This window comes from Pecten maximus, chromosome 1 (genome assembly GCF_902652985.1).
Source record: "Pecten maximus chromosome 1, xPecMax1.1, whole genome shotgun sequence".
In the NCBI taxonomy this organism is placed as follows: domain Eukaryota; kingdom Metazoa; phylum Mollusca; class Bivalvia; order Pectinida; family Pectinidae; genus Pecten; species Pecten maximus.
Window position 1 is genome coordinate 56831592 of NC_047015.1, and position 72089 is coordinate 56903680.

At 36.4% G+C, this 72089-nt stretch overlaps 4 protein-coding genes across 4 annotated transcripts in view; 1 reads left to right on the plus strand and 3 right to left on the minus strand.

The window, feature by feature from the left end:
- Nucleotides 1-114, plus strand: part of LOC117321171 — a 1386-nt gene extending 1272 nt beyond the window's left edge. The window contains exon 1 of the mRNA XM_033875670.1: nt 1-114. This exon is cut by the window's left edge and continues 1272 nt beyond it. Coding sequence (XP_033731561.1) covers nt 1-114 — 114 coding nt within the window.
- A 6367-nt stretch (nt 115-6481) lies between these two features.
- Nucleotides 6482-8609, minus strand: LOC117338968 (cyclic AMP-dependent transcription factor ATF-4-like). The gene is made up of 3 exons (XM_033900334.1): nt 8439-8609; nt 7576-7893; nt 6482-7427 (listed from the first exon to the last, which is right to left on the minus strand). The coding sequence occupies exons 2-3, from the start codon at nt 7778-7780 to the stop codon at nt 6592-6594; spliced, it is 1041 nt and encodes a 346-aa protein (XP_033756225.1). The 5' UTR covers nt 7781-7893; nt 8439-8609; the 3' UTR covers nt 6482-6591.
- A 6879-nt stretch (nt 8610-15488) lies between these two features.
- On the minus strand, nt 15489-29108 carry LOC117338976 (alcohol dehydrogenase class-3-like). The gene is made up of 11 exons (XM_033900344.1): nt 29002-29108; nt 25665-25766; nt 24744-24885; nt 23170-23257; nt 22295-22427; nt 21803-21889; nt 21127-21256; nt 18883-19013; nt 17684-17819; nt 16920-17058; nt 15489-15826 (listed from the first exon to the last, which is right to left on the minus strand). The coding sequence occupies exons 1-11, from the start codon at nt 29020-29022 to the stop codon at nt 15799-15801; spliced, it is 1137 nt and encodes a 378-aa protein (XP_033756235.1). The 5' UTR covers nt 29023-29108; the 3' UTR covers nt 15489-15798.
- Nucleotides 29109-35129: 6021 nt separating this feature from the next.
- On the minus strand, nt 35130-46765 carry LOC117338986 (sodium- and chloride-dependent glycine transporter 2-like). Its single transcript, XM_033900354.1, has 13 exons — nt 46557-46765; nt 45857-45988; nt 45427-45748; nt 44630-44762; nt 44248-44382; nt 43194-43297; nt 42685-42809; nt 41416-41528; nt 40630-40758; nt 39205-39301; nt 38144-38244; nt 37363-37533; nt 35130-35580 (listed from the first exon to the last, which is right to left on the minus strand). The coding sequence occupies exons 1-13, from the start codon at nt 46744-46746 to the stop codon at nt 35443-35445; spliced, it is 1890 nt and encodes a 629-aa protein (XP_033756245.1). The 5' UTR covers nt 46747-46765; the 3' UTR covers nt 35130-35442.
- Nucleotides 46766-72089: the final 25324 nt, after the last annotated feature.

Consider the following 72089-nt stretch of genomic DNA (forward strand, 5'->3'; position numbering starts at 1 on the left):
GACGATGGAAAAGTGAGGAAGTGTGAAGTTCGTATCGTGAATTCAAATAGTGAAAGATCGGTGTACACGCGACCAATCACAGAGCTTGTGATGTTGTTATCCGAGGACGCTTGAACTACAGGAACTTATCGCTATGAAATAGATTAAGTGAACTATGCCAAATAGCATTATTCTTTGAACATTCAAATCAATACACTGTTTGTTGTATAGGAGAGATATTATTGAACTTTCATAATAACAGTTGCACCTGCATTAATTTGAATATTCATATTTGATTTATTGTGTATCGGTATAGTAACAGACTTTGCTACATGCTGGTTCTTGGTTGATATGTATCAGATTTATGAATCAGATTTATGTTAAGAGTGATATCATGTGTGACATCAGACGGGGAGTGTTCTGTCTCAATAGCTATAGTCAGGCATTTATCGTTTAGTTAAGCCTGTTTGTGAATTTAGCTTATCGACTAGTCTGGGCTCCTCGTGGTTGGGAAAAGAAAATGCTGTCATGGCGGCCTGACATTTGTGCAGGATTCATCTTAAGGCTTTAGGCATGGGTTGTCACACTCTGTTTCACCTACACTACAGTCTACATAGCTTGCATAGCTACACAGCTACATTATGTTCGTAACTACTTTGTACATCTATATGAAACCTTTGGAGGTCTGTACCAGATCATTGGAATAAAGTTTGGACATTGGTGACACGTTCTGTGACTTTTTATTAGGCATATGGCAGAACAGTACCTGATAAAATAAATAGCTGTGAATTATTTGAGACCTACTTTTTCTTGCGTAAAGATGTTGGTATGCAAATATTTTGAGGCGTGAAGTACACTGCCTGACAGATGATATTCATACGCCCATGTGTTCTTGTTTACAAACAGACGGAGATCGCCTATGGGAAAACATATAAAGAAAAGAGGTGGGAGAAAAATAATCATTCCCTACCTTGAGGGTGTAACAAATAAATCTCGACCTTCGGGGAAGATTCTTGAATGTCCAAACCCTCGGCAAGCCTCGGGTTGGACATTCAAGAATCTCCCCCTCAGGTTGAGATTTCTCTGTCACACTCTCAAGGTAGGGAAAGATTCTATTAATCCTTATTTTTTTATTTTTTCTTAATTTTAATTTTTCCGATTTTACTGATACATAAATAAATCATCAACATCATCCCCATCATCATCATCATCATCATCGTCGTCGTCGTCGTCGTCATCATCATTGCTTGGTTTCAGAGAAGAAGTCGTTTTGATCAATAAAGCCAGATTGACCACATTTGGCCCCGCCCCTCATGCCCCTGGGGGTCAGCCCCATCATTTGTACAATTTTTAATCCCCACTCCATAGGGATACTACCAGGTAAAAATGAGCGATATCAATTGCTTGGTTTTAGAGCAATGGGCATTAACGGTCACCTGAGATTTGAAATAGTTCAGTTAATCTAATTGACCCTTTTTAGCCCCACACATCAGTCCCTGGGGGTCTGTCAGGGCCAACATGTGCATATCATTAAGCTGTCATCCAATGCTGATAATGTTAACAAAGTTAGAATGAATCAAACAATTAAATGATTGTCAAAAATGTGATTTCCCTATATAAACTATTGTAAAGTCCCCAGGGGTGAACGTGATATCCAAGGGTCATGGAATTCACAATTTTGGTAAAGCATCATAAGACCCTTCCATCTATGAAAAGTTTTTGATTCTAACTTATATGGGTATTGAGAGGAAGATTTTTGAAATTTCAGTCAATTTGACCCTTTTTGGCCCCGCCCATCAGCTCCTGGGGGTCAGTCAGGGCCAACATGTGCATACCATCAAACTGTTATCCCATGCTGATAATGTTAACCATTTTAGAATGAATTCTAATAGAAATCAAACAAATTATAGTCAAAAATGGGATTTCCCTATATACACTATAGTAAAGTTTACCCCCTACCCAGAGGCAAACGTGAGACCCCAGGGTCATGAAATTCACAATTTTGGTAAAGCACAATAAGATCATTCCATCTATGAAGAGTATTTGATTCCACCATATCTGAGAGAAGAGAAGAAGATTTTTTAAAGTTTTAGTCAATTTGACCATTTTGGGCCCCATCCCTCAGGCCCCTGGGGGTTGGGGACCATATAATTCACACGTTTGGTTGACCTTCAGCCATAGACGCGTTCTGCCAAATTTCATTGAATTTGGTTCGGGGGTTTTGGAGAAGAAGTCGAAAATGTAAATTGTTTACGGACGGACGACGGACGACGAACGACGCATGACGACGGACAAAAGGCGATTAGAATAGGTCACTTGAGACTTTGTCTCAGGTGACCTAATAAAGCCAGATTGACCACATTTGGCCCCGCCAATCATGCCCCTAGGTGGTCAGCCCCATCATTTGCAAAATTTTGAATCCCCACCCCATAGTGATGTTACCAGGCAAATATGAGTGATAGCCATTGCTTGGTTTCAGAGAAGAAGTCGTTTATATCAATTCTGTAAAACTTTTGGCCCCGCCCCTCAGACCCCAGGGGGTCAGCCCTGTCATTTGTACAATTTCAAATTCCTACCCCAAGGTGATGCTACCAGGCAAATATGAGAGATATCCATTGTTTGGTTCCAGAGAAGAAGTCAATTATATGAATATGACCCGATTGACCACATTTGGCCCCGCCCCTCAGGCCCCTGGGGGGTCAGTCCCATCATTTGTACAATTTTGAATTCCAACCCCATAGTGATGCTACCAGGCAAATATGAGTGACAGGCATTGCTCGGTTTCAGAGAAGAAGTCGTTTATATCAATATAGCCAAATTGACCACATTCGGCCCCACCCCTCAGGCCCCTGGGGGGTCAGCCTCATCATTTGTACAATTCTGAATCCCCACCCCATAATGATGCTACCAGGCAAATATGAGCGATAGCCATTGCTTGGTTTCAGAGAAGAAGTCGTTTATATCAATAAAGCCAGATTTACCACATTTGGCCCCGCCCCTCATGCCCCTGGGGGGTCAGCCCCATCATTTGTACAATTTTGAATCCCCACCCCATAGTGATGCTACCAGGCAAATACAAGTGATAGCCATTGCTTGGTTTCAGAGAAGAAGTCGTTTATATCAATAGCGCAAACATGACCCCTTTTGGCCCCGCCCCAGAGGCCCCCAGGGGTCAGCCCCATCATTTGTACAATTCTGTCCCCTACCCAACGGTATGGCATAAGCTCACCTTGGTCCTTCGGAACAGGTGAGCTAATAAATGATTGACATATCGTGTCACATACATCTCTATAAACATTGACATATCGTGTCACATATATCTCTATAAACAGTGACATATCTAGTCACATCTAGATTTTGTGATTAACACATTTTTTATCTTATAACCTTACTTTTCTCTCGTGGTTACTACCATATCGACACAACGCTCATTAAACATTTAAAACGCCATTTAAGATAATAGATTGTCAGTGTGTAACCACGTTTTTGGAGCTCTTTGGAGCGGTTAGGTAATCCTAACGAAAATGTGTCAATTATTGTTTTTGTTTGAAATTATTGCCATAATAACGACACATTCTCTTTCTTCAGTGAGAATACTGTAACGAAATTTGTTTCCTTAAAAACACTTTTTTTTTTATTTAACGCAAGTTGACCAGGTAACTCATATTATTGTCTCGCACAAAACATCAGATAAAATCATTCCCCTTGAAAAAATATACATGGGTAAAAGCTACCAAAACCAAACTGCATTTATGTGTTTTAAATTCAGTTATACATATTCCAATTGACACTACCGAAAAAAAAACAATATATTGTACTTCAAAATAAAAAAATAACTTGTTTGATTTCAATAAGAAACAGACAACACAGTTTTAAACAAAAACTTTTCGAATTGTAGGAACAGAAGACTGATGAGAAATACGAAGAATTGAATGAAAGCGTGAAAAAAGATGTTACAACGCATTGAAATACACATGTTTTATATTGAGATATGTATACTGTGGGTGCAGATTTTGTTTTATAATTGAATTTTTCTGTGATTTAAAATTTATAATGATGTTAAACTCCTGGAGGAAACCAATTGAGATAGCGAGACAAATGTTTAAGGCTCAAAATCCTTTCTCTCTTTCAGCGTCTCCTGGGGACAAACGTTTCAGTTGCGTTGAGGATAAGAGAGAGGCTACGACAATCCAGCAACATGGATATGTATATAGGGCCATCGAGTTTCCACACAATACATAAACATGCATTTCACCACCTATTAGTCATATATAAGTTTATGAATTAAAAAATATCCACATCAACATTTGGTGTTTTTTTTTGTTTTGTTTATCTATATAGACAACTACAAGTACTCAAGATTGTACATAAAAAATGTATATGTATCTGGCAATGTTCTGGTCTCCTAGTGTCTCATTAATTATTTGTCTTTTATGCATTTGTTTAAATATAATAAATCAGGAGATATATAGTGTACTGTAAAAAAAAAAATAAAAAAAAAACGGTTGTGAATTAAATATTGATCCTCAAATTATACCGTTCACGTACGTTAGCCCCGGACAGAAGTTTTATTATTGGAGGAAACCGCCTTGGTGATTTAAAGGTGGTCGAGTGTGTTACTACTGTAACACTTGAACCTGACCGAGTTAGATAAAGGGAGAAACTCTAGATCTGATAGATCATAATCCATGCAATTCTATAAAATCCATTTGTCCCTTTCAAACAAGATAAATATCTGTATTTTTTATCATAAGCAGCATAATTTTCGGAAGCACTAATACCCCCCCCCCCCCCCCCCCCCCCCCCGAAAAAAAGAAGAAAAAAGAAGACAAGTCATGCTAAAAAGGAAATCTTGCGGATTTTGCAATATCTTGGTCATTTTTTTTTGTATTACTAGCATAGTAATAACATATTCTATCAGGTAAACATACTATTTGATATTTACAATATCTGTATTATATTGAAAATAAAGTTGTCAAACAGTTCAAACAATGCAATCGAGTTCAAACAGGAGACAAGAATCAAGAAGACGAGACCAACGAACATTTCCTATTACGTTGTCCACTTTCCGCGCAATTTCACTTATGTTGTTTTAGTGCTCTAAACTATCCTTTATCAACTGATATACTAATCTCCGGTGATGACGAACTCACGTATGATGAAAATCTTTTGTTTTTTCCAGCGTTCAAGAATTTATGATTATTTCTAAAAGATTTGAATGATTGTTTTTATTTTTATATTTTTTGTCCAGTTCACAGCTGTTACAGCAGGTTGTATATCTCATGTTATGGCATAAAATTCCTCTCTAATCTTTTTCTTCTGGTCTTTTCATCTCTCCTCTTTCCTAATTTCCCCATTTTTCATGTATTCAAGTATTACATTGCTCACTTACATGTATGTATTCTCCCACTTGCTGCCGTTTACTTAATGTGTCATAAAAGGAAACGGATTAATATAAGTCTTATACTTGTTTCCGAATCCCATTCAAATTATGATTGTATATATGTATGAATTGAATAGATAAAATACAATTTATATTAAACTTCAAATTTGTAAGGGAGGACAGTCAGATTGAGAATAATCTGATTATATTCGTCCACTGCTAATTTAAAGATATGCTGACGGAGAAACGATAGACAGACGGTTCCACAATTTAATTAGAGTTACCTCCCTTCCCACACTGGCGATACAAGCCATGCCGTTCAATAACATTTCATGATCAGAAGTCGACAAAAAATCTGACTTTCATATCACGTTGTAGAAGTGAGAACTATTCAAGCTGAACTTACAATGAGCTTGAAAGTACCTCATGACCTGCATTTAAGAAAGATATTTCTATTTATGTGTTATATATTACCAGCCTACTAAATTGTAGGAAAATCAGGAATATTCTCAAATATTGCTACTCATAACTCTTACGTGTCCTGCAAACAAACATGGAAATGATGTAAAAACTAAATCTATCACTAGATTTAATATTGCACTTTAAGTCTATGTTAAAATTGTGCACATATCTGCAACAGCATGAAAAAGTATTTAGTAACGGTCTTGAATTTGCCACGTGTACTTCATGTGTAAAACCCGGAAGCAAAATTGTTGTCTAGAGGCCTGTATGAAGTGCAGAATGTTCAGAGTCCATTTGTTTATTCATATATTTCTAAATCAATATATTGATCCAGGTCCGTTAAGTTAATCTACCACCATAAAAATTCCATAGCTGCTCAATAAATCGGCTTTCAAAAGTCAAAATGACATGTAGACAAAAGGCAATTTGATGTGAAAATGTTTGCCAAAACCAGTTCCAATTTTGGAAGATATCTTATTTTTACAGGAACCCGACTAATTGGATAGAATATTTTGTTCACATTCATGATTGATCATGTTTAGTTCCTTCTTATCTGAATTAGAAAGGATTTATAAATGATGGTTTCCATCAGTTGGTACAGGTTTGCAAAGCACCTTCTTGCTGAAAACAATACATTAAATAAATTACAAAGATTCATTTCAATTTACATCAAATTTTTATTCACAACAAATTTAGTGTATCTGACTGGCCAGTCAGACAAACGATGATATTGATGATAATAAATAACCACCCCCATTCCCTTCTGACTATTTAAATGAAATCTTGAGTCCCTTTGCCTTGAACACTTCCGTCATTAAATCCTTCATGTACTTGATTTCACGGGAAATACTGTCAACTTTGTCATGTAGGTTTTTGTTGGTTTCGAATAACACCTCTTCCTCGGTTTTTACATTTACTTTTTCACCGCGCTTTTTCTCACGATATCGAATAGCGGCATTTCTATTTTGAATCTTCTTTCGTTCTTTTTTTGATAGTCCTTCAGTGGGAATTTCATATGGTTCTGCCCTAATTCTCGACTTGGATGCTTTCTTTGCCTTGCTGCTACTAGACTTTGACTTAGGAGGGCTTATTATGTCATCACTATGACCGGGAACATAGTCTGGATCATCACCTTGTTCAACACTTTCTGGTTCTGGACTTGCTGGTTCTGAACCAGACAAGAAGTTTTCAACCTCATCAACCGACAACGGTGATGTAATGAACTGTTCAATTATTGAGTCTACAGATTCAATCGAAGATGTTTCCGGTTGCACATGTTCAACTTGCACTCTTTCGTTTTGATCTAGTAATGACAAAATGCCTTCTGCAACATCGCAGTCTTTCACTTCAGTGACACAATCTAGCAAGTCAATATCGATGGTCGGTTTTTGTTCCGATTCGATTGCTGGAGCCAAAAGAGGCATTGGCTGAACTAATAACTCGTGCAGGATGCCCGAGTTTTTTGGTTTTGGAGATGATGGGCTTTCCACAGGGGCTGGTTCTGCGGCCGGTGCAGTAGTAAGCACATCTCCAAGGTCCGTCAGACCAAAAGCCTGCTCCAGATCGAAGGCAGAATTCTCCATCCATTGTTCACCAAGGGGATCTGGAATACATGAAATGAACAACAATCAAAACCAGCTGTTTTCAACAAATATTTTCTCGCGAAAATAAAAACAAATTTCAATTTCAGAAGTATTTAAGAATTTGTCAGGACAGGAAATAGTGATTATGTATATTTGAATAATACATACCTTCTGGGCTTGGTGCTAGAAACTCGTCAAGCACACCAGAAGTTGGCTGGAGACCCTTGGCCGGGCTCTGGGTGTCACCTGGGAACAGAGTTCCCAACCCATATATATCATCATCGCCCGAACTCTGAGGGAACGACCCAGCCAGGTCGCTCGTCAGAAATTCGGAGCGAAGCAATTCCATGTCGAACAACTCCATATCGGTCATCAGAAGAATCTTCTAAGGAAATTGATGAAGGGAATGATAATCTAATGTTTTCTGTAGGTGCGAGGAATCCTGTGGCTATTGCCAGGGCAAGCAGTGAAGAAACGTTGAGGGACCTGGAAAAGCAAAAAAAAATAATTTATTGTAAAATGCGAAAGAAATATATATAAATATTGTATATTCTAAATATAACAAAATTCACCCGTTAATAATTATAAGATTCAGTCGTTAAATTAATCAAATATGAAGTACCCCCCCCCCCACCCCCCCCCCCCCCCCCCCCCCCCATAACACATAAGTTATGAATATAGCACAACTATCCTCCCCTTAACCGAAGGATTATGATGATTATATCGCCTTTCAAAATCTAACTTGAGGTAGAAAGTATAAACATCTTGCCCCCCCCCCCCCTTTAACTGACTTCCTACGTCAACGTCTAGTGACACATAAAATACTTTTTTCAATACGTTACAAATATATTATAAGATACACTTTAAATTTACCGAAAACATCCATTTATTGAAATAATTTAAAAGCCAGATAAACTTCCATTTCCTGGTCAGCGGGCCTATCGAAAAAACATGCCAATATGGCGCCATATTTTTCACTGAACAACGAAATAAATGTTCCTTTTTCTCACGAATAAATATGAAATACTTACGCCATGATGATTGTAAACTTGGTGCAAAGCAAAGTGCTTTGACACGGTGGGGTTGCACTCTAATACTAGGCAGCCATTTTGATAACTTTCACGCCAGAAATATCTGGTAAGGAAACTTCGTGTTACTTTCTGAGACGTATCATTGAGAATGGTATCTACGGCAAGGTGCTTGTGGAATATCGACAAGGTTGAAGGTGATATCACTCCGCGGTTTTGCGTAATTATTAAACTGTAAAATAAAGTTGCTATATTTTGACTTAAATTCGCAGATTGAAACAATGTATTGAAATTAAATAAATGTTACTGACTACCACTTTAGTAAAATTAATGATATATTCTTTATACGATGATACTACATTAATCTGCGGAAGGATATAATGAAAAAAGTGCTGGATTGCATCAGAAAATTTCTGGCAATATGCCAGACAGGACGCATTCTGATTGGTTAAAATACACACACCTCCCGTTTATTATTAGAGGTATCACGTCATTATCATACGAAAGCCATGCACGAACCAGCCACATATTTTCGGCATTCTAGCTAACTTATTCTACAAAGATACTGTGGAAGTTTACTATGTAACGTCAAAAGAATAATGAAATGCTCGAAATCAGTTAAATTTTCCTTCGAGCAAAATCTGTCTCTGTTTCATAGTGATTTGCGTCGTTGTTAGTTAGCATCAGCTCGCTCAAGGCTTCCGTACTTCTCTGACGTCACAGTATCCTGCTCAAACTGGAAGGGGTTAAATTCTAGTACTACGACCACGTGTCGCGACCGTCTATTTATAAAACATGTAAATTTTCATTACAAAAGTTTGTGACCTTTGCATGGCTTCTAACTGGGCTGGGACGACATCCGATCTATCACAAATGTAATGTTCATACAGTCGATGAACATAAATAAAGAGTTAGTAAATGGTTAACCAGAGTACACAGAAACTATCCAGATTACGGAACCCATTTCAAGAACGGACTTGTTATGGCCTACATAGGCCAATATACATTAATGGAACGCGTAGACAATATAGGCTTAGCTCTAAAATAAATCTTATAATATAGACGTTTATAATTACGAGCGGGCGTATTTGTCTCTGGTCCATTCTCGCCCTGTGATTTTGATATACTAGGTCTGTTTAAAGATTTAGAATATGATTGACTTATATAACACACGTTGTACTCATTTATGAGACGTTTATAGATTAGACTTGCTATAGACATCAAACACCACAGGGACTTGAGAATCCCTTATATAGTGTGCATAGCACATTTTCAGGTGTTGTTTTTTTTTGGGGGGGGGGGGGGGGGCTAGATTAAAATTCGGTAAAAATAAATCCCCCGGTGTTTGTGTATAATGGACACGGGGAGTTATATTTACCGAATTTTAATCTAGCCCCCAAAACGTCTGAAAATGTGCTAGATCTATACACACTATATTCTCAATGGATTCTCAAGTCCCTGTGCAAAACACCATATATGTTGACGTTGTAGAGATTGTAGAAGTTGCTTTTGGGTTATATATCTCCATACGGTTCACTACGAGAAGAGTTGTCAATGGAATTTCGGGGGGGGGGGGGGGGGGGGGGGGGGGGGGGGGGGGGGGGTTCCTTATGCTTATGCATGTTAAAACTTTTTCAATCACAGGTACCTGACTCGTTTTATAAAATAATAACATGTAACGAGATGTATATGTACTCTTCTATGTTACTATTTTATAAAACGAGTCGGACACCTTTGTTTCAATTATAACCCTCAGTCAGGGAGGAACATTTTCTGTGGGACGACTGACCTTCTCTATATCTATATATCTGCATATACATATACGGTTAATTAGGTCCAAGATTAATACAATGTAATTTACTTGTTGAATTGTTCTTCATGTTGGTTTACTCGGATATTTATGAACAATCAAATAGCCTTACAGAAATTCTCTATCTGAATTTACGGTTAAATTTAATTGGAACACGTACGGAACGGTGACAGTAATACGTTCACTGCGCGTGAAGTTAGATGGTATATACGAAACAAACTTTGAGAGGTATAGCAACTATTAGCTTAATTTTGTTTCTAATGCTCTTCACAAAATATAATGAAGAGAGAAAATACATCAGACATTGTCACAACATGATTTAAATAACAAATAAACGGTAAATTCGGAAGACAATTAATGCATTGTGTATAGCGATACAATGAATGGTACACGTGGGCAGTATATATATATATATATATATATATAACTATATAACCTTATATGGTGATATACTGGGCTGTATGCTCGGTGACGTGGGTATTTATGTAGTACATGTTATCAATAAGAAATCACACCAGCTGTGTCACACAAAAAGAAACTTATAGCGAGAATAATCCCACAGCATTCCCATATGCTGCCCGTGTTAATAAGATTGAAAGTAAAAAGGTGTGTATGGAGGATTATATATGATACCCCGCGATTAAACTTCATTAGAAGGATTTTTCATTATTTCTAAACACAAATATAGGATAAAAGGAAGAAAAAAAGGGAGAAAGAAAAAAAGGAATGAAAACAAACAATATACAGGCCTAGATGTGTTCTTTATAACTTACTGTCATCTGAGTTCTAATGCGTTTTAGCCCGAGTTTCCTCTTGCCCCAACACCACGTCTGTCTTGTACCAGACATGGTGTCAGGGCCAGAGGAAACTCGGGCTAATGTGTTTATGCAGGTATATAAACTTGATCTCGACTCTAGCACACGTGATCGAATATAACAATTAACTTAAAATGCAGAGAAAATGACAAACGCACATGTATATCGATCTTAACAGTAACTTACTATAAACATCTGTCTTGCTTCATTTCAGTTGACTAAAAAACTTTAACTACATGCACTGTCCATACTGTCCGTACATCTACCAACTAGTATAGATTCACGAGATACATAATTTAAGTTGTGCAATATTCCCGCCACAGACATGAAATATTTCGTGTAAACAATTTGTTTGTGATTTTACTCAACATAATTTTCACATTGATATTGAAGCTTGGGGAACGGGCCGGAGAAAATATTCCCAATAGTTCAGATAACATATATATATATATACTGCAGTCAGTATGGCATTAAATTTAACCGTTGACTTCATTATGAACTTCGTCTTAAAACGTAACCCCCCCCCCCCCCCGCCGAGTTGCCTACAACACACAACGGTATGTCTAGTCTTATATTAAAAAATATCAATATATATAGGTATTTCTGGCTATTTTTTAATGTACATCTAAGACTAGATATGCTCATGTGCTGTTTTAGTCTAACAAATTTGACCTTTTGACCTTTGTTGTAAAGCCCGAAAATGGCACCCTACACACATCACTTTGACATTCTTCGTATAGCCGGGTAATTATACATAAATGTTTATATAGAATATATCCATGGAATCTGTTGTTGATCTTCACATTTCTTTTTCATGTTGTAGAAAATCACCACTGACAAGCTGGGCATGTATGACCTAGTGATTTTAAAATAAACATATTGTGTAGTGAACGAGTACATTGTCATATTGTGCTGAGGGCAAGGAATATGAAACCGTTCACAGGATAGAGCAATTATTATACACTTCAGTTTACTGAAGGTATTTTCCATCAATTTTATATTTTTGTACAATTATCTTTTTCATTTACATGCATATATTTTCCGTCAATTTTACATTTTTATATTATTCAAATATTTTTTTCTTTTTTTTTTCTTTCGACTGGAAGTCGATGGATGAAAACTGCAGATATTACCTCATCCCCAATACTGTATGGCACAGTAAAATTACCTTAGGATGATTCAAGAAAATCAATTATGTTGTGTAGAGATCAAGTTTCTATTTGAAGTAACATTGATCTTGATTTTTGTTATAGTTATGAAAATCCCCATAGGGAAAATTTGAGCCAGGAAGCACTTATGAAGTTTTATGATTTGAAAATCATCGTTGATAATGACAGCCATTGACAAAGTGACTAAGTGATAATAGATATAAACTTTCGAATTAAAACCTTAAATCCATTTTCCTTGTGTTAAAGCAAAGATCTAACAACAGAAATAATCATTTTTCATCATTTTTTTTATTGTTTTACAAAAAAACAAAATACAATCACATCAATAATGTATCAAACATTATTACATTGTATGGTGTTGTGATGGTATCGTAATTTAAAGTATATGGCAGACTTACCTATACAACAATACATTGTATATGTATAGTCGTGTTCCGCTACACACACAAGATAGCACCATAACTTAATCAAAATCGCCACAATTTATCTTAAAATTATCTGTAAATTAGGTCAAATCACACCCACCATCAGCTGACTTAGAGTAACAACACCACTCTGTGGTTAAATAAAAGAAATATAATAAAAAACAACATAGGTTAAGTTCCATTGTTATATAATTAACTTAATTAAGAGGAACAAAATATGTCCTGTTGGTTAGGCCACACAAGTAATAAAGGGTCCCCTCTGTTAGGGTTCTGTAAAAAATATTTCTTTTTCCAAGATTTTAAATCGTGTTAACAATAGCCCAATGGGCCTGTATCGTTCACCTATTCTAATGTCTACAGGGACAGGGAGGACTTTCTTACAATCTCATGATACATTTTTGAAATTGATTTAGTTGTTGATGTGGATTCAGTTAAACAAGCTACCGGTCTAAAATTCATGATTCTGGGCCTCTTGGTTATTTAGAAGTCATTCAAAAGATTTTAATATCTTTGACCCCTTTGACCTTCTTAAATATTTGGCAAGGTCATTTATATACAAACATACAAAGTAGCACTTTCACCCAAGCATGGTAATGAACCTAATATTTAAAAGATGTTGTTTAAATAATGAACACAGTAGTGGGTTTTGTTTTGTACTTAAATAATACAATTTAGACTTGAACTTCATTACAAAGATCATACATTTCATACCCTTGTCCATGTAAAATATAAGATAAAAAAAAAATAAAAAATTCTGACACAGCTCGACTCCAAAAAGTGTAATAATGCCCTTGTAACTTTTTGTGCTGTAATATATCAGATTAAATATTAAATGCTTCACAGTTTTACTCATCCTCGGCCCCAGGCGAAAGTGACACAGTCGCTAAAAAATAAGCTCTTAATACATGTAGGGGACAGAGCAATTTTCATCTTGGACTAAGCATGTGTTTTACTGTCCCACCAATAAAACTCAAAATGCAAAACTTTTATAAATGCATAAATTTCAATATTCTAATCTATTTTGAAAAATACATGCCAAAGTGATGGAAACGATGGTTTACTATAACTGATAATAATACTACATGTACACGAATAATCCATTGTGATAAACTTCCATTACTTGCTTTGCAAACTTCACGCAGGCTGTTTAATTTAATTAGCAATGACAACCCCCATTATAAATTCTTGTGTCGGTGAAATCCAAAATGTCATTAGTTTTCAAGCACATACCTACAGGTGGGAATGTTACCTGTTAAATTTAATGTTATGAAAGCATTTGACAAATCACTCGATTATCAATACATCCAACACTTTAGTCTTATCAATGCATATATACAGGTACATTATATTTACATTGGTCAAATGGTTAATTATGGTTTTCAGTACAGACATATATATCTGATATTGATAGTGTAAGAATTTAGAACATCAATGGGTACCATGTTTGCAACCTGAAACCAAACATTTCTGGGTATGGATCGACTTATAGCCTTAATTAAAACTTTTCTCAACCAAATATTTTTTAAACTTTTCTTATAATACTGTACATGTTACACAACGGCATGAAAATCAAAGATGTAAAAGCTCTACTTGCTGTCAGACTGACCAATGGTCAGCTATGTGGTCAGTAGAACAAAAACCTTTTTAATACCGTAAATATTCGGGTATAGTACGCACTCGCGTATAGTGCGCAGGTACGTTTTTGAGGTTCGTTTAAAAAAAAAAAAAATTAACAATTTTTTTTTTCAATATTCAACTGAGCGGTAGATGAATTCTAAAACATATGATGATAGGAATTTGTAACGTATGAAAGCTTATTTACCACATTTAATTGGAATCACCGATCAGATTTGACACATTGGATTGACAGGTTGTTTACATTATACCGCGACAGGCCTAGTCAGCTTGCAAATTGTAGCGGTCCCATCTCCGCTGTTGTACAAACAAAATAATTAATCCTACCCTCAATTACCTTGTGATTTTCACGCAGGTGTGATCTCTTGTGGTATCTGTCCACGAACATACAAAGCTAATTAAGCTCAATTATAACACGATTGACTAGTAAGCTGACTGCTACGTAATGTAACACAGGCCGCCATTTTGTATACAGTACGGAAACAAGTCTGCTGTCGGCGTGGTGGTCACAACTTTTATATCAATGAATTAACATGTGTAAAGGATAAATCTACAGTGCAGACGATAAATAAGAGTACCCCGGTAGTTTTCACAGTCAGATCATATTTTATATGGCCAGTGACTGCCGCACAAGATCAAGGCATTAGTGTTACCCTTGCCTAATTGCGCATGCGTGCTGTTACAGCTTCCGTAAATAAACAAGTTGAACGTTATCAGTTTCTGGCAGTACTCTGTTATTAATTTAGAAGTATGAAATAACGAAGTACTGCTATATCATTTCAAGTTTTGTTTGATGTTAATTGAGATGTTATACATCGTTTTGGACCTGAATACGAGAACATGCTCAAGTGAGATCGTATGTGTACGGAACGTGTGGCTCACGATCGACTTAAATATCCACGTAATTGCTGATAAATACACAATTTCAAGGAATTAAACATCAAGATAACTATTCATTTCTTTGATTATTTGTTAACTATTACTTTCTAAATGCTTTATATATGTTATATATATATATAAGTATTAAATCAATCCTGCTTCGGAAGGAAACGATCGCAAATCTCCCTCAAATCACATTCATTCTGACTGGGGAAAAGGCTTGTACTTGCGTATAGTGCGCAGTGGTCTTTTTCACTTGTCAATTTTTGAAAAAAAGTGTGCACTATACGCGAATATTTACTATATATTAGGTGATATATAATGTACAATTTTCCGTACGAAGGCGACCCTAATCATTGAAGAAGAATTTTTTCTCCATGACATACATGTACAACCAGAAAATTATTAACTAAAAATAATTATCAAATACCAATTCCACCATATAGATATACTGGAATAATTATTCATGATTTATAAATGATTGTATTAATTAGCACTTTCACAGAAATCATAATTAATGTTCATTTTTTGTACAAGGGAAACTATAACCATCACAAGCTGTTGTCACTAGTCATCGATGGATTTTGTATCTCAACAATGCTGTGTTGTCCCGTCCCGAGTTGGTATAGTTCAGTGCAGGTTCAGAACAGCTCGGATACTGTAAAAATAAAAAAATAAACCATATTGTCATGGAGTTTACATGCAGACATACAGTACATATCCAATGGGAAGGAGTTCACTCAACTATGTGAAACAAATTTCCCTATATACTGTCCAGTACAGTAGAAAATAGAATGTATATTTCGAAACATTTTAAAATTCAACATAGATGGAGAAATTCGTCCTCCAATTAACATTTACATGTACTTTACATTAATCTATTCTCAACAGTGAAGACTTGTAGAGTACAATGTATGAGAAGGTCTAGAATTGTCTAGAATAGTGATTGACAAATGTTAATGTCAAAAGAATTTCAAAGATGATTTGTTTTGCTGTTGTAATCCTGGTAAATACTAGCCACAATATACTGTTCACCTAGAGAAATTAACTTCTCGTTAGCTTCATTGGAAATAAATAAGCCAGGGGTTCTAGGGTTGATCCCTAGGGAAGTTATTTAAATGTAGCCCTGGTAAATCCTAGCCTCAAAATTCCACTCCGCTAGAGAGAACTTTTCTTTTACTTAATTGGAAATTAGTAAGCCAGCTAGGTCATTGGTTCGATCCCTAGTGGGGGCATTGGAATAAATGAAGTTATCTTAAAACTGTATAATAGTTAATTTTGCTGTAAGAGGAATGTGAATGTGGATAATGTGAATATAACTGAAAACTATGAAAATAAAACTAAATTGACAGATTCGACTTATACTCTTAGACACCAGTAGGGCCGTATTAGATGTCAAAATTTATGCTGTAAATTGACGGATTTGACTAATGCTCTAAGACACTGATTAACAGATAGATTGACTAATTCTCTAAGACACTTGTACGGCTGTTTGAAATGTTTCAAATCTAATCTGAAAGATTTGACCAATGCTCTAAGACACCAGCAGGGCTGTATAAGATGTTAAAATCTAATCTGTGAATTGACAGACAGATTCGACTAATGCTCTAAGACACCAGCAGGGCTGTATGAAATGTTTAAATCTAATCTGTAAATTGACAGACAAACGGGACTCAATATGACACCTGTAGGGCTGTATAAATATTTAAATATTAATCTTATTCTTTAACTGCCAGAAGTAGATAACCAACCTTTCTCCTTTGTGCATGAGGTCAAAAGACTTGTTAATCTCAGACAGAGGAAGGTAGTGACTGATAAACTCATCAACCATCATCTCTTTGTTCATGTATTCGGCGACCAGTATGGGGATGCTGTCTCTGCTCTTCCAGCCTATAAAGAGATTGAGAGACATGCGATTAAAAAAATGTTAACATTCATGGATTAATTTCTGAAACTTTAAGTGTTGTAGCATGACTTCAATAATTTTCTTCCGTCAATAGGTTGATTTAATATGTCAAAATTGAATGAAAATAAACTTTTTTGTCTTCTATGAAACCTATTGACATTCTGAAGTGCCAGAAGAGTACATTTTACATACTGGAACAGAAAACTGAATTTGATTTAGAATATTGGCATCAGTGCTTCACAGATATAGTGTGGAAAATATTCATATTGTGACTTCTGGTCTTAGAAAAGAGAAAACCTTGGTAAGTCAAGGTTGATTCCTGCATGGAGTGGAAGTAGGTTGTTTCGCTTGTCAATTTGGGATGTGTTTTCTTCAACTTATTTGTGTCTGAAAACTGACTGATTGGAAAGTATAAGCAAAACTGAACACTATGAGATCCTTATCATAAAGGTCACCAGAAAAAAAAACAAGGGAAAATTTGGACTAAATAGAAGATGAATCAATATATTAATTGATTTGACAGTGGTATGGGGGATACATAAGCGTTCCACAAATCGTTCAACAATTCCACTGCAGTCCAAACAGTAATCAAAGGGAGATAATTCTGACCTCCAAAGGCTGATCCTTTCCACACACGTCCAGTGACCAGTTGGAATGGCCGAGTGGAGATCTCCTGTCCGGCTGCCGCCACTCCGATGATAGTTGACACTCCCCAGCCCTTATGACAGGACTCCAGTGCTGCCCTCTGTTGGTTAAGCAAATGTGATATGGTCACACCACAAGCAGAAAAACTTTTGCTTTAAACATCTATATACAGTACTAATTCTAAATCTCTGTACATAATCTTCTGTATGGTGTTAGATATTGCTTCAAAATTCACGACTGATGATTGGGATTACTCTAACATTTAATAACATAAACAAATAAAAAGAAAATATCCGTCATTCATCATATTTGGTGAAAGATTTTATGTCACTTTTGTAAAATCTATTTCACAGATTGTTCTCTAAAACAGTTTTCATTTCTGCCATAAAGCCTATTGGTCCAACCCTGACTGACCAAACCATGAATAAGTAGATGTGAAAAGTGTGACCATTGTTTGACCAGATCGTAAAACGCGCTTACTTTTTTTTTATTTTAATGACACATCAATTTTTTTTAAAAGACTTTATGATCATCCTTAACAAAATGCAGACATAAGAAAAGTAAGAATGTGTTTTACGAGATAGAGTTCCTTGGGTAGCCAGGGGTAGAAATTAAGAAAAAAAAAAAAAAAAAATCGGTGTTCAAGAAGGAATACAATTAATATACAGTGGCCTGGTATTCTGTCTGAATATTTTGTGTTCTGTCTTTGTTCTATGATCAGTTCAAAGGAATTCATTATTCCTAAATAGATAAATGTCTTTTTAAAATTTGATTTCATTTGAATTAAATATTGATTGTACATGTTTTCGAATTTGAATAAATGTATACATCAAAGTTAAATGAGACCTGAAGGCTAAAATGTAATGCATTAACTTAACATACAACCAGTTAAAGTCGTGCGACAAATTTAATTTTGCTGCATATTTGAGGTTGCAGGTAAATGGATGCTTTGCATATCAAATACATGTACTGCTAATACTAAAATCTATCTGGTACACAAATGGAGACATCGTGGAGAGAATACTGGCGGGCATACGATGTTGGTATCCCGAGGAGACATTTGGTGTTCCAGTGCCTACGGAACGGCGTTAATTTTGGCCCTGGTAGCTAACACGTACATGTCAGTCGTCTACAACATTAACACTAGATTTGCCGCGACTCACCATGGTTGCGACATTGCCGATACACTCAAAGGTGTAATCACATCCTCCGTCAGTCATATCCACGATCACCTGCTGAACTGGCTTGTCAAAGTCTTTTGGATTCACACCTTCTGTCATTCCAAACTTCTTTCCTGAAGTAAAAAGACAGATATTATTAGTGTCATGTTGTGTAAATTTTACTAAAAAAAAAAAAATTAAAAATTAAAAAAAAAAAAATGTTTCACTTTAATTCAAATGAATTGAAAACTGCATTTTTTTTTTTTTATATAATGAAAGTAATGATGAAATGTTTGGAAATATCCCTCAATAGAAACGTAGAGATACAATTAATAAGGCCAAAACAGTATAATCATTTTTAATTCTTTTCCATGCTAAGTTTAAACACTATTAATTTTCAAACTTTGAATAATGATGACAAATTTACGGACAGAAATATTTGGTGATACCAGCTTTCTTTAACAATTGGTTTGGGTAACAATCACAGTAGGCCAATATCAAATGATCTGGTGAAATCAGTTTGTGACTGAATGATTTCAAACTCAGTTTGCGACTGAATGATTTCAAACCTTGTATAACAAACAGCCACTTCAGATGTTTTCAGAAATTGAAAGTTAAGCTTTTTAAAATCTGCTAAAATTCATCGACTATATATGGAATAAAGGTAACATACAAGTTACTTCCTTAAATGCATGTTTTAATAATAAAACTGTACAAGTAAATAGCCTGTTCCAACAATAATTTGTCTCCAGTCCAAGGGAGATAATCTGGGTATCTGATCAAAGATGTCTCAGCTTATCATAAATCTAGATAAATTTTACCACTATCTCGTACACAATTTACCTCTTCAGTGCAGATATGATTACAGCTAATCTTAAAAGATCTCTTAATTTTTATTAGTTTTCTACACTTTCACAAAACAGTTTACACAGGATTATTGTGTAGTCAGAAAGACAGGAAAAGCCAAAAACATCTTCTGACAAGTTTGATTCAGAAAACTGTATAAAATGTTGATATTGCATTTCTTTATTTAATTTCAAATTTATAATGCAGATTTAAAATATTTCATCAATTAAGCCAATGCTAGAAATTTTGCAGCAGAAAAATATCTATCTGTTCTAGATGTAACAAAGACAAAAATGATAAATTCTTTTTAATGAAAATAGTGAATGAAAGCTATACATCACATAATATCAATAAAATTTAGTCACATCATTCAAATCGAAAATCAATATTGGTTGAATACAAAATCATTTGAAAAACTTTTTCAACAAAATACCTTAAACTTTTAATTAGAGACGAGTAAATAGATAAGCAACTTAACTTGTTCGGCAGGATAAATTAAAATTTTTGGGTTTGTTGACCACTTCGGCAGATTTGATTAATATCTTGTTGTACATTTCAGACCGTAGTGTACATACACTGCACTGATCATTTGTCTGATGAAGACGATTTACCGTCGCACATAAATTCATAATATGGTGTAATACACGAACTAGAAAATGTCTAGTAAGACACAAATGCCCCAACGGCCACTTACCCCAAAACACAAAATTTTGTCAATGATGTCTAAAATATACTCATAATCAACATTTGTATAAAGATTGATGAAAGCCTGTGAAAGAATTAAGATGCTAGGTGTTAAAATTGAATTGTGACGCAGGACCATAAAAATCCATTCACATACATCTCCTTATCAAATTATCAGTGTGGGTGGTTGGGTGGTACAGTAGTAACACACTCGTCTTTTATACAAGTGACCCAGGTTTGAATCCCTAATCTGACATGAAAAGGTATGGGGTCATCTGCCCGACCACCTGGGTTTTCCCTGGGTTCGGTTTGGGTTTAATTGTTTGATGTCCTATCAACAGCTAAGGTCATTTAAAGACGGCCTCCCATGCGTGCTGATATGCATGCATGTTGTGAGTGCGTATATGTGTTTTGGGAGGCTGCGGTATGTTCGTGTGAAGTCTCCTTGTGATAGGCCGGAACTTTTGCCGATTTATAGTGCTACCTCACTGAAACATACTGGTAATCCAGTTTCATCCCAAAAAGACCCCTCCCCATTTCCATCCATGCCAACAACATGCAGTGATTAATATAAGTTGATATATCGTTTGTTTCGCAATCGTTGTAAAACAAATCAAGTCTACTCCTCATTATCAGACAATGCAACATTGTAACAAAGTACTTCTACTAAAACTCGTTATCTTATAAACTTGCAGAAAAGAGTAGAACTAGACATACCTAGTTCAAACTTTTCAGGATTGATGTCAATGCCAATGATACGAGATGCACCAGCCCTTTTACATCCCATCATGACAGCCAATCCAACGGCTCCTAGCCCCCACACAGCACACGTAGAGCCTTTTTCCACCTAGCAAAAAGGGAGACAATCACATACTTGATGATCAATGAGTTCTTGTTTATCAAATTCATTTTTTTCAGAATGAAAAAAAATAATTGAAAAGAAATTCCTCATTCATAAATTATTCTGATTAATACTTTGACACAAATAAAGTATTTCCTCGGTTCTTAATTTCGTACATAAATTGTGAATATTCTATTATCTTTTTCATAATCGTATGAAGTTTGCCCAAGAGCCAATTTAATAATTACCGGGTGATATTTGAAGTACTATATGAGAAAACCCATGAAGTATGTTTTAAGAAATTCAAAAGGTCCCAGGGGCCTGTTCTATGACCATTTTAATATCACCCCATAACTGTTAAATTGGCCTGTAACAGGTCCTTTAGCATTAAAACAGCTGAAATGTTAACTGAGCTTCTGTATACAGTTTTCTACTGAAAATATTCTGGTTAAACCACTACTGTGTCTATCTGTTATTTCCATATCATAATAATTTGAGTTCACTGTAATAATTATGTCTATATTGTCTGTAGTAATATTACTGATCACATACTCCAGCCGTATTGAGAGCCGCTCCGTATCCCGTGGAGATGCCACACCCCAACAGACAGACTTTCTCCAGGGGTGCTTCAGGAACAATCTGGTCAAAGATATAATGTCAAGTTGTTAACCTTACGTCATTGAGAAACTCTTGAAGATTTTCTAGGAATTCATGATAACCAAATGATAGAACTGAAGATAATTAGCTGATTTTGAATCGGGAATCACACTTGAGAAACCAAGCAATATTTTAGCATGGAATTCAGAAAGACCAGAACTTTATTAATGCCTCCATGCTTACAGAAGTTATTTTCATGCATAATTTATGTATCCATCTGTAATGATTAGATTAGATCTCAAAGAGGCCTGTTTGGTAAAACTTTCAAAAAAAATCTGTATTCATGTTAATTATTAAAACAGGCCATCTAGATTTTTAATGTCATATTTCGTATAGGCTTCATATTCGAAGTGTATTTTCAAGAACTATGTTTAGTCGGGGACGTACCTTGGAGACGGAGATTTCAGCTACCACTGTATACTGGCTGAAGGAACTACAGCCCATGAAGTGGAACAGTGTCTTTCCCTTACATGTGAAGCGTGATGTTCCATCTGGCATCAAACCGGCTCCCTGTGTGGATCTGAGATTCAAAGTATGATAACAAATGTTTAGAAGTGCCCAGAATGTTTGCTGTTTACTAGGTCTCCTTGTAGTACGGGGCTCAAAGTGGCACCTATTTCAGTGGCCATGGCGCCTTAAATTCACCATTGGCGACCAGTTATTGACATATAAGGCACCTGCATGGCCACTAAAAAATTGTATAGGTTTGCGATTTGGTTAATCTTTCAAAGGTTAAAATGACGTTTTCAAATGAAAAAGTTACAGAGAGATGTTATACTGAACTAAAGAATTAAAAGATTTTTTTTTAAATACAAGACAACTTGGCCGAGAGCCTTAGTTTTCCAATTGGCGCCTAGATTTTATTACTTGGTAGCCGAACAGGCCATGTGGTAAAAATATCCACTTTAAGCCCTGTAGTAGTCAGTGAATATCTCAGGCAGCAAGATACGCGAGGCCCATTGCATGCCATCCAAAGCAATAAGAATGAAGTGTCTTGCCCAAGGACACAACCATGACAGCACACACCAGCCTGTTTCTAAGCTTCCTGAGAAACAGAAACAGACCCGGGTAGGAAGTGCTGCACCATGTACCTCGGATCTTCACCCGAGATTACGTGGCCAGCGCTCTAACTGTCTGAGCTATATTAGAGATTGATATTGTCAACTAATTTCTTTTCTCTCTCTTTCTCATTTTAGAGGATATTATGACTTAACAGCTAGTTCCTAAATGGAACCAAATTCAAGTTAGTGTAGTACACTTACCTGATTCTGCCACACAAGTTTGTCTTTTTACTGTTGCAGAATTTACAATCGTAGCATTGAGGTATGTACAGCGGAATAACATGATCGCCTAGAAACAAACACATTTAAAATGCAAAAACACTTAAAAACAAATCATGTTTGTTTACAATCATAATAACGCAATCTTAATTTTTTTGATAATCTATTACAAGGTTGGTTCCTCAATCAAACTTGGAAAGGTATTGGTGTCACCTGCCCAACGATGCGACTGTCATGGGTTTTCTCTGGCTTCCTCTCATATAAAGGTTCCCCGCATAATCTATTATCTACCACAGTCTGTTCAATTTAGGAAAAATATTTTATTAGAACTTTAAAACCTAAATTGAACAGACTGTGGAAGACATAATTATCTCCCATTAATATATGACGTCAAAATGTATAATTAATGAATTATTGATGACGTCATATTGTGTTACTATATAGGCAACCATGTAACAATGTAAATCGTCCGAAAATATAATGAAACCATCTTTACAGATCAACATGTTTTTTATATCCTTATATATAAAGGTCTAGTAAGTAATAATGACAGTATGGTCCAATATAGGTACTGGATCCTAACATAGTGTTGTATAGGGTCTAGTAAGTAATAACGACAGTATTGTCCAATATAGGTACTGGATCCTAACATAGTGTTGTATAGGGTCTAGTAAGTAATAACGACGGTATTGTCCAATATAGGTATAGGGTCTAGTAAGTAATAACGACGGTATTGTCCAATATAGGTATAGGGTCTAGTAAGTAATAACGACGGTATTGTCCAATATAGGTACTGGATCCTAACATAGTGTTTTATAGGGTCTAGTAAGTAATAACGACGGTATTGTCCAATATAGGTATAGGGTCTAGTAAGTAATAACGACGGTATTGTCCAATATAGGTACTGGATCCTAACATAGTGTTGTATAGTGTCAAGTAAGTAATAACGACAGTATGGTCCAATATAGGTACTGGATCCTAACATAGTGTTGTATAGGGTCAAGTAAGTAATAACGACAGTATTGTCCAATATAGGTACTGGATCCTAACATAGTGTTGTATAGGGTCTAGTAAGTAATAACGACGGTATTGTCCAATATAGGTACTGGATCCTAACATAGTGTTGTTTAGGGTTTTGTAAGTTATAAAGACAGTATGGTCCAATATAGGTACTGGATCCTAACATAGTGTTGTATAGGGTCTAGTAAGTAATAACGACGGTATGGTCCAATATAGGTACTGGATCCTAACATAGTGTTGTATAGAGTCTAGTAAGTAATAACGACGGTATTGTCCAATATAGGTACTGGATCCTAACATAGTGTTGTTTAGGGTTTTGTAAGTTATAAAGACAGTATGGTCCAATATAGGTACTGGATCCTAACATAGTGTTGTATAGGGTCTAGTAAGTAATAACGACGGTATGGTCCAATATAGGTACTGGATTCTAACATTAATATAAATAGACAATTTGTCACGTAGTAATACCGACAGTACAGACAAGTAAATTATTGAATATATATGTTTGTGGGCGCCATGGACATGTGATTACCTACCTGTTTCGACACTAGTGACTCCCTCACCAACACTCTCTACAACACCAGCACCCTCGTGGCCCAGGACCACAGGGAATATACCCTCCGGATCAAACCCGTCGAGGACATAAGCATCAGTGTGGCACACACCCGTGTTCAAAATCTAAAACAAATATTTCAAGAGGAAATGTTAAGTCATAGTGTTAAGAAAAGATATGTTTTTGCTGGTGAATCAAACCTTAAAACTTTCAGGGATTTTCCTAAAATTTCTCAACTGGGTCGAGGGTCCATTGAATTGGGAACTTCTACAGGACATAATGTGACATTGGGGGAAAAAAATGCAGTGAAATTCAAAAATTTCAATTTTTTTTTTGATGAATATTGCCTTTAAATTATTTTCTATTTCAATTTTTTATCTGTAGCTGTTTTTTATTTTTAAAATGCCTTCATATAGGTCTTTGTATAAAATATAATCATTCAAGAGTTCAAAATTGGGAATTTTTTAGTTGCAAATTGGGAATTTTCACATGATATTTAAGGGGAATGGGCCTTCTATTGTAGGAAAATCTCTGGTGAAACTTCAAATATTTATGATATTGGTTTTGAAAATAGCTGTATGTATTCCGACTTATTCTACAATATCCTTATATAGATAATACATACACATATTAATTCAATGCAGCAAAAAATCCATACATACACTAGTACTGTGTATGTCATTTACCAAGATTCCAGATCTAACTTGGTGATGAAAGTGTTGACGACTTAATATAAACAGCTTTATGTAGCAACAGCTGCTGAATCTTATATGAAGTTTAACCTGCATCGGAACAACGACACAAAATGCTTTATATAAGAACATTATACAGATTTCTTAAATAGATCGAATATTTATGCAATCTTTATGCGTAGCTCTACATGTCAGTTTCACAGATTACTTACCTTGATTCGGATTTCACCTGCTCTAGGAGGTGCAACCTGGATGTCCTCAATCACCATCGGCTTCTTGGCCTCCCATGCCACAGCGGCTTTACATTCGATGACCTATTGATACATTTTAAGCATGATATGCATTAGAATTGCAGGTAAAACTGCAGGTTCCAATATGAGCCATTATATGTTCGGGCGTAAAAATATAGAAGAGAAATAAAACAAAGAAACCATAATTCAAGCTCAAAATTGATAAAATGGGGAACAAAATATGAACAAGGATTTAAAATCGCGAGGAGATCCTTGAAAAAGGACAATGAGAATTAGACCAGGCATTCCTGAATGTTAAGCATCTTCATCTTCATTCACGACACCCGCCGTGCAAATCTAGGTCAAATCCAGGTGTAATAGTAATGATTATATTCTCAAAATTAGAAAAAGAGAGTTAGGGTGGTGACTACAGGACCACTAGGCTAGCATACCAACAAGCATGGAACATGTCCGACTTCATATCACGCAAGAAAATCAAATATCCCCAATGAGATCATGATGTTGACCGTAAAACCATATATGTTCTTCATCAATAACTGGCATCTCTCTTCTAACTTGAATAAAACATAGCTATTGAATTTGAACAAAATTTATTGTATTGCCAGTTATTCAACCCCTGGACACCTATTTGGTAGAACATAACCACAGAGGTATATATAGCTCATAGCAGAAAATATGTATTCAGACCTTTTTTTGTCTCATTTTGGGAAGAAAATTGGTGAATTGGGAAAGAAATGTTCATGATTAAAACTACAAATTTTGGTAATTTGGTTAAAATATGAAATAATATCATCTGGGAATGGGGCCCTTTATCGGCCCCTAAAAGCCTTCATAAAAAGCCCTGGTATTACTATTTTTTCAATAAAAGCATAAATAGCCCCGAGATATTTTTAGTTGTACATTATAATTGGCCCAGTTACTTTGTCATGTTTTGTGCATATGATAACCAATATTTTTTACCTACAAACCTAATACAGTAGAAGGGCACAGAGTCTGAGGGTTCGAACTCTTTACAGATATAAATATCTCAAGTAGCCTACTTGACATATTTTTCACAATCTATATCAGTAGAGATTAGTGAACAGACTAATAATTATCAGGGACAAAGGCCCCGCATGGATTCAATCCATCTACGTTTATACATTTGCATAATGAGAGGCATTAGTATCTGCCATCTCTCTCAGATTTACAAATCCTAATTATATAATTATATTAACCAAAAAATGACAATAGGCTGGGTAACACAGAACCACACAAAGCATTTTAACACAATTGTTTGATCTTTCATCTCCGGAAAAGATTACAATATGTTCAAGAAACTAGGCACAAATCAACCAGATCTCACTTTAACTCTCACTCAACACCACCTAGCCGGAGTTTCCTCTGGCCCTGACACCATGTCTGGTGTCATGAGACATAGTGTCAGGGCCAGAGGAAACTCAGGCTGAATGCCATCTACCTAGTGTATATGGTATGGAGCATATCAAACTTTGGAGCCCAATGTCAACAGAATTTAAAACTTGCATAACCTCAACTGACACCATATCACAAAGTCAGTGGCCTAATAGTAGTAGATATTGACAAAAATGAAAAACTTTCACATCAGTGATTTAAATTCCCTTATTCTATAGGGGTCTGTACATTTTCTTTAAGGAAAAAACTGTTTCAGTCGCTAATTTGCTGCAAATTTTCAACAGATCTTGTTCTATGCATGATTTAGCTTCGATAAATAGAATCTAGTAGCATTATTACATCTGCTTGTGAAACATTACGTGTGAACACCATTCTGATCAACATTTCTTCACAACAGTTGATGTACATGCAGGGACACGTAAACAATTTCTGAATGGGAAAAAATGAACATGAAATTGAGAAAATTTTTCACTAGGAAACTACCTATATTTGGCCCCAAATGTGCCACGAAAAAGGTCACTGCATATCCAACTGTCCCACTGCAAAATGGGAGCACAGTTTATTCTACTGCTAAAAGACCTGAGAATTTGGTACAGTCTAGAGATATTTGGATATGTATATATGTTATTGTGTATATGACATTTCAGGTGATATTGGGAATTATAGATTCAATATTTTGAAATGAATCTCTCTCTGTTGGCATACATGTAAACACTGTCATCTTAACCTCATATTATACTATCAGATGTTTACATTGTTGATACTGCCTGTTGGAATAACATTTCATACACCAACATGTACAGGTTTTGGTAAAACCGCCAACTCCACTTGCGCATAATAAGCAAATTTGCATAATTATACCCCAGGTAGAGTATGGATTTGTTACTAAAAATAACAAAAAGTGATTATACAGTAAATTTTGGAATATATATATATATCTGATAGCGTTGGCTAGCAAGCCAGAGATTCACAAAGTAAAGATCTCTGAGCTAGCCTACAGTATACTTAAAAACTTTCTATTACTCTACCGGAAATATTGCAATTTGCATCAATCTTTGGTACTTTCCAATATGGAAATCATTTTTGTAAGTGCATGTGCCGATCAGCGTAAATTCCTCCAGTTTGGAAGCTCTGGCAAACAAGATGACAATGTGTTCAACCGAAAGATTAAATTAAGTGAGAAGTAAAGAAACGCAACTTGTTTTGAGCCCGCCCGAAGCTATTTTAGTCATTTATTGCAAAACAAGTTAATTTTAAACGTTCTGCAGCATTTGATGTTTACAATGCTTTTGAAATATGTTTATTCACATATAAATATATAAAATAAATAAAAATAAATATGTTTTGATCTAGAGTTATATTGCAACTGAGCCGCTTTGCTTGAGTGCCGTGCCGGCGACAAGCTCTAAAAACGCAAGCGTCACAGACGGCAAGCTAGAATCAAGTTCGCCCATCGTATAAACAAGGGGAGTTAACTCAATGTCACTGCCCTACGTCGTTACAGACTTTCCATATATGTAAACATTTAACAAGGATATAGATGATCTACCCAAATACAGATGTCGAATGTAACAATTGACTAATTCTCGTGATCATGTGACCATGAAGCTTTAATGGAGAAGGCAAGGATGTCATACATGCTTTGACAAAGTTATATATGCGTTATGGAACAAGCATGTTCTACAGTAGGCGAACAAGTCGGTCATTTTCTAGGCTATGATTAGACGACGGCCTTAGCTTATCTGATAACTTGACTGGTCGGTAAATATAGGTTATGAGACTTAATGTAAACTGACAACCTCTTCGCTAAATTACTTTGTGATGTTGAAGTATATTGGAACGTGCACACTTTAAATGAATGATATGTTTCATTGCTTATGATTACCTTTCCTGCAGTTTCCGACATTTTAGATCTGCTTGGTACGCCTTTTGAACCTTACGATCGTCCTTCTGTACACCGGCTGATCAAACTCCGCGTGGAACAAACGCTGAGTTGACAGAGATCATCCCGATGGTGATCGTGTGCAAATTTAAGGGTAACGTGTGCAATGTTTTTCATGTGTATTTTTAGTTTCAACACGTTTATATTTTACTTAGCATGCATTAAATTTTTGCCAAACAATGTTTACTTCTAATTTGACACTTGAAAAGTTTACTTTAAATGTATTGGAGAGTTTTGATACTCTCATACAAGTTTATAATATTGTAAGTCTGTGGTCTGTAAATCAACATGAGAATGTTTTGCCGGTGTAACGTTGAAAATAGACCCCGATGGAAAATGCCCGGTGTCCATTTTCAACGTTACACCGGCGTCTTATCAACGAAAAATTATGCTAAAACGAGATTTATTTAATTAAGGTAACAGCGAACTGTAGTTTGGTATCGTATATTGGTCTTTGAAAAAAATTATAGACTCTATGTTCACAGCAGGAAACCCGTTCGAAATTCCTATATATGTTTACATTTTTAAACTAAGTCGCAGGTGCAATATTGTAATGATACAATGGAAATTTTGTGTTTTCTGCATGACTTAATTTTGAAAATCACTATTAACACATAAAATGCAATAACTGCCATGGACAGGCTCGGCTACTGTGGCCTGCTGCCTAACCGATATTCAAAGTTAACAAATTGATGTAAATTCGAATAAAGCATGTGTGCTATATTGATTATATGTCTTCTGGCAAGTTTTTCTAGACATTTATTTTTTTCTGTCTACTTTTCTTGATAAATCAACTAGTAAAAATCCTTTAAGATTGGCCGTTATTTTTACCGATTAAGGACCAGTTTCGTCAACCTTAACTTAAGGAAATTCATTATCTAAAATTTCCATAGGAAATCATGACAAAATTTAAAGTAAGTTCCTTAACTTAAAATTCCCCCTTCAATTCTGTACTGGTTTTTTTATTGAAAATTTGAAATTTAAGTAAGGTGTTTTGCAAGTTAAAGAGCGTTGATGAAACTGGTCCCTGGTTGGTAAAAATAACGGGCCGTTTTAAATAGATTTTAAACTAACAGATGGGTTTCCCCTGTTTCTATTTTAGGATTATTCAAGGCAACGTAATTAAAAAGTAATGTAACCCCGGAGACATTTACGCGCGGTAATGAATCTTGCGCTGTTTTATCATCTGATAGAAATGATTTATATATAGTCATCAATTTTAACCTCGTTAAAACAAGCTTAGCGCGTTATATTTCAAATTTCTTTAAAAAAAAATCTACTAGATCATTACTCTGAATTTAAACACTTCTGACATGCCAATACTATATATATATCTCCTCCTGTAAACCATGCTAGAAATCTTGCATGTTTCGGTAATATGATATGATATATATATGATTGAATCTTTATTTAAAAAAAAAAAATGGTAGTCATTGTGATCACATTATGCAATTCTCAATTTATATATCATGTATTGTGGAGAAGGCATTAGTAATGTTATTAACTAAATTAGCCCCTTTCCCCTACATTAGCCCCTATTTTGATAGTAGGAGTAGGCCATAATATTACCCCCATCCCCACCCCTTCTCCAATATCTCTTAAAGTAGCCTCTACTCCCCCCTCCCCTTCTTAAACCCTACTCCAGGAGTAGGGGCTTTTGTAGGAGTAGGGGCTATTATGGGGGTAGGGGCTATTGTAGGAGTAGGGGCTAATGTAGGAGTAGGGGCTGTTGTAGGAGTAGGGGCTGTTGTAGGAGTAGGGGCTATTATGGGGGTAGGGGCTATTGTAGGAGTAGGGGCTAATGTAGGAGTAGGGGCTAATGTAGGAGTAGGGGCTAATGTAGGAGTAGGGGCTGTTGTAGGAGTAGGGGCTATTATGGGGGTAGGGGCTATTGTAGGAGTAGGGGCTAATGTAGGAGTAGGGGCTAATGTAGGAGTAGGGGCTAATGTAGGAGTAGGGGCTATTGTAGGAGTAGGGGCTAATGTAGGAGTAGGGGCTATTGTAGGAGTAGGGGCTAATGTAGGAGTAGGGGCTAATGTAGGAGTAGGGGCTATTGTAGGAGTAGGGGCTATTGTAGGAGTAGAGGCTAATGTAGGAGTAGAGGCTAATGTAGGAGTAGGGGCTATTGTAGGAGTAGGGGCTATTGTAGGAGTAGGGGCTATTGTAGGAGTAGGGGCTATGTATGGAGTAGGGGCTATTGTGGAGTAGGGGCTAATGTAGGAGTAGGGGCTAATGTAGGAGTAGGGCTAATGTAGGAGTAGGGGCTATTGTAGGAGTAGGGGCTATTGTAGGAGTAGGGGCTAATGGTAGGAGTAGGGGCTATTGTAGGAGTAGGGACTAATGTAGGAGTAGGGGCTAATGTAGGAGTAGGGGCTAATGTAGGAGTAGGGGCTAATGTAGGAGTAGGGCTAATGTAGGAGTAGGGCTAATGTAGGAGTAGGGGCTATTGTAGGAGTAGGGGCTATTGTAGGAGTAGGGGCTATTGTAGGAGTAGGGGCTATGTAGGAGTAGGGGCTAATATTTGTCTCTTTAAATACTAACTAGAAGCAGACGCATATGTAGACTAACCAAAATAAATTCAACATTTCACATTTCAAATGTTTATTTCGTTTCCTTCTCATCTATTGGCGATACGAAGGTATAGATATATCTGCGATATAGTTTAGGACGGGCTCTACTATATCTACTTTATCCAACATGCAAGTTCAACAAAATGTGAAAAAAATCTCGATTTTCAATAGTCTTTCCTTTTTTCCGTTGTCTGGGATGCTATATGCTATCGAGAGGGAAGCAAGTTTCAGCGTCATAGAGCAATTGCAGTATTTAATTTACTAGATTAAACGTTTTTGAACGTTATGTAGTTGTAAAATATCTAAATAATTGTCTACGGAAGCCGTGAAGGGACCTTTTTTGGCATTCGACTTTTGACTTTCTATTTTGGAGTAAATATCGTGGCTGGTGAAATTCAATCTTCTGAAAACGGAAGCTTTAACTACTTCATATAAATGTTGAACACGGTCATGTCCTCAACATCAACAATGTGAGTGCAGATTTGTACACATTCAAAAACACACAGAAGTTACCATGGACACAAATTGTAAATTGAAAAAAAAAAATAATAATAAAAATAAAAACATAAAAGAAAAAAAAATGTTGCTTGCTTGGTTAAGGAATATACGAAAGCCTATTGGGGTCATTTTGAAATGAAAAATAAAAAAAAAACATATCTTGTTAAAACGCGATAATTATCTCGTTAAAACGCGTTAGTTACATTGTGTTTTAGTGTATCTCGTTAAAACGCAATAATTATCTCGTTAAAACGCGTTAGTTATGTCGTTAAAACGCGATAATTATCTCGTTAAAACGAGTTAGTTATCGCGTTTTAACGCGTAGTTATTGGTTTTAACGAGATAAAATCATACCTACGTGTTTTATTGATATAGTTATCGCGTTTTAACGGGATAACTATCGTTTTTTAGATAACTAATGCGTTTTAACGAGATAATTATCGCGTTTTAACGGGATAAGTAATGCGTTTTAACGAGAACATATTTTTATTTTGCTTTTCAAAATGGACCGAATATGCTTTCGTAGGAACAAACGTGGCGCTTTAGACAACAAATTGTTCAAACAAATTTAATAGATTACCACCACTGCGGACATATTACTGCGGGATTTGGGTCTCATACCACAATAACTCCTTATATTGTGTAATAATTGCGTTAAACCAAGCTATTACTGTAAATGGAAGTAATGGTTTGTTAAATCACTCGGCAATACATTCTATACTATTCATTATATATATGGAACTCGCCAATCAAGTTTGAAATACTTCAAATTGGAAATGAACAAAATATAGGCCTATCCCGAATTGTCTTTCCGAAATATAAGATATTAGGGTAATAAAATTCACCATTTTGATACGCCTTCAAAAGGTTTCATCTACCGGGTATACATGTATATGAAAAGTAATTGTTTCCAGTATATCTGGATATAACGAAATCCATTTCGACCGGTCCTTTAGAGACCACGTAATTAAAAGTTGTGTTTGATATATTTGACTGTGGCAGTTTTCTGTACAATTTCGTTAAAACTGGCTAAGGCTATTTTGTAAAGAAGCATAAAATGCTAATTATTAACGGACGTACGAAGCACGATGACAGACACAAGCCGATTACAATTGGTGATCTGAAATGTTATCCTAGGCTTGTTGTAGCAGTTCTTTGCCACAATGTACCATGAAATATCATTGTAAACTTCCGGAGTAAATATGAAACATTTAAAAATATTCTTAAAATATAAAACATCACTCCCTTGCCCTTCTCATTCAGTGATTTCAAGGAATTAATTTATGCACTTGAAAAAATAAACAAAATCGTTAATAATATTTTCCGTATTTGTATGGTTTTCCTCGACAGAGTCATAAGAGTTATGTCCCTTGCGCCCTATATTCGGAGTCCCTTATCGTTTCGGAGAGGATGAGGTGGGTCATGTCAGGGGACATAGCATCTTCGATTCGCTAGCCAAGGCTTTCTGATTACGTTACACTCCACGAAGGTTCGTGGAGTGTAACGTAATCAGAAGCCTTGGCTAGCGAAGATGGGGACACAGAGGTTTCTCTTATCAGTCAACCGTAATATATTTTATGCATATTGGCCAATATTTATAATTCTCTATTCTTTTGAACAATTCTTTAGCAGTTGGTTTTAATCTGCATTATCTGTTTTTGAAGACACAAGTAATATTTTTTTACAAGTATACCTGTCCTTGTGGAGGTGTTTTGTTAACTGTATTTTGACTTTTAATGTCATACTAAAGAGCAATACGGTCCTCTATATTCTCCTGCATACCCTAGCACTCCAGAACAACACAACCACTATGTGCATTTGAGCCGAGCGGACGATAGAGCCGGCGTTTAATCAATCAAAACATTCCAAAATTACACAACACAATTTTATGTAAACAAACCATCGGTAAATTCTTAACTCTCTCACTCTCTCCATTTACTAATAATACAATATGAAAAACCAAGCGAGCCACCCAACCTTAAAACCGTTTTTTTTAACGGAGAAAGGAGGTGCACCAGCTCTTATGCTTCAGGTTTCTTAATATATGCTGGGATTTCTAACAAAACAAAATGCCTGGTATTATAATGCAAAACAAACTACGAAACTATATTACTCTTCCGTAACAATATATACAACAATATTGAATGAAAGTTTGTCACGACCTAGAAGTCCGCGGCTAGAATGACTACACAACGATATACTTCGCCCGAGCGCCTGTGTACCCTCACGTGACTATCTTACACGTACTCAGCCTCTGATTGGCTGCCCTACCTAGCACACCTTACACGCGCTAAATATCGCGCGCGAAAAACATAGGACAGTAAATTCCCGCTATTCTGCGAAACGCGGGAATTTTAAATTACATGCTTATCATACGTACGTGTATTTTCATGGTATGGTCACACAGGTGTTTTTGTTTAGCCACTATCGGCCTTTTTAGATGTATAGCAACAAGCTAGTTTAATTCATAACGTATCTATGTATTTTAATACTCCACATTGGTTTTTCATGGTGTAGAGTTTCATGTATATCATTTTTATGGATTTCTATGCTATGATATTTTTTGCTAACCCACACTAGTTCTTAATGATGTATATCTACGGGTTCCACGTACATTTTACTGTATATTTCCTTTCAGGAATGTCTTTCACTTCTTATGCAAATTGTATGAATTGGAAAGATTAAATATGTTTCAAAGTTTAAATGCTTTAGGTTCGGTGTTGGATTTAAAACTTCTCTCGTTTGTGTTCTGATATGTGTAACACTACATCAAATCCAGCAATATATTTTGATATGTATTGTTGTACTCTTTCTATTCTACAGATCTACTTTATATTTATGCCAATCTCAATGATTTCATGTAATGTATTGGTATGATGGGAGAGGGCGTCCATGAGTTGAAAAAAACAACAACAAAAATACAAAAAAAAAAAAACAAAAATTTAAAAAAAACAAAAAAACAACAAAAAAAACAAGAAAACAAAAAAAAACAAAAAAAGTTTCCTTTGTCTCAATCTAATTGGCAATAATATATATATATTAAAAGAATGTCATTCAATGCTATTTTTCTGATTATGAAAATTTCATGAATAAATACTAATTCACACTCTTTCAGGAAGGCCTTCCTCATTCGCCTGCCGTGTGGTGTCATTTCTTGTTATACCGAGTAGATTATGATATAAATAATGATTAGCTTATTATGTGCCAATCTCTGAAGAGATGTGTCTGTAAAATTCATCATTTTTCTTAACACCAAGATGGTCTATAAACATTAATAGCTATATATAAACTGATAACTATTGGTCTAGCAGATCTGTCATTGATTTCCGAAAACGTTAGCTTTCATCTGCTTCCAGAAACCAAGTGGTAACGTCCTGTCAACTTTGTAGTCCAACGCATATTTTGAAGATACGGGTTTCCAGGACGGCGATGGTCGAAATGATGCTTTAAATTTCTGAAAATAAATATAATATTTTTAAAGATTGATACAATTCACCCCCCCCCCCCCCCCCCCCCCCCCCCAAAAAAAAAACAACAAAAAACAAACAAACAAAAACACTAGATCTATGAAAGGCATACGTGATTCCATTGGGAAGTATGATATTTCTTTGTGAGATTTGAAGCTTGACGTGCTGTTAATTTTATGGAAGACATGCAGGATCTCACTGCAGTCTAATTAAAATGTAGATCATCACTCTTAATTCGTTACATGAACATCTAACAACATCCCATAAGGAGTCACGTCAGGGTGACCTTTTGGATTAGCCAATCAAATGACTACTTCCAGAATCTTGGAAGTGATTTTTTTGTGCGAACTAGCATGAATAGAGTGCATAGCTTGCATAGTCGGTCAATTTGTTTCAATTCATTTCGACCCACAAAGCATATAGCTATATTCATGCTGTGCCGAAATGGTTTGTTTCAGGTGAATGCTGTGACGAAATGGTTTGCTTCAGGTGATTGCTGTGACGAAATGGTTTGCTTCAGGTGAATGCTGTGACGAAATGGTTTGCTTCAGGTGAAAGCTGTGACGAAATGGTTTGCTTCGATGACATTGATAAATTGACAATTCGCACTGAAAGTGAAATACACATATCACAAAGGTCATCAGAACGTGACCCCTTATGGAATATTGTTAGATCTTCATGTAACGCAGTGAAAATGAGGATCTAGATTTTAATTAGATTGAATCTCACTTGGAAGTATGTTTCTTTGTGTGATATGAAGCCATATGTGTCTCATGCATGTTGATATGCCTAGTGGTTCCGTTGTCACCACTTTAGTTTTCATTTCCGATTTGACGTAGGTTTTCAAAGGGTTATCGGTGAAGCAGAATAGCTTACTCTTCCGAAACTCATGGTCTTCTTAAGGGCATTTTTGTAAAAAAAATCATATTGTTAATATTTAGTCGATCTCACGTTGAGTTGGATTTTTTCCCTTCACATGTCGGCAGTATGATGTAGTTTTTCGAACAAATCCAAGCAAAATATAATCCAAAGTAATCAGGAAAAAAATCACGCCCTACTAAAGATAAAGATTTGTAATTTTTTTATTTCATTTTTTTATTTTTTTTTGCGAATTTGTACTTATTTCTTTATCTTGTCGATTCTTTTCTGATTTTCATATCTATTATTTTCATCAGACATTTTTTCGGCATAGCCGTATAATATTCCTTTGGCCCGGATATGACGCGACAGGTGGCGTTACTGGTCAAGATGAAGTATGTGATTGGTCAATGTAGAGGTAAATGCAAAATGCAAATATGCAGTTAAAGACGAAACAAGGTTAAGATTGAATGCAAGCTGAATAAGTGGATGTATCTTTTCAAATGACAGATTAATGAAATTATATTCCCGATTCAAATGTAGTCTTATCATCACACAAAATGATTCAAACTGATATAATTTTGTTATCCGTGCTTCCGTGCTGAAACTGCGCATTTATTAATTAGTTTGTTAATTTATTTCACCATCAGTTTTACATTATAAACACCAGCATTAGAACTATGCCGTTTATCTTTTTAAAAGATATTTCTTGGTTTTTTGTTTGTTTGTTTGTTTGTTTGTTGTTTTTTGTTGTTTGTTTTTTGTTTTGTTTTTTTTTTTAATTTTTTTTAATTTTTTTTTTTTAATTTTTTTTTTTTTGCGAATGTGTAATTATTTCTTTATCTTGTAGATTCTTTTCTCATTTTCATATCTATTATTTTCATCATACATTTTTTATCATTAATACGTACCTCTAGTATCGAACCACCCGGAGTTTCCAGTACAGTCAATACCCCTATGATGACCACGGGGAAGAGAGGAAGTAACCCGATAAACCACCCGACCAGGTTAACATAGGCCGGGTACTCGTAATCCCCGTAGGTAGGCGGCTTGTACGAAACAAATGTAAACACGAACAGTACCTGGAAATATCAGAAAGGAAATACAACTCAAAATACTAAATTTCACTTAAAATAATATTGAAGATGGTTTTTAGATGTTGGGAAACATGATGATTTTTTTTATTTAAACAATATATTAAATTTATTTTATTTATTTTTATCTGTTAATTAATTAATTAATTTTTTTTATTTTTATCTTGTTAAAAAAATGTGTTTGTTTGTTTTGTTGTTGTTGTTTTTTGATGTTTTTAAAAAAATATTAATCAATAATACAGTAACTCCATTACCAAAATTTCTACCGCTGTGGAAACATAGGACGCATATGGATATATTGTGGTGTGTCAGCTAAATGATATGTGAAATTTTGATCGGAATTCATGTTTCAAATGTAATAAGAAGGCATTATTTGAATCTCCACAAAAGTACGGCCAAAAACAAAAATACCAATTTCGTAAGAAAACGCATGAAAATTAATTGTAGGTCAAATAAGTAAGCTCCGGGTAATATAGACCGATTTTATCGATAAAAAAAACAACAAAAACTTGAAAGTGACTTTTTTTTTTTTTTTTAGATATGCCACAATTATTTCTAGAAATGAATTCAGTCTAAAATGCAGTTTGATGAAACTTACCAGGAGTACGATAGGATTTACAAAACACCAACATATCCGTACAAATACAGGAATTCCTCGACCAAGCATCATATAAACATCTCTTGAAAATCGCTCTGCCCCTGCAAAACACACACATGGTCAAACGAGGACGGGTGTCAAGGAAACACCAGCAGCAAAGGTCAAACGAGGACGGGTGTCAAGGAGACACCAGCAGCAAAGGTCAAACGAGGACGGGTGTCAAGGAGACACTAGCGGCCATGGTCATACGAGGTTGAGTGTCAAGGAGACACTAAAAGCCAAGGTCATACGAGGACGGGTGTCAAGGAGACACCAGCGGGCATACTAATACGAGGACGGGTGTCAAGGAGACACTAAAAGCCATGGTCATACGTGGACGGGTGTCAAGGAGACACCAGCGGCCATGGTAATACGAGGATGGGTGTCAAGGAGACACTTAAAGCTAAGGTCATACGAGGACGGGTGTCAAGGAGACACCATCGGGCATACTAATACGAGGACGGGTGTCAAGGAGACACCATCGGGCATACTAATACGAGGACGGGTGTCAAGGAGACACTAAAAGCCATGGTCATACGTGGACGGGTGTCAAGGAGACACCAGCTGCTATGGTCATACGAGGACGGGTGTCAAGGAGACACAAGCGGCCATGGTCATACGAGGACGGGTGTCAAGGAGACAATAGAAGCCATGGTCATACGAGGACGGGTGTCAAGGAGACATCAGCGACCATATTCATACGAGGACGGGTGTCAAGGAGATACAGCATCCATGGTCAAACGAGGACGGGTGTCAAGGAGACAACAGCGACCATGGTCATACGAGAACGGGTGTCAAAGAGACAATTATAAAATTCCTATTCTTAGGCCCAAAAACGAAATTTCATCTGACATATCTGTTAATTTAAACCGAATACTTTTAAACACAGTTTAACAAAATATAATGCTATGTTTATGCAAACAAACTGTTATACACTATCAATTAATGATAGAGCATGTTTCGACAACACCATCCTATGAATGTTCAGGAACTCTTTCATCAAACATTAAGAAATACTATACCATAAATCCATCCAAATATCATACACTCGATAAAACCAAGGACAGGCAAGGACACAGCGACATACCAATCCAACAGCTGGTAGACATATATCCCCGCCTACAACACAAATTGATACTCGCTACTCGTTGGCAGAGTCATACAAATATATACATTAATGAAATCAACATGTTTTCTCTGATGAATTAGAATTCCATAGTCTTCCAATACCGATTTCTACAATAGTGTATTACACATTATTGCATTTGTATTTTATATATGCCATACATATATATTTATAGCATATAGAAAAAAGAAATATGTCGAAGGTAAACATATTCAAAATAACAAAACAAGACTTTGTCGCAAGGCCTTTCTGCCCTCTCAGGCTTCTTCCTAAGAGGACAGAAAGGCCTTGCTGCAAAGTCTTGGTTTTGTTATTTTTTGCATATATTTATATATATATATATCAATTAATGCTGGTCTATTTTTGTTTACATATTATGCTTGAAAATAAACAAGACATTGTTTACTGAAATATATAACTAAAGAACATGATGTGTTAGCACAGTTTAGTTTATTTTATTTTGTTTAACATCACAAATTAAGATTTAACAGCTGTAGAGCAAAGCATATACAACTGTTTCATCCTTCTAGGATTCGTCAGTGTGGATACTTTTGAGGAGAATGACGAAACTCAAAATAAGTTGACAGAAACCTTAAATGAAATGGGAAGTTGCATAAGCCCTCTAAGTCAGTACAATTCAAACTTTACAATATTGGAGAAAAATGTCAAAATCTGGATTGGAAGTTGCATAAGTCAATCGTGGATGTCATAATAGCGTAACGTACATGTGAATGTTCTCAAGAATGTCGCAATTCAGATGAGTTAAAAACATGGCACACTGGCTATGGCAACCCTAGGCCACTAACGTGCCTAAAATACTTCACAGCGCCATGAAAAATGTTCTTAGTTTTAAAACTGTTGATATGCATTCTAAAAAATATTCATTAAAATGTTTTCCTAAGATAAAAAACTCTGAGATAACTGTTTAACTTTATAATGGCACCAAATAGTGTTTTTTTTATGATATTTTAAGCATGCACAGGACCAAAAATTCCGCCACTCGAAACTATTTCAAAGCATTTTATGTCAACAATTTATCGTCGTAATATATATCAATTTGTTTTGACAGCAAACGGGAACTTAACCTTTTCCGAGCACCGATGGTCAAATGCCTAGATAAAATTTATCAAAAAAAATAACAATAATTTCATTTACAGTAAAATAAGAAAATACATATAAATGTATGACCATAGCAACACCATAGTATTCTACATACAGATAATGTAATGCAAAGATTATTTAGTCGAAGATTAACGATCATCGTCACATGTCTCTCAAAATGACAATCAACTAAGTATTATAATAAGAAAATGTTCCAAACCTGGGTGCAAAAGAAAAGCCCAAATAGGAAACAGGTCATGCAGACGCACACATTTACTAAAAGTTGTCTCTTCCGCAGGACTCGAAAATGATTCGTGATCGCCGCAATAATCATTTCTGCGCATGCGAACTAAAAATAAAATAAAACAAAAAAATATAACATAAACAAAACATAATGCATGTCATTAAATTTGAAGTGAGTTGAATTATGTCAGTTTATTTTCCGCAATTTTCGAGAATGCAATTTATAACATTTTGAACAACTTGAAATAAAGCATCAGCTGAATGAGTAATGCAATTTCCCATTTAAAATGCACATTTTTCTTAGATCAATTTGCAAAACCGTGGAATGTATCGTTGGGGAAAAAAACCCTCTTAACTATATAATATTCAAATTGAATCAATTTAACACAGAATATGATAACGGCCGACTAAAAGGTCGATTGTCAGGTTTAAAATTGTGGAACATGCCCACTGTTTTTGATATATTCGAAATCATATACTATCATCAATATTTTGTTATTTCAAACAAATTTTGATCCATTATTATCATAGATTTGAAAGGAACATGTTTGCATGGTTCCCATTTCAAAACAGTAAAAGTGGTCGGGAAGGGGGCACATTGATAAGCATTTAGGCGGTTCGGATTCGATTCTCCGATTGAACGTGGAAAGGTAAAAAGGCCGACATGATAAGTATAACTTGGAATAACTTGTTTTGGAACTGTCATAAAATAAATAAAATCTGTTTAAAAGAAAACAAAGTAAACGCATGCAAAATCACATACCTGGCTATCTAATGCTACGGAAAGTAGCATCAGAAAGAACATGACTGACCACACGTTTGGGAGGGGTAACTTAGCAAGGGCTTCGGGATAGACCACAAAGCATAGCCCAGGTCCTGTATAAAAAGAAGATATCATGAAAAAACATGTCCACTCTCTTGATTGTGGTGTGTGAGTTGAACCAAAATTAGAACTGAGGTGTCAGATACCAATCTATGCTCAGCAAGTTTATTAACAAAACAAAACTTTTTTATGTTATCCGTTTCAGACTGTATGGTTATGAAAACATTCATCATATGTGTATTCACATCACATCTAAAGCATCTCTTTTCAGTTCTCGAGATTTTCCTTTCAAGTGTCAACTAGTGACGCAAATTTTCGAAAGATGCAGGTTAGTGAATAATGAAGAATAACCTTTAACGCAAGTTTCCGAGGGATTCAGGTTAGTGAAGAATAACCTTTAACGCAAGTTTTTGAGGGATTCAGGTTAGTGAAAAATAACCTTTGACGCAAGTTTTCGAGAGATGCAGGTTAGTGAAGAATAACCTTGGCCTACATTAAAGATCACAGGGGTCAAAAAGGCTTCAATCTTTAAACAAATGATTTTTTGATCTCAGTTGAAAGTGTTTTATTTTCTTATGTAATATGAAGTCAGACATGATCGATACTTGTTGATATGCAGAATGGTTCGGTTGTTACTACCCCAGATTTCATTTTCAGAATGTCACGTAATCCATATTTGAATATCATATGGGTATGGCGGATGCCATCGATGAAGAAGATGCGTACTCTGTCGGAAAATCTGGTATTATTCTCTTTTGTAAGGCCTCCATATCATGTAACATGTCGGAGAGCTATATGCAAATACTAATTTTCTCATTGTCGTTCTGATTGGTCAAATCAGAATTTAAAAAGCGAAGAAAAAAGTGAAAGTGAAAAAATGTAACTTTTTACAGAATGATTAATTTCCCGATATTTCATTGTAAAAATGTAATACAATGGCTAGCTTACTCCTTCAAATTACATTAGAAGAAGTTCTCAAGAACGATGTTATTCATTAATAATGTCTCAAATGTTACTATTCCCTCATAATGCATTTGAGTTCCAAATGAATCATGGATACATATATTTTGATGAAATGTTTCCATTTGAGACATACTTACCTCTATTTGAAGTAATTGTGATTTAGGATTCAGAATAAAATAGTGATATTGTCTGACGTGTACTTTGAAGCACAATAAGTACCTCTTACGTAAGACAAAAGTGACTTACCAGACTTCACCACTGTACTTATAGGTAAATTAGCGTCATGGGCCATGTATCCAATCACAGCAAACACGACGAAGCCGCCGTATATACTCGTTCCTTCCCCCAAGATTGTGAGCAGGATAGAGTCCCTTTAAGAAATGAAGAACAATGTGATGTAAAAAGCGTTTAAACATGAAGGCATTCTGAATTTCTACAAGTAAAAAAGAGAGAGAGAGAGAGAAAAAAAGAGAAGAAAAAAAGAAGAAAATCCGACAGGTATGCAATAGCTTACGTCCCGAATCAAAATTGAAAAATCGATGACAGAATGATGTTATGAGCGATTTACACATGAAGTTAATATTTGCTAATACATGTATGAGTAGTCTGCAATTTCGATCAGAATAACAAAACAGCCTTAACATAATTTAGTTTATTGTATTGTCTCTTGATTTGGATGATTCTAATGATACAAAAGGATAAAAGCAGACATACACATATATATTTCAGGTTTTGGTTACAAAATATATTTTCACCTGTAACAGTTGTTATGGAACTTGTTGTAGCTAGCGATTATGATCAATTGTCCCCAGGCTGGACAGAGTGAATAAAACACTTGTAAGGCTGCCTCTACCCAAACCTGAAAAATATTACTTATACACACCAGGCTGGACAGAGTGAGTAAAACACTTGTAAGGCTGCCTCTACCCAAACCTGAAAAAATATTACTTATACACACCAGGCCGGACAGACATAGTAAAACATTTGGAAGGCTGCCTCTACCCAAACCTGAAAAATATTACTTATACACACCAGGCTGGACAGAGTGAATAAAACACTTGTAAGGCTGCCTCCACCTAAACCTGAGGAAGGCTGCCTCCACCTAAACCTGAAGAAAAGGTATAAATCTGGCCGGACAGAGAGAGTGAAACACTGCTTCAACCCAAACCTACCAGGCCGGGCAGTACTGCAATAATGCTAATATCCCTATCAAATATAGAGGACATTCATTTGTGCATGCCTTTCATGACAACGTTTGTTTCGTGATTTGGAATTTGGATTTGGAGTTTGATGTACAGAGAACACTTTGGCTGTTTTGAAGATGTTTTGTTATGCGCATGTGCTCTGTCACCATAGCAGGTATGTTTTTGTTTTTGTTTTCATTTCCTTACTTGTGAATATTTCGTGTTGTCAAGGTTAATGTTTAATGCTTACATTATATATTGTAGTTAGACAAGCATACCTATATGTATCTAACAATAACGATATTGTTACTAAATGACATGTCATTATGCTATATGGTATGTCATGATGTTTTGTGATACGTCATTATTTTCTTTGATATCATAATTGCCTTTGATACGTCATTATTCTATATAGTATGTCATTATGTTTTATGCATATGCCATTTATGTATTACTGTATTTTATTATAATGTTGATGAATTCCATTGCCTGTATGTTTTTCAACGAAACATATTCTGCTTGTTGTTCCCAATTCTGTCGTGCTACAATACTATACAGAAATTTTACTATAAATGTAAATAACATAGTGAAAGTGACGTTTGATATATGAAAATCACAAACGTACCTGAGGCTCTTTTAATTTCTCAAAATCAGGAGTCAAGAAGAACAGGATCCCATCCATCGCCCCTGGTAGGAAGCTAGCCCTTATCAGGATAACCGTCAACAGTATATATGGTAATGTCGCGGTTACATAAACTACCTGTAAATTGCAAAGTGATCATTACAAAAATACAATGTCAAATACTTATATGCCATTAATACTTGTAAGATTCGTAACTTAAGGATTGGTAGATATCATTTATCATGAGTTTTGATAATTGGCTGTAGATACAAATGCTAGAGTGTCCTATCATCTTTTTTGGAAACCGATTTAGACATCATTGGCCGAGGTGTAGTTCAACGTATGAATTAACAGAGTTCAGGTTACTTGTGTGAGACCTTATTACCTTTCCCATTGACTTAACTCCCTTAACTAGGCATAGAGTCACTAACGTCCAACCAGCGAGGAAGCAGACAGCCAAGTGCCAAGGTATGTGTCCAAGGACATCTATTCCAGAAGACATCTCTAGAACTTTGTATCTGTAGCAGAACAATGATATCCACGCTGTTAAATATATCAATTTTAGAACATAAAGCTTAAGCATTTTCACAAAAAATGCAGTATATGCCTTTCAAACAATTCAATACCCATTTTTTTTTTAATAAAAATGAAAACTTTTAATGAAAACTGCTGTGGTTTGGATTCGGGAATGCGCTTTTTATTAAATGAATTTGTTAACCGTACTTATTTAACTACGGACATACTTAAATACTGTACTTCAACACATTCTCGCGATAGTAATAATTCCGCAATGTTCGGGTGTTTCAACAGCCGCGAATATAATTATTTCATCTGCATTTAAACTGAAAACACTTCTTCAGTCCGATAAATCTGGAGGTGTTCCAGAAAAAGTTTCTCAAATAACTGAACTTCCTATCAAAGAAAGGCACAATACACTGTACACACACTTACTCATACACATAAAGCCACGTTTGGCGAAGTAAAGTTTTGCATATTTAATTTCTTCTGTAAATGGAGTGAGAAGATATATTTTCTGACATTGCGAAATTGCGAATGCTATCAGCCGTGGAACTATTTATATGTCGTTTCCGGTTATGGTTTTATTTTGTAAGTCACACACATAATATCAACATTAGGTATCAGATTTAATCGCTCATTATGTAACATATCAGATTCACTTACTGCCAGAATTCCTCTTCTGAAGTAACATACTCATGTTTCATATGTGTTTCAGGATTCGTCAAATTTGATGACTGTCGACCAGTGATGTTTTCGGTCATCGAGATTCCGTTGGACACATAGACGTTGGAAATGTTAGACACCTGCTCCAAGATATTCGATGGCCTTGTGCTGATACAGTATTCCGTGTTCCAATCATTGTCACAGCTTCTCCAGGGGAGGGGAGAGGTGAAGGAGCTTCCAAGGTAATACATAATCCATGTTGTATTAGCGTTGTAATAGAAGGTCAAAATAATCGTAGCAATGACCATCCCGTGTCCAATACCTGATAAAAAAAGTTGGAACGTAAATACTGTAGACATTTACACATCTGGATATATACAGGTGTGCAGAATTGTATAACGGATTTATTTTTAGACAAGATTTGAGTTACCTCGAAAAATAGGACAGGCCTCCCAGGTATGCAACGCATCTTTGCCAGTGAACTGAGCCAAACTCACTTCCAAGAAAAATATTGGGAATCCACACAGCAGCAGGCATAATATGAATGGTATCAAGAACGCTCCTGTAAAAATTTAACAAAACAAAAAAGAAAAGTAAAAAGCATCTTTAATCACTTTTAAATTGATCAGTAAATTCGATATAGTAATGTGGATAATGTATTTCTTAAAAGAATGGCGCACTGTTGTTCAGAAATATTTGTGGTAACAAAAACTGTTTAATTAATCCGAAATATTAAGTAATCATGACTGTTTGGTCTTATATAACTTGTTTTTATGGAACATATCCTTTAAATCTATCCACAAACTCGTCTCCTTTTGTTCTAATATCAATATAAGTATCGATGGTATGTGTCCATTGTATCAGCACAGCATTACTTACATTCCTTTTTATACCTTCATTGGAATATTTTAGGTTTATGACGAAGATGTTATTCAGAGAAAACAAATCTTGTGTGGAAATTATGCATTGTTTCACTTTCATGACACTTATTCCCTCGGGGAATAAATATAATGATTATTAATTTTAATAAATTATGTTCTCCTTCAGTTTTCGTTAAACCTTTCTAAAGTGCGAGAAGCCAGTAATTGATTATTTATCATCTCCCCTTGTAAGTCATTATATTATCATACCGCCGCCATTGCGCATGCAAAGATAAGGAAACCGCCACATATTTCCGAGTCCAACACAAAGTCCAACTAAGGACAACAATCCTTCAATCTTTTTAGACCATACAGTTCTCTCCTCATCTTCGTTGTCGTCAGATTCTACAAACGTGGAAAGCTGTGCCTTTTCTTCCTCGCTACTTGTTGACATCGCCATATTATAATGACTTCCCAAAACCGTTTCTGCGACCTGAAAATAAAATCAAGTGATTTTGAGGTGAGTAATTGTTTTTTTTTTATACAAATATTTTATCCCCCCCCCCCCCCCCCCCCCCCCCCCCAGCATTATTAATATATATGATATATATATATATACTTACAGCTATTGTCACATATAGTCACACTTTTGTTTGGTGTTAAAGTTTTTCTCAAAATATGAACAAACAGTTTTACATGAAGACACAAGAAAAAAGCAAAAGGAAAATAAGACCGGGAGCTTCGGAGTATTAAGCGTCCTCTACGTTTTCGACGGCATCTGGATACCCACAGATACTTCTTACTTCATATCTCAAGCTGTAACGTACTATTTCATTATAACCTCATGATCATAGGGTTTTACATGTCATCATAATATACATCTTCGTCACACACACAAAAAAAAATTATGTTGAACCAACATGACTTTTTTTTTCATTTTCATTCACCATCCTGGTAATTAAGGGGTTAAGCAAAACTGATACAGTTTATCTGAAGTAAATTTGGTACTAGTGCCTGGTTCTGTCTTAAATGAAGGATAAACATATTTTGTATCTTAAACGAGGGGATCGTTAAATAAAAACATTTTGATATTTTTCGTTACTTATCTACTAACTACTAACTACTAAATCGGTCAGAACTCCCAGGTATGCAGCGCATGCAGTAAACTAAGCCAAATTTACTTCCAAGAAAAAAATATTGATATAGATCAAATTGTCTAATGTGCATTTGGGAAACCTGTCAAATTGACATTTTCTAAGGCAGTTGTCTATTGGAAAGAGTGTGTCTACGGCCTATATGCTGGCGATAAAAATAATTATTCATACTCTACAGCACCCGCTCAAACGTCACAGCCCAGAACACGAGCTGTCACAAGCATAGTGTTACGTTGCATTTGTAGAAAGCAATAAATATTCATATCTCTACAGAATGTTATGTCACTTTTGAAGTTTACTGATTCAGTATCATAATTTGGAAATAACTATTAAATTTCGATTGAAACTGAACTAAATACTCTGCTATTTTGTAAAACAGAGTTTCTGTTCTTTGGAGCAGGTATTGAGTATCACGCCATTTGTTTATGAGTGTAACGTCATTAATTTCACACACAAACTAATGACGTAACAAGGTCAGATAATTCTGCATTACGAAAACACGGAATAAAGATATACAACTGAAATTAATTTTAACAAACTGATTTACTTGATATATCAGCTGAAAATAAATGATATTAATATCATGTTGAATTACATCGAAAATTCGTCATGTTGGCCTCCATTTTGTTTAAAATTGTCATGTGAATATACCTGAAAATATATGTGATTCAATCATGTTAAACTGCATTTATCCATGTACAGGCAGGCTCAAGCATAACAGCACGAAGACAAATCTTAAGAATGCATGTGAACGCTCTTCGAGCTATGTTATTTACATTTTCACTTCGCTCCGCCTCAATGAACATTGTAAACTCAGATCACTTCATTTCCCATTGAAGATTTTGGGTCGCGTGCTTCTGTTCCGAGAGACGAATCACTTTCTTGCCGGCGTGTGAATACATTCACTGAATTTACAATGGCGATCGAGTTCTGTACCGCCTCAGACTTGAATGCACTTTCATTTTGTGAATTGTGCAACATTGTTATAAACGCATATAAACACAAGTGGAATAGCCGCTTAATGTGCTTATACAAATGCCAGTATAATGCAGACAGTTTAGAAAACAGGATCTGACAGAACACCGACACTCCCGATAGCACCGAGCTCATGACCTACGTAGCGCAGTAGGTCTAACGTTAGCTGTATCTCGAATGCCATGCTTGATACCATTTTAGTGGTCACAGAAAATAAACCTCAATTTTAACACTATTTAACAACACAAAACAGACTGTAGCAGCAGTATGCTTTATCGAGTACAGGGACACATTATTGTCTTAATTCGACTCAATCTAAACATATTGTAACGAAACCGGGTTTCTGTGTATAATGTGTATATTATGACTATTATCTGATATTTCCAATCTCTGTCTTGCTGGAGATGCTCCGCTAGAAACCCTGTTCCATGTGGGTCAAGTCTGACCAGGACTGCCGTGGTATCAAACCACCTCCAACAACCAAGTGATGATCTCTGATCCAATATATCGTTACCGGAGTTTGACTAAGAATCGGTATCCATCTCAAATCGCTGTATTCGAAATACTAACTATGAACAAATGACTAAAAGTCCAGAAGTAAATTGAAAATCTATAATTTTATATAGCATCATCAACATAACAATAACAAATGATATTTACACATAACCGATTGGAATAAATAGAGGTTATTATTACAATGGACAATACTTTGCTTCCATTGGAACTTGCATTCACACTTAATTACTGAACGACTCCCTCTCTGTCTTCATTAATATGAAAGATTGATATAAGAAACTCTGATGATTTATCAACTGAACTAATACATAGATCACAGCCAGTCAAAATACTTGAGATCTCAAATTTGATGCCATATATCTAGACTCGTTATCTATGCCGTGCTGAATCCCTGTGCATCAGAATTGCTGCAGAGCTCTTTTCTGCTTCTAACGCCTCTTGTAAAGATTCTATTTTTCGTAGTAATTCATCATTCTGTAGGGCTAACTCTGTTTCTCTAGAGTTGCTCCTATAGCTGGATCCTAAGTCCCCAATGTCTTGCCTGACATGTCCCTGGGACCTCTTGTACTGAGTATGGGATGGAGTATCAACGTCCCTGTCTGCCACAGTTTCTGATGACATCCCTCTTAACAACTTGGGTCGTACACCCAAACTATTGTTGTCAATATTCCCGCTAGTAGAGCCTGCAACTCTAAATAATATTTCCCCACTTGGAGATCCAGCTACATACGTCTGTGGATTTAGTATCGTCCCCTCCTGTTGGATGGTCTGTGGGAGCAATGGCCCGTCGGCATTGGCTAGGGTACTCCCAGCTAGTGAATCAATATCGCCCATCAAATCAACTAGATCGTCAGATCCCACAGGGGTTCCTTCCTCGTGCTGGTCCTGTCCCTCTCTAACTCCGGTTAAATCCGAAGTTATGTCATTAGTTGCCATGGTAACGACCTCAAAGTGTCTAGGTCAAGGACACTGGTTTGGTTGTGAAGTTAAAGGATCCCACCGCTGCCACCAGTTGTAACTTCTGTCTTCATTAATATGAAAGATTGATATAAGAAACTCTGATGATTTATCAACTGAACTAATACATAGATCACAGCCAGTCAAAATACTTGAGATCTCAAATTTGATGCCATATATCTAGACTTAACAGCAAATTAACAGCTCAGTATACCACTAATTTAATCTATAGAAGAGTTAAATACTCAAATTCCAATACTTCAATAGTTTACCATTAATATCTGATACTTTAATAATAGGTATAAATTATATCTATATGAATAAACTCAAACTTTGCGACTTTATCATCAGACAGCGAATCCAGTCAAATAACTCAGTGAGTTTTAATTATATTAAGATAATGGATTTTTAGATACCAGTATAACACCTCTTCCACAAAGAGTCTCCACTCTCTTGCAGGCAATGAATATTTAGGTATGTATACCAGTAAAAATCCTAAATGACTATTACTATTAAGATAGTAATTAATAGTAATTCAGCCACACAATATAATAATCTGTTAAATAATTACACCAATACCACACCTCTTCCACATAGAGTATAACTCTTGTAGGCAACCAACTTTTAGGTTTGTGTACCAGTATAAAGATCCACAGATTATCTCAATGAATATACTATTTATATTATATAGAGTATTTACTCTATATAGACTTAAACACTATTATTCAAATACATAAGTATTATCCGACTGTAACAATATAATCCGCTGTGTGATAAGTTCGCACGAGTTATCTCCCCTATTTATACTAACATTGCATCTATTCCGATTGCGATATGAGTTTGGATCGATGTTCACCCAATGCCAACGGGCCAGAAACTGACGAAATGCGTGGCATGCCGCCCTTTTATAGACTTTGGTCCTCATCTCGTGAGGGCTTCCTCACCAGATGAAGACAATTCCTCAAAATATGAGGAAAATCCCCATATATGTTCAGGGTCAACGCTCATTTTTTACTACAACCGAATCGCTACGTCTAGACGATTCCTTCCGCGAAATAGTGCGGGAAATATTTGATAAAAATACAGGTTTTTAATAATTACTATACATCTAAAATGTTATAAAAACCTTCCGTATTACAAGCCAAAGTTAAGTTTAAATAAGTAATAACAGAAGTATGCGATTTACGCAGTACACCTCGAAAATAGTGCTACATGACGTCTGCATAGGTCGCCATGTTGAGCGAGGGACCGGGATGAAATGGGAAAGTCAAACCCTGAATTCAGGCGTTTACAGCCCGTAAGTAATAAAAATATCACATCGTACATAACCCATGATGTCCCTGGTTTTACACATTAAGTTATTTATTCTTGAAAATAACTATAACATGAACTGCCTTACCTGGCGTCTATCGCAACGGATTTTATAGCTGTCAAACAGAGTACAAGATGGCGCCTGGGCCGAAGTAGTTTTCAGACCCATAGACGAAGAAAATTCCTTAAAAATCCAAAAGTGAACCAATTACGCTAATTTTACATTCTATGCCTTACTATATAATTCTAATATTTTCCTATTTAATCTAACGTCATAATTCCTCGTATTTATTGAAATACTCGATCTAACCCAGCCGATACAAAACGTAAACAAAGATCAGCTGTTTACATGGTTCGTCGAGTTCTATATAGATATCAAAACACACACACACACTGTTTGGCACTTCTTGACCCTACAAGTAACAAGCACTGTCCAAAATACACAGATATCATATAGAGTTATTATTTATGCTAAAACTTCATTTGAAAACATTGCAAAAATATGAGTCAAATGATATCTCCACAACACACAAAGTGCTGAATCAAATTGCATATTATTATTATTGAAATATAATTTCACCCCCCTTCCAGGTTCGTTACAATACTCCCTGTTTTCAAAATATTGACGTCCGCGTCAATGCTATAATTTACAATCGCCATACTTTCCTGACAATGATATAAATACTCTAACTTTCAAACTTTATACAAGCTTGCAATTGACTTACAGTCCCTCAAGCAACATAAATAATTCACAGATGTAAGTTTACCACGTTTACATCCTGTATTTACAATATTTACAATATATTTACTATATATACATGTAATTACATATTTACAATATTACCACAGACCAATCCAATCTTTCTATACTGGTTAAAATGTTCAAACGGTTATTGAAGTTCGGTAGTTCTAGATCTGATAAATGATAAGTTACATATGGTACACATGCATTTGTCTCTCCTTCCATATTTGTTAATATATTCCAACAATACCTCTCTCGTATTATCATCCTTAATGACGTTACTAATTTTCAAAGATATTTGAATATAGTATGATAAAAGCTTGATATCCACCCGTCCTAATCTATAAATCTTGATAAACTCTTAATAATGAACAATATCATGATATTTGTTTTTACCAGAAGACTATTAAAGTTGCTCCAAGGGTGGTAACTCTTTAAGAAAGAGAGAAAAAAAAAATAGACATGAAATGACTATTTCACTTATTCCCTGTTTTTTTTTTTTTTTTTTTTAGATTACTATGCAAAATACTGCTTATTAATAATACACTAGACTATTTATCTTGTTAGAACTGATATATAAACAAGAATGTGGATTTACTTTTACAAATGAATTTACATAGACAACTAACTTATTTAATTGATATACCGTGTGCATGTACTTACATCCAGATGGTATTAAATATAAACATTAAGTCCATACAGGATATTAAAAAAATAATACCTACCCCTGGAGCATTACAGATTCCTAAATATTTAAAATTCATGAAGATGTTTCTACATTTTTCAGCAAGAGTGGCACATCTACAATTATTGCCAAAATACAATCCAGTGCTGTTTGCCGTCCCGCGGTCTTGAGTGCAGCAACCAGTCCCTCCTCATCCTTTCCTGACAGCATTACCTCCCTTACGGCATGATACAAACTTACCCTTCCCCAAGCCAAAGTGTTCTCCCTTCCCTGGTAAATGCGACCCCTCTCACTACCTGACAGCATGAGGAAATTTGTACTGTCCAGCAGTATGGAGCGTGAATTATTCGTCCCCATGAGCCTGCTCGCCGCATTCTCCCAGGAAAGAGGCGCCTGTCCCCGTCAACCTCCTTCCAGCCTTTCGGTGGCCATCTTAACCCTGGAGCCAGCTCCACCACTTCCTCTTCCACAGCCGACCAATCCCGCAGTGCAGGTGGGAATAATGGCATCCCACCCCATCTCAACAACATCTCTGCCTGCACTGTGGGATCAGGCTATGTCCCAGCATCTTCCTCTCACAACTTTGTTGGGAGGGTTAAGTCCTCTTCATCCATAGTCCTCGTGGCTGATCCCTCTGGTAGTGATGCAACTGAAGTAACAGTCTTCACCAAGTCTTCTTCTGCTGGAGGTGGAGGAAAAGGAAGATCCTCCACCAACAGACCAGAATCAACTGGAGATGGAGGAGGGGGTAGATCCCCAAGTGACTCCTCTCGCTCTATGACGACCAAGTGTGACGGACTGACACATGCCACTGGCATAGGAGGCTCAAATAACTCCACTTCGTGATCTGGTGTCAATAAGGGGGTGCAAGCACCAGAAGGGAAATCATATATTGACTCTCCCTTCTCTGGTATAACTTCTTGTTCAGGAAGACCTTGATCCCTCGTTACCACTGTTACCGCAGACCTAGGGTATGGCCTAGGTCGTGATACTCTCCACTCTTTAAACCTCATCTCATCCCCCACCTGACTCAAGACTTTATGTACTTTTTGTAGATGGTTTTGCAGCAGTTGATGCCTATTTGACGCATACAGATAATTACAGGAGGAATACGGACATTTTCTCTTGGCCTCGTGCCTATCCAACCTATGTTGGTTTAGGCCTTTCATGGTCTTAAAAGGTTTCTGGCATGTCATACAGGAAAACATTCTAGAAAAAAAATAGAATGGTAGTTAGTGTTTCCTATCAAAATTTAGGTATTACATTACGTTTAGCATACATTGATCACCAGAGTTTCTTAAAAATTGAATCGAATTTAGAATGTTTCTTCATTAACGAGAGAGGAACTCGTTACTTATTATATTGTACCGTATATATTATTATATATATATAAACAAATCTAATTATATTCTTCAGCAGGACTGCAAGGTTCCTCCTCCAGTGTTGAAGATCTGAGCAAAGTTTAACCCTGCCAGAACTGAGTTGAAACTTCATGCAGTAGACATCTCTAGAGATCCTGATCAGGACTCTTCCATTAGTCAAGAATATCTCCTTGGTATACGGTTCCATAATTGAAATAATTATGTTAATCTATACAGAACATTATTAAATATGCCTTTACAACAAATGAAGGTAATAATTTATAACAAAAGTCATTAACTTAGAACCAAATGACTTTTCATTTTCATTCAACAAATAAATCTGTCATTCTCTTCCTATACAGTATCTGTTCCACCCATTCCAGATGAGTAAAGGACCGTCTATTTCACCTCGTGGCCTCCAAGGGTACTCCAGACTGGTGATGATACTGTCACCTGCGCATGGTGCATCATCAATCCAGAAAGTTGACACTGTACAAATTACTCGGCCATAGACCAACATTTACTGTAATACAATATTACAATGAACTTTGTTAACTAAATATACATGTAGCATTAATCATTTACTCGGGCGTGACCTCAAAATCCTTCATCCACTGTGGATTTTTCCTGGCTCGATTACTTCGGCGTGTCCCAGTCAACCCTTGTGGGTTTTGGTTCCTGTCACCTACAGTAACAACATCTGTAACATTCTTCCTTGAATGTTGTGTCCTTGACGACGTTACGAAATTATAATATTCACCATAATAGGACTTCAGTCTATCATGGTGTAAGACTTTTTCCTCAGAATTCCTATGTCTTTTAAGTTTGTAGACTAGGTCGGATATATATCCTGTTATAACAAATGGTCCATCCCATCTGTCTTGCAGTTTTGGAGATCGTCCCTTTACACGGGTAGTAATTCTAATCCAAACTGCGTCCCCAACTTTATATTGAACCTTGTTGGCTCTATGGTCATATCGTTTCTTTTGTCTGTTGCTAGCTGCTGTCATGTTTTCCCTAGCCTCATCATGTACTGTCCACATCATTTCCTGCATGGAGTTGACATACTCCGACGTAGAGCGAGGATTGTCATCCGGAGGCTCGCCATATAATAAATCTACAGGTAATTCTAATTCTCGACCTAACATCAAAATACTGGGTGAAAACCCAGTACTTTCCTGTACGGAAGACAAATAGGCCAGTGTTGCTAAAGGCAAATGTCTATCCCAGTCTCGTTGATCCTTGGCAACATATTTACTCAGAATATCTTCTATTGTCCTGTTAAAACGCTCTACAAGACCACCTGTCTGTGGATGGTAGGGAGACGTCCGTGTTTTATCCAGATTTAAAGTTTGACATAAACTTTGAAATAAGTTACTTTCGAATTGTCGACCTTGGTCTGTCAAAACCTGTCTCGGTACTCCAAACCTGCATATAAACTGTGTTAAGAATAAATCAGCCACTGTTCGAGCTTCCTGGTCTGGCATAGCATAACATTCGGTACATCTTGTAAAATAATCAGTTATTACAAGAATGTACTTATTTCCGAGAGTGGACTCGGGTAATGACCTAGAATATCTATGGCTACTCTTTCCAAGGGTCCCCCAACCATGTATTGTTTCATTTGCCCCCGAAGAGTTCCGGATGGACCTTTTCGTTTTTGGCATTCTGTACACTGGGTGCACCAATTCTTGACAGTATTTGAACATCCAGACCAATAGAAACGTTGCTTCACCCTTGCTATAGTCCTAGTCACACCAAAATGCCCCAAACCAGGGTCATTATGAAGCATGTGAAGCACTTCATCTTGTAAGGAAGTGGGCAATACTAGCAGATGTCTAGTACCCACTGCCTTATCTTGCCATTTCTTGTACAAGACTCCATTCAATATAACTAAACTGTCCCATTGAGACCAGTAGTGTTTGCTCTCTATATTCTGAGGTGATATGTCTTCCCACTTTGGTTGAGTTGTATAATTTTCCTTCCACTCCAGTACATGACCTAGTACCCTATCCTCTCTCTGTGCCTTCTTAATCTCCTCAGGAGATTTTCTTTTCAACCATGGATCCTGGTTGTGAGATATATTTACTTCCTCCCCCCTATTGCTTCTAGTGATCATTCTTATATTCTTCTGTATGGAGATTTCGCCTTGTTCCTTCTTCTCTTGGCGGCTACAGTAGTCGCATGGATTACACGGTCGACGAGAAATGCGTCAGCATTTCCATGCTGTCGTCCCGGTCGATGTTGGACCTCCATGTTATATGTTCCTAATATTTCTAGCCATCTAGCCATCTGACCTTCTGGAGACTTAAATCTAAGTAACCAGTTGAGGGCTCCATGATCAGTTCGTACTGTGAACTTTACTCCATACAAATAATGATGGAAATGGCGTATGGACATGATCATACCCAAAAGTTCGCGTCTGGTTACACAGTAATTCCTTTCACTCTTGTTTAGAGTTCGACTGAAATATGCAACTACTCTCTCTTGTCCATCTTCTATTTGACTTAGTACTTCGCCAATGGCGAAAGCACTAGCATCACAATCCAAAATAAATGGAAGCTCCATATTTGGATATCTCAGTACAGGCGCTGTAGTAAGTGCCTCCTTAAGTGTCTCGAAGGCGTTCTGACATTCATCTGTCCAACGGAACTTGTCATGTTTTTCTGTTAATTTATGTAAGGGTTTGGCGATTTTGGAGAAGTCTTTGATATAGCGTCGGTAGTATCCGCAAGTTCCAAGATAACTGCGAACATCATGTACCGTTTGAGGCTGAGGCCATGCCTTGACGGCTTCAATCTTAGCAGGATCTGTAGCTACCCCTTCCTCGGACACGACATGACCCAAAAATGACACCTTTTTCTGAAAGAAATGACACTTTTTGGGTGCGACCTTGAGACCAGCTGTTCTTATTCGTGATAACACCTCCGCTAATCTCGAAATGTGAGAGTCAAAATCTGTAGAATATACAATTATGTCATCTAAATATATGAGGCATGTCTCCCAATGCAAGCCAGCTAATACACACTCCATAAGGCGCTCAAATGTTGCTGGTGCATTGCAAAGGCCAAATGGCATCACGTTGAAGTGGTATACTGCAGAGTTGGTTCGAAACGCGGTCTTCTCTTTATCACGGGGATCCATTTCCACCTGCCAATATCCTGAAGCTAAGTCTAAAGTAGAGAATAATTTGCTTCCCTTCAGAGCATCTAAAGAGTCATCTATTCTGGGAATAGGAAAACAATCAATGGAACTGACTTTATTGAGTAATCTAAAATCAGCACAAATGCGTAAAGACCCGTCCTTCTTAACAACGGGAACAATAGCTGCTGCCCAAGGTGACTTACTTGGTTCTATGACCTTGGAATCTAACATCCGTTGTATCTCCTTATTAACATCCTCCCTCTTACTAAGTGGAATCCTCCTTGGAGGTAAGCGAATTGGCTTATTATTTCCAGTATCAATACGATGTTTAATGATGTCTGTCCTTCCTAGATCATTCTTGTCTTTAGCAAATATGTCTTTAAATTCAGTTAATAGTTGATGGACAGCTGTATGTTGTTCAGGTGTAGTATGCTCGCGACATTTCTCATCTAACTTTTGTAAATGTTCTGGTAAATCTTCCTCTAGGTGAAGAGATCTCACTCTTTCAGAGGTATGAACTTCTGAATTGCCCTTTGGCACAGTCACCAATTCCCCTCTAGCTGCCGTAGTACCCTTATATAAGATGTGTTGTTCATTGTTTGTATTGATAACTCTTATAACAATATCATTATTTTTAGGATCAGACAAAGATCTGGCCACCAAGATTCCCTCTTTGGCTAATCGTTGACTATGTGGCTCTACAAAAATGGCTTCAAGGTCTGTTTCTGGTGTACAGGTACCAAAAATATTTGCATTGACGATCATCTCTGATTCTGGTGGTATAACCACATTCTCAGCCACTACAATGGAGAATACGGATCCCATCTGGCTTTCTTTCCTGCACTGCAGATTATCACCATCAAATTGTAGTACTCCACCTTCCATGTCAATCTTACAATGATGGGAGTGTAGAAAGTCATATCCCAAAATTGCCGGAGCGCTGATATCGGCGATAATCATACGATGTTTCACCAACTTGCCACCTATCTCTAAAGTAGCATCAATAGCACCTTCTGACGTCACTAAACCTCCATCAGCCACCTTAAAACTAGCATGTTGCTCATTCAACTCTGGTCGGTACTTGACATCGACAGAAGCAAATTTATCAGGATGTAATACTGAAATAGTGGAACCGGTGTCTAGTAAACAATTGATTTCCACACCACAAATTATAGCCGGTATAAATAAACCGTCTGACTTGGGTTTAGATTTTGCTTCAACTACCTTCCAAGACCCTTGATATTTACGTTCGGCTGACATCGGGTCCTCCATCCCAACCTTTCCTAGTTTTCCGACTTCGCTCTTGCCTTTTCCAGATCTGCTCTTCTCTTTCTACAATCCCGTCTAATATGTCCTACTTTCTTGCAATAGAAACATTCACGATTACTAGTGTTACCGTTTTCGTGTAGAGCAGCAACTCTGTCTGTCAATTCCTTCAATTGATCCTCGAAAACAGATGGCGGGTTAGTGTTAACCTCCTGTTGGCTTCGTACAACAGCCCTAGTAGAGCTTTGCTTCCGTCGACCTGTCTGGAAAGCCTCAAACTCAAGAGCTATTCTTACAGCATCAGCTATTGTCCTGGCCTTACCCTGATGTATGGCCCATTCCATATCTGTATCATTTAATGCTTCCACCAAATAATCAAGTCCCAACTGTTGTCTAATTTCATGTGGAGCTCCAGGATAAGCTAACCTAACAAGTCGCTTGATTTCTTGTGCAAGCTCAGGTAAAGTCTCATCTTTCTTCCTCAACCTCCCCTTGATTTGTGCCTTATATATCTCTGCTTGATCCTCAGGCTGAAATCGATCTGTCAAGACTTTGACAAGTCCATTGTAATCTAATCTCTCATCCATCGTCAAATCACTTAAAATCCCCTGTGCCCTTCCCCTTAATGCTGTAGCAAGCTTCAACGCCTTGCTCTCATTGTCCCAGTTATTGCTTCGTGACACTAACTCAAAGTGTACCAAGTAATCTTGCCAGTTCTGTTCACCATCAAATGTAGCAAGCTTTGTAATCCCAAGTGATGGTTTATGTTGTCGCTCCTGCTGCATCCCTTGTTCCCGACCCATCGATCGCGGATTCCTGTAAGCCCCCGCCTCCTCAACTTCTCCCTGAGAAGGGCCTGCTATACAGCTAGTGACGGGTAAAGAACATATACGCCGTCCAACACCACCTACCCCAGCAGTGTTCAGATCCACTTCTGATCGACGCTGAGAACACCAAGAACCTACCTCCTCTGACCCGGCGCCGTTGTCAGTATGAATGCCGGCTGTGTATCCTGCTGTTCCAAGCAGGCCTCCACAACGCTGTTTCATAACAGGTACAGGCTCGACCGTATGACTTTGTCCCTTGCTACTAGACAGCAAGTCATGGCCCGGTCGACCATACAGATTACTTGGCTGCACAGCACCATGCCGTGCTGAATCCCTGTGCATCAGAATTGCTGCAGAGCTCTTTTCTGCTTCTAACGCCTCTTGTAAAGATTCTATTTTTCGTAGTAATTCATCATTCTGTAGGGCTAACTCTGTTTCTCTAGAGTTGCTCCTATAGCTGGATCCTAAGTCCCCAATGTCTTGCCTGACATGTCCCTGGGACCTCTTGTACTGAGTATGGGATGGAGTATCAACGTCCCTGTCTGCCACAGTTTCTGATGACATCCCTCTTAACAACTTGGGTCGTACACCCAAACTATTGTTGTCAATATTCCCGCTAGTAGAGCCTGCAACTCTAAATAATATTTCCCCACTTGGAGATCCAGCTACATACGTCTGTGGATTTAGTATCGTCCCCTCCTGTTGGATGGTCTGTGGGAGCAATGGCCCGTCGGCATTGGCTAGGGTACTCCCAGCTAGTGAATCAATATCGCCCATCAAATCAACTAGATCGTCAGATCCCACAGGGGTTCCTTCCTCGTGCTGGTCCTGTCCCTCTCTAACTCCGGTTAAATCCGAAGTTATGTCATTAGTTGCCATGGTAACGACCTCAAAGTGTCTAGGTCAAGGACACTGGTTTGGTTGTGAAGTTAAAGGATCCCACCGCTGCCACCAGTTGTAACTTCTGTCTTCATTAATATGAAAGATTGATATAAGAAACTCTGATGATTTATCAACTGAACTAATACATAGATCACAGCCAGTCAAAATACTTGAGATCTCAAATTTGATGCCATATATCTAGACTCGTTATCTATGCCGTGCTGAATCCCTGTGCATCAGAATTGCTGCAGAGCTCTTTTCTGCTTCTAACGCCTCTTGTAAAGATTCTATTTTTCGTAGTAATTCATCATTCTGTAGGGCTAACTCTGTTTCTCTAGAGTTGCTCCTATAGCTGGATCCTAAGTCCCCAATGTCTTGCCTGACATGTCCCTGGGACCTCTTGTACTGAGTATGGGATGGAGTATCAACGTCCCTGTCTGCCACAGTTTCTGATGACATCCCTCTTAACAACTTGGGTCGTACACCCAAACTATTGTTGTCAATATTCCCGCTAGTAGAGCCTGCAACTCTAAATAATATTTCCCCACTTGGAGATCCAGCTACATACGTCTGTGGATTTAGTATCGTCCCCTCCTGTTGGATGGTCTGTGGGAGCAATGGCCCGTCGGCATTGGCTAGGGTACTCCCAGCTAGTGAATCAATATCGCCCATCAAATCAACTAGATCGTCAGATCCCACAGGGGTTCCTTCCTCGTGCTGGTCCTGTCCCTCTCTAACTCCGGTTAAATCCGAAGTTATGTCATTAGTTGCCATGGTAACGACCTCAAAGTGTCTAGGTCAAGGACACTGGTTTGGTTGTGAAGTTAAAGGATCCCACCGCTGCCACCAGTTGTAACTTCTGTCTTCATTAATATGAAAGATTGATATAAGAAACTCTGATGATTTATCAACTGAACTAATACATAGATCACAGCCAGTCAAAATACTTGAGATCTCAAATTTGATGCCATATATCTAGACTTAACACCAAATTAACAGCTCAGTATACCACTAATTTAATCTATAGAAGAGTTAAATACTCAAATTCCAATACTTCAATAGTTTACCATTAATATCTGATACTTTAATAATAGGTATAAATTATATCTATATGAATAAACTCAAACTTTGCGACTTTATCATCAGACAGCGAATCCAGTCAAATAACTCAGTGAGTTTTAATTATATTAAGATAATGGATTTTTAGATACCAGTATAACACCTCTTCCACAAAGAGTCTCCACTCTCTTGCAGGCAATGAATATTTAGGTATGTTTACCAGTAAAAATCCTAAATGACTATTACTATTAAGATAGTAATTAATAGTAATTCAGCCACACAATATAATAATCTGTTAAATAATTACACCAATACCACACCTCTTCCACATAGAGTATAACTCTTGTAGGCAACCAACTTTTAGGTTTGTGTACCAGTATAAAGATCCACAGATTATCTCAATGAATATACTATTTATATTATATAGAGTATTTACTCTATATAGACTTAAACACTATTATTCAAATACATAAGTATTATCTGACTGTAACAATATAATCCGCTGTGTGATAAGTTCGCACGAGTTATCTCCCCTATTTATACTAACATTGCATCTATTCCGATTGCGATATGAGTTTGGATCGATGTTCACCCAATGCCAACGGGCCAGAAAACTGACGAAATGCGTGGCATGCCGCCCTTTTATAGACTTTGGTCCTCATCTCGTGAGGGCTTCCTCACCAGATGAAGACAATTCCTCAAAATATGAGGAAAATCCCCATATATGTTCAGGGTCAACGCTCATTTTTTACTACAACCGAATCGCTACGTCTAGACGATTCCTTCCGCGAAATAGTGCGGGAAATATTTGATAAAAATACAGGTTTTTAATAATTACTATACATCTAAAATGTTATAAAAACCTTCCGTATTACAAGCCAAAGTTACAAGTAAGTTTAAATAAGTAATAACAGAAGTATGCGATTTACGCAGTACACCTCGAAAATAGTGCTACATGACGTCTGCATAGGTCGCCATGTTGAGCGAGGGACCGGGATGAAATGGGAAAGTCAAACCCTGAATTCAGGCGTTTACAGCCCGTAAGTAATAAAAATATCACATCGTACATAACCCATGATATCCCTGGTTTTACACATTAAGTTAATTATTCTTGAAAATAACTATAACATGAACTGCCTTACCTGGCGTCTATCGCAACGGATTTTATAGCTGTCAAACAGAGTACAAGATGGCGCCTGGGCCGAAGTAGTTTTCAGACCCATAGACGAAGAAAATTCCTTAAAAATCCAAAAGTGAACCAATTACGCTAATTTTACATTCTATGCCTTACTATATAATTCTAATATTTTCCTATTTAATCTAACGTCATAATTCCTCGTATTTATTGGAATACTCGATCTAACCCAGCCGATACAAAACGTAAACAAAGATCAGCTGTTTACATGGTTCGTCGAGTTCTATATAGATATCAAAACACACACACACTGTTTGGCACTTCTTGACCCTACAAGTAACAAGCACTGTCCAAAATACACAGATATCATATAGAGTTATTATTTATGCTAAAACTTCATTTGAAAACATTGCAAAAATTTGAGTCAAATGATATCTCCACAACACACAAAGTGCTGAATCAAATTGCATATTATTATTATTGAAATATAATTTCACCCCCCTTCCAGGTTCGTTACAATATGGAGGACACAAGTTTCCAGCTGTCGAATACCGCGATTTTCAAATCAATGTTTCTTTACTTACTATTATCAGAATTTACATCCCAAAACGCCAGTACGACAATGAAATCCAATATTTCAAGAGCACAATGTACATCATCAGCTAACCTGCGACTAAAATCCACATTGTTACACTTTTTCTGGAGCTCTGAATATCCCGGCTATTAGACTGCATCACATACGGTCACAGGGGTTCGGCGTTAAATTTTGAGTAACATATGACATCCATAAATAATCGAAAAACTAAAAATCCAACATTCACTCAAATTATAAAACCTTACAAAATAATTTTTTTCAAGGCTTTAGAGAGTATATTAACTCTGTTTTTTAATGTTGTGATATTTCACTGAACAGCTGTCGTCACGTTAACCTTTTGCTCATTTTTTTAACCGAGTCCCTGTGTCTCGAGTGACCAAATCACACACATACTATACTGTCAACACTGCACTTTACATTCGTATTTGTATGGGTATTGCTAAGTTTTTATTATACAATATCATAAATATTTGTTATAAATGAATATTGTACCTTGAACATATCGTATTTAGGTGTATCTGGGACTATATTTTGTGTTGCCTTGGCGACGAGAATAGCTGACTGTCTACTGTTCCACTACTGTGCCCACATGTACGATAAGTATAACAATGTTACAAAATGACATACTTACGTCACACCGTTGCGACCGAATTTTGCAATCTGGTGGCGAAGTTTTTAATTTGGTTAACGTAAATATAAGGATTGATTGTCACTTTTGTTGCTTGCATGGACTGATGAAGGGAAGTGAACCTCGTGCAAATGGCACATCAACTGCTTTGCAGTTCACTTCCCTTCATCAGTCCATGCAAGCAACAAAATTGACAATCAATCCTTAAATGAAACCAAGCCGATGATAACGATGTAATCAACATGGAAGTCACCAGAGTTGCTATTTCAATGGAAAAAAATAAATTCTCACGAAATACAAGTGATTAACAGTAGTATAATAATCGTAAACAAAGCAATGCAAGTTCATCACTTTTATAAGCGTCAACAAACAACATGTTTACATTTTTACCTCACACTTTCGTAATGCTAACGGATAAATGTACATCTAGTCACAGACAGTGATCGCAACACAAATATCCAAACCGATTAAAATTATTTGTTACATAAGTTGTTCACTACGTTCCACATACGAAGCCACACAGGAACTGAATTTGACCAGATTGATGGCACAGGTGGCCTTAAAATGGACTCCAACAACTTGCTACATGCAATAAAGTTAACATAATCTTTGCTGCTGTATGCTTACCTTGTCGTTGTCACGTTGATGGATACGAGAATGCTCCTTCTTCTTACTTGCTCCAATGGCGATATGCTTATGCTTAGGTAGATTTTATTTCTTTGTAATATATACTAATTTATTAAAATTTAAACATTAAATATATCGATCCGGGTAACTTCCCTGTTCGGTATAGTTCCTATCCCTATTTAAATCTATATTTAAATGTTCCAATCTAGGAGTTGTTGCCAGAAAAAGTATGCAGAGGACACGGTGTTTAACAGTTACTCCAATACTATTCTTAATAATCATATTTACATATATATAACATGTCACAAAATGCATGTACATGTATATAATGCTCCACATTGAACCATGAGACCTCATACACGTATGGTATACATGTATGTCATTCGAAACACTTAGTAGTACCACATGCAACGAGCCTTGAAACATTACACATTCATACGTATATACTTAACACACACAACGAGTCTGAGTACATTACACATATACACATGGAGTAACACACATAATACCTAGATACCTTACACATATACACACATGTAGTAAGTAACACCTAATACCTATACACGTATGTTTTAACACACACATGACCTAGATACCATAAGCATATAACGTAAGTAGGCTTTGACTATATTTGAAATCAATGTACCACATATCATTATTATACCTTGCGATTGGTGTTGGGGGAAGGGGAGGGGGAGAGGGGGGGGGGGGGGGGGGGGGGGGGGGGGTCAGAGGGCATAACATGTGTATGCCACTTCAGATTCCTGGAGACATGGAAGAGTCATTATTATTCTTCTTTGTTGTAAAACCAGCCAATTGCTCAGGATAAACAACCTTCTAAAGGAAATTAGTTGTAATAGCATCTGGAAAGTAGGAATATTATTTTCGATTTACCTTGCGATTGAACTTAGTAGTGTTTACAATTTCATTTTGTGGGTGTGAGACTACACTCACTTCAGGATTTAGGTTAGCTTCTATGTGTAGTACTGCAATCCTAGTGCTTGGGCGTGTCAGAAAATGAAAGAAAAGAAATAATTGTATAAGAGTAAGCATACAGTATATAAAAACCTAAAAGAGGAATGTGTAAATTCTGAACTTTGTTAATGGTACAACAATTGTGAAACAAGCTATATTAACTCATATTAATCACTCTTGTTAGCCCGGATGGACGCGTGCGAGGGGGTCTTACTGTGAGGGGAAGCCGGAGTACCCGGGGAAAACCCACGTGGTCGGACAGATGACCCCATATATTTTTACGTCTGAACGGGACACTTTAACTTGTATGTTAAGTAATCAAGTACGTAATAGGAATTGTAAATCTGTTAACAAGGTATCTGAAATTGGTTTTTCGGCATAGCCGAATAATTTTCTTTTGCCCCCGGATATGACGCGAAAGGTGGCGTTACTGGTCAAGATGAAGTATTTGATTGGTCAATATAGCGGTAAATGCAAAATGCAGATATGCAGTTAAAAACGAAACAAAATTAAGATTGTATCGAAGCTGAATAAGTGGATGTATCTATTCAAATGACACATCAATAAAATCATATTCCTGATTCAAATGCAGTCTTATCATCACCAAAAATGATTCAAACTGATATGATTTTGTCATCCGTCCTGAAACTGCGCATTTATTAATTAGTTCGTTAATTTATTTCACCATCAGTTTTGCATTATAACCACCAGCATTAAAACTATGCCGTTTATCTTTTTGAAAGATATTTCTTGTTATTTTTGCTACGTACAAGTGTGTCATTTGCTTAACTACAGCTGACCCACCTGCAGTGTTGATAATATATAATCAAACATTGATATTCTTATTTTACGATTATAACACCAATTCAAGGGCCATATATATAGCAGAATAATGTTGCTAAAATTTGCTGTAGATACTATCAGTTCCTTCTATAGAGTCACTCTATGGTAAGACGTAACCTGAAAAACAGTCAAGCTGTTTATGCTCACAAGTGTCTATTTCACAGGGTAGGATCACTTGTTTGACAGGCCTTTACTTTATGTACGTATACACGCTTATGTTGTTTTGGCATTTAAATGCAAATGGCGGCTGCGAATAATATTACACAATCAATAAAAATGCTCCTATATCACATTTTAAAGACATCTTGTCATGGTAAGAAGGACATTTTAAAGTCAAATTGTTAAACTGGTGGGTTTATGTCCGTTTTTAGAAATAGGCATATTGTACCGAAAACTCTTTTTTCTTCTTGCCATTTTAAGAGTTCTTTATAGAATCTAATAAGAGCAATTTTGATGCTTGAAATACTTCTTTATATGCCATATTTGTGTTATACCAATCAAGACCGCCATTTGCATTTCAAGTCCAAAATAAAAACAGTGTTTATACATATGATAAAGTCAAATCTGGTCAAACGAATGTTCCTATTTTGTGTTTTAGACACTTATTAGGAAAACGACATGGCTATTTTATGAAATACATGCGATACAAATGAGCTAATTATGTCCCCCTGAAACATGCATTGTTTTTTGTTTTGTTGAAATTTACAAATAGCTTAACAGATAACATGTCAAAAGCAAGTCCCACGGTTTGTCATGATACATACTAAAAGTTTATCTAGTTATTTCTGCTAAATTGCACCATAGTAGGAATTTATAGGCATGGAACATAACACTGTTTGGACTGGATTTGCTGTTTAGATGCCCCTTAAGTATTGAGAAATTAGATGAGTGCTTTTTGTTTGCGGTATTTATATCCGTCGAATGTTTTCTGTTAAAATGGAAATACGCCGAATGTAGATCAGGTTGGTTATTCGGAATCCTTCGCTTAATTTGCAATTCATACAAAATAATAGCGTCCAAAAAGGTTAAATCTTAGTATGATGTCATTAAAAAATGTCGTAAACTATTTCACTACTGATTCCTACGCTTCTATAACTAGAACTTATAAATAAACATATTTTGATTGTCCCAATGTAGAGATATATAGCTGCAACAGAAACCGAAGTGTTTTATGTTCAAATGTGACATAAACAAAACTAGGAACAAGGAAGAAAAGACAGCGAGTACTCTAGAATCAAATTTTCCATGTGGAAACTGTAATCAAAACAATATTTAAACATACATATACCAATTACATATGGTATTACATTAATGTACAAATATTTTTTGTAACTCGTTAAAATCACGTTTTATTTTCATTACTATCACGTTTCACGTTTTGGACGGAATCGAATTAATTTATTGAAATATTTAAAAGCCGACATCTTAGATATAGACAGTTTTTAATTTTTCACCGTCCACCTTATGTAGACCACCATCGTCTTTGCCAGAATGTCCCGTTTCGTTTCACTGTCGTCTGAAATAGTACAAGCTGATACACATACGAAGAGAAATGATATATGTACCCGAATAAACAGTGTAATGAAACAGTAATAGTATGCATGCGTCCGTGTTCTCAAGTAACCCATTACGATAGCTTTTAATTTTATGACAGCTCCAATTTCAACAAACAGCTACATGCAGATGCATTTTCAATTGATATCGCATTACTCAGTTCTTATATTGAGCCGGCATGCCTATACATTGTCATGTAATAAACACCTGACACTTTAAATATGAATAAATCTTGATGAAAGCCATTTAAGCATTAGTATAGTGCGGATATAATGACCTGTCGTGTGTATACATATATCTGATAGATGTTTATTATGTAACAAACCTTATCATCAGCTGCATCATTTGTATTTATACTGGTCTAGATTTAGCGACAAACTGTTAACACGTGATCAATTGATCGCAAAGTTACTTGAATATGTGCAAACCATGCATCAAAATCTAAATGATAGAATCCCTATGTTGTCAATATCAAATTGTAACAAAAACGAAGGGTCCAAAACAGCACCCTGCTGGACACAATAATATTCCTAATCAATATGTTTTGTTAAGGGGCATCTAAACAGCAAATCCAGCCAAAACAGTTGATGTTTTACAAGGCTATACATCCCTACTAGGATGCAAGTTAATAGAAGTAACTTGATAAAATTTTGATATATATCATGTCAAACTTTGGGCCTTGCTGTTGACATTTAATTTGTTCAGTAGTTCGTAAATTTCAACAAAACATGGGGAAAATGCATGTTTCAGGGGGACATAATTAACTCAATTGTATCTCATTTATTGTGCAAAACAGTCATGTCGTTTTGCTCACAAGGGTCTAAAGCACAAACTAGGAGCATTGGTTTGACTAGATTGGACTTTATGATATGTATTAACACTGATTTTATTTAGACCTTGAAATGCAAATGGCGGTTGTGAATAAGATCAGACAATTATGGCATATAAGAAGGTATTTCAAACGCCAAAAATGCTCATATTAGATACTATAGAGAACTCTAGACATGGCAGGAAGACTGTTTTTAGGAAAAAATGTTCATCCGTTGAGTTTGGGGTAAAAGACATATATTTCTGAAAAAGGCCCAAAACTCACCAGTTTGACAATTTGTCTTAAAATGGTCATTCTTACTATAATCAGATGTCTTAAATGTATGATAAAGGAGCATTTTTAATGGCTGAAATGCCTCCCTTTATGCCATATTTGTGTAATATCATACACAGCCGCCATTTGCATTTCAAGGTCAAAACTAAATATGTGTTTATATCTATATAAAGTCAAATCCGGTCAAACAAATGCTCCTACCCTGTGCTATAGACACCTGTGAGCATAACAGCTGGACTATTTTTCAGGTTTGGTTATTTTTGTGGCTTAGAATTATTCCATGCTACAACTTACCACAAAGTAACTCTATAGAAGAAATTGTTAGCATCTACGTCAAATTAGTTGTGATTTTAAGACACTACATGTCCAAACAAACATTTTGGTATATTACATGACTATTTTTGTGCAAATTTTAAGCTATTTATTCGTGTTTGAAATTCAACATTATTCTGCTATATAGATGACCCTTAACACACCTGTGCACAAATGAAACTACCCACTTTGAACATTCCACGACACGACAGGTCATTCTGGTTTGACTATATAGAATGGAAGCCATTAAAGCTAAATGCTTATATTTACCACTTGCTATTAAAGGGACATACGGTCGTTGAAATGAGATTATGCTCTAAAAACAAACGTAAACGGGAATCTTGTATTTTTCTCAACTAGTAATAACTAGTTATAAACTTTACCGTTATATAATGCTCAAAGTCCGAAGATGACCCAAAGTTCTTCAAAACAAAAGTTTTTGAAAATGACAATTCTACCCGAAGTACGAAAATTAATCGCCGCTGACGCCTATCAATACGAGCAAGCGCAGACGGTTGACGAACAGAAACGAAAATGACGTACGCGGCTCGATGGGTGAGTGATTACCTAATGGGTTACTGAAATCGAAATCGGCGCGAAAATGAGAACACGACAAGATAGCGAACTTTAAAAAAATCGTATAAATATCGGCAACGAGATGGGAAAATTGAAGAGAGCGAATGAGACCGAGTAGGTCGAGTGGGATGAGAAATTCGCATTGCTTCTGAAGAGTTCTGCGGGATACTCAACAGCCTGAAAGGTTATGCTCGAAGTTACACTTAACTACTACTAGTTATTACCTCACCAAACCACAATTAATGACTTTACAAGTATCCTGTGTATTTGTTATATCTTGGTATAGCCAAACCAGAATGACCTGTTGCGTTGACCTTTTCTCGGAATATTCAAAGTGGGTAGCTAGCAAAACATATTGATTAGGAATACTACTGCGTCCAACAGGGTGCTGTTTTGGACCATTCTTTTTTGTTACAATTTTATATTGACAAAACAGGGATTGTATCATTTATTTTTGATGCATGGTTTACACATATTCAAGTAACTATGTGATCAATTGTTCACATGTTAACAGTTTTGTCGCTAAATCTAGACCAGTATATATACAAATGATGCAGCTAATGATAAGGTTTTTCACATTATAAACAATTCACAGATATACATGTATATATACAAAGCACCTATTTCCCCTAAATGACTATAGACTCGCCTATAATCAATATGCTAATCAAAGTTCAAAATGACAGGTCATTCTGCTCGGACTATACTGAATCAATGTACACGTTTTGTTTGTAAACACGACACACGTGTTTGTGTCATGTGGTGCTCATATATATGCGACCTTATGCACGAGTCATATTAGTGTGTATTACTAAGTTTTAATGTTTTTTGATATCCATAACTCATTTACTAGCTATGGATGTTACCATAACATAAGTATAATTGAGGTAAAATGATATATAATTGTGGTTAATCATCACAACAAAAACGATGTTACATGGGCGCCAATGTAACAGAGCACAGGATTATTTAAATTTAAATCACTGCGTTCGCTAGGGATCGAACCTGGAACCTCTACCTTACTAGTCTTACGCTCAACCGATCGAGCTAAAGAGAATATCTCTCTAGCCGAGCGGTATATTGCGGCTAGTATTTACCAGGGTTACATACTCCCCCTCCAGGAAAGAACTCGTCCTCGAGTTTCCAGGGTAACAGTGATGCTTGTGGAGCAAGGCTGAACATTTTCCCTAACAGTCCCTACATGGGCGCCAATGTAACAGCGCGCATGATAAATTAACATTTAAATCACTGAATACTATACTGATATACAGTTATCTGTATACATAGTAAAATTACATTTAGGACAGATTACCTGTGTATGGCACAGAGTTCTTCAGAAGGAACTGGTTACATCATGACGAACGGGCGAGTCTGTGAAGTTACAAATCAAGACAATAGATATTTGGACTAGTAATAAATTAACGACACCATTATGTAATATTATAATGTACATTTATTGAGAAAAGGAATTTAAGCAGATTCAAATAGTATTAATTGAAATCATTACCGGCTAACCGTACAGTTTTACATGAATATAATACAGGAAACTTTTTAATAATATAAATCTTACTTTTGATACCGATCATAATTAATAAATGCAATCAGTGGGGATGTGGAGAATAGTTAAAACTAATCTTACGATTACATGACGTCGATATTCTGATTTCACATTAGCTTGCATCACACCACGAACGGTCTGTTCCGTTCGCTGACCAGTCACATAATGAAACAATGACCGGAACATAAGATAACATACCGCGAAATCGAATAACCAATGAAATAAGACATAAGACTATGACGTAAGACAAAGACTGAACTGACCAATGACCATGTGACACAACATATGACACAATAACTAGAATATACGCTAAGACAATGTACAGAATAAACGGGAATTAATCACTATACGACTAAACAATTACGGAGACAATGCAATTAACAATATATCAAAATTGATCCTGCCACACCTCACTCGCTATATGCCGTGAATCTGTTTACGGTTGTCTGTTGTATCACGTGATTTATAAATGAAGCGGGGGAGGCGTGGCTAAATATTCCAGTGCGGAGGCACATAGGCAGAGTTTTTGCGGATATTTTGTACAAATATGATAAATAATCCATCGCAATTAGTCTTAGATATGAGTATAAGCTTCTTTCATTTATAAATCTGATAAATTACTGTACAACTCATATCTGCCATTCGAACGAATGAATGCCCCTTTAAAAAATCCTTATAATTAACGGTATTCAAGTTTCCCCGCCATTCTCGGCTGTGAGCCTGTTAACAGCTCTACCATGCCGTAAAGAAATAGTGCGTAATATAATAGTGGAAACCCAGATAAGACTAATAAATGAACATGAGGATTATACGTAGTACGCTTCTTCAATTTTTATTTTCTGCGACAGAAGGATTATTTTCCATTTGTTTATTTCGCAGGGGCCGGGGTTGTGTTACTGTTATATTCATACGCCAGTTATGAATTGGTATGGTACACCTATATTTAGGAAGGTAATATAGTGGCAAGACACAATTAAGGTTTAAGAATTGCAGACTGGCTAACTGAATGACTGACTCAT

Excerpts from the sequence above, each read along its gene's own strand:
- LOC117338968 (XM_033900334.1), bottom strand. The coding sequence starts at position 7,780 with ATGACCGATATGGAGTTGTTCGACATGGAATTGCTTCGCTCCGAATTT. Across the intron at positions 7,428-7,575 it reads TCTAGCACCAAGCCCAGAAG|ATCCCCTTGGTGAACAATGG; the intron begins GTATGTATTATT and ends CATGTATTCCAG.
- LOC117338976 (XM_033900344.1), bottom strand. The coding sequence starts at position 29,022 with ATGTCGGAAACTGCAGGAAAG. Across the intron at positions 24,886-25,664 it reads CAGGTGAAATCCGAATCAAG|ATTTTGAACACGGGTGTGTG; the intron begins GTAAGTAATCTG and ends TATTTGTTTTAG. Across the intron at positions 21,257-21,802 it reads CGGCTCTCAATACGGCTGGA|GTGGAAAAAGGCTCTACGTG; the intron begins GTATGTGATCAG and ends CCTTTTTGCTAG.
- LOC117338986 (XM_033900354.1), bottom strand. The coding sequence starts at position 46,746 with ATGGCGATGTCAACAAGTAGCGAGGAAGAAAAGGCACAGCTTTCCACG. Across the intron at positions 41,529-42,684 it reads AAGTACAGTGGTGAAGTCTG|GACCTGGGCTATGCTTTGTG; the intron begins GTAAGTCACTTT and ends CTTTTTATACAG. Across the intron at positions 35,581-37,362 it reads CGGGTGGTTCGATACTAGAG|AAATTTAAAGCATCATTTCG; the intron begins GTACGTATTAAT and ends ATTTATTTTCAG.